Genomic DNA, 64,666 nt, shown 5'->3' on the forward strand with positions numbered 1-64,666 from the left:
CTGAGGCAGTGGAAACACTTGAACCCAGGAGGCAGAGGTTGCAGCAAGCTGGGATTGAACCACTGTATGCCAGCCTGGCTACAGAGCAAGAGTCCATTCTCAAAAAAAAAAAAAATATTTTCTCCCACACAAAAATAATACAGATTCACAGATAGGTGTTGAAATTAGAAAAAGTTTTATGACTACTCACTTAGGGTTAAATAGTCATCCACAATAAACCCACACAACAAATATACTAGTCATAAAAAAAATAGAGGGATAGTATTTATCCAGGCAAAAAAACAGAGATAATTATATTGGCAATAGACATATGGCTGATATATATTTGATTTTGCTCCATACTGTCTTAAATTATAAAGAGTTAAATATTGTCATACACAATTATAAACTAATCAAACCACAATTAATTGGTGTGAGGTGGCATACCCTAAAATATATAACACAAAAATATAACTGTCAAATAAAATTATAAATGGAATGTAAAACTGATTGAACACCATCAAGTAGATCAATATATTCACAAAAGGAATCTTAGAAGACTACAGGGAAAAAGTAATACAAAGGTTACTTGGAGATAAAAATGTCAAACAACTTCCCAAATTTTGATGCAATAAAAAAAAATTCTTAGCACTAATTCTTGATTCTAAATTATTTTACTTCAAAAAGAAGATACAAGTAAATACTTTCCAAAATAAAAGGTAAGAGTGTTCATCATTACTGCTATAGTCCTACAAAACATGCTACATGGTGGACAGGCACAGTGACTCATGCCTGTAATCCTACAGCTTTAGGTGACCATGGCAGTGAGATCACTTGAGACCAGAAGTTTGAGATCAGCCTTAGCAACACAATGAAACTGCATATAAAAAAAGAAATGCTAAAATGAGTCAATTTGTTGAAAAATAAAATGATACTGAACAGTTTCATAAAACCACCTAAAAATTTAAAGCTCTCTACTAAGTGTAATTATAAAGACATACATATAGAATTCTTTACTATCATAATGGTGGTGCATAAAACTCTTAAGGTTGTATAGAATATGATAAACAAAATATAAATCTGTTACTAGGTACACAATATAAAATAATTTTAATATCAATAATGCACTGGAAAATACAGAAGTATAGTTTTTGTATTCAGTTGAAGTTGTTATGAGATTAAAATACATTATTTTAACTTTAAGATGTGTTATGTAATCTCCATATTTTAAGATTACACAATATTCATAAAAAACATGTAAAACAAAATTAAAAAATCAAAACCACTGCAAAATTAAAATAAAAATTAAGGCAGCAAAACAGGAAATGAGAAAACATATCTACAAAAAATACATAAATCAGTGATAATAAAACTGGTAAAAGTGACTCCATTTTTTAAGCAATTATTTAAAATACAAATTAACTAAATCCCTTAATAAAAAGAAATGTAATCTCAGGACTTTGGGAGTATGACATGGACTGAACATTTGATCCCAGGAGTCTAAGACTAGCCTGAGCAACAAGAAAAAACCCTGTCTCTACAAAAAAATACAAAACAAAACAAAAAAACTGGTTGCATGGGATGGCATATATTTGTAACCCAGCTGCCTGAGAGACTGAAATGAGAGGATAAAACTTTCAAAGATTGAGGCTGCAGTGAGCCATGATCACACCACTGCAAACCAGCCTGGTTGACAGAGTGACACCTTATCTCAAAAATAAGTGAAAAAATAAATTAATTAATTAAATTATAAAACGAAATAGGAATAAAATGCCTGAGTGTTTAAAAAAAATGCATACAATACGGTGCCTAACAGAGACTTATTTTAGCATTAAGTCAAACAGGCTGAAAGTCACAGTGGAAAAAATTTATATTTCATGCTAATAGTAAGTACAATTTGTTTAGCTGGTCATAATTATATTAGACATTATATGCTTTAAGTCAAGTACTAGCATGAGACAAAGACATAATGGCAAAATGGGTCAAGTTACTAGGAATCTGTAACTATTATATTTATCTATCTATATATAACATCAGGGCTTTAAAATATATTAAGCAAATGTTAAGTGAAGAAACAACTACATAGGAGCACAATTGTAGACATCAAGATTGCATTTTCAATAATAAATAGAACATTCAGATGAAAATTCAGTAAGAAAACAGAAAACTTAGACAACATCATAGACTGTATTAATCACTTTGCATATAGAGGAATATCTGAAAGTGGATCATTTATAAAGAAAAAAGCTTCATTTGGCTGCCAAGTAAGCAGACTGTACAAGAAGTGTGGCCAGCATTGGCTTCTGGTGAGGGTCTCAGGAAGCTTACAATCATGCTGGCAGGCCACGAATAACTAGACATATCACATGATAACAGACAGAGCAAGTGTGAGTGAAGAAGCCACGTTCTTTTAGGGAAACAACTCTCACTTGAATCAATGAAGTGTAAACTTATTGATTACCAAAAGGATGGTGTCAAGCCATTCATGAGGAATTTACCCCTATGACCATGACCCAAACACCTCCCACCAGGTTCCACATCCAACATTGAGGATTATAATGCAGCACAAAGTCTGGAGAACATGAACATCCATACCATATCATAGACCAACTAGGCTTAACAGACATGTACAAAACTTTCCAGTCAAAAGCAAGAGCATACACAATATTCTTATTTGCACCTGGTATATTCTGTTAGAGTCTTATTAAATTTAAGACATACTGGTTAACATACGTCTTAGACATGACGAGTCTTATTAAATTTAAGAATACTGGTTAAGTGCAGTGGCTCATGCCTATAATCCAACACTTTGGGAGACCAATGTGAAAAGATCACTTGGGGCCAGAAGTTTGAGACCAGCCTGGGTAAACTAGTGAGACCCTGTCACTACATATAATCAAAAAATTAGCCAGGCATGGTAGTGCATGTCTGTAGTCCCAGCTACTTGGGAGACTGAGGTGGGATCACTTGAGCCCAGGAGGTTGAGGCTGCAGCGAGCCAAAATCATGCCACTGCACTCTGACCTGGGCAACAGAGTAAGATGGTCTCAAAACAACAACAACAACAATGAATAAACTTAAGAAGGCTGTATTAGTCTGTTTTTACACTGCTGATAAAGACCTACCAGGAACAGGGAAGAGAAAAAGGTTTAATTGGACTTACAGTTCCACATGGCTGGAAAGGCCTCAGAGTCATGGCAGGAGATGAAAGGTACTTCTTACATGGTGGCAGCAAGAGAAAATGAGGAAGATGCAAAAGCAGAAACTCCTGATAAAACCATCAGATATTGTGAGACTTAATCACTACCACGAGAACAGTACAAGGGAAACTGCCCCCATGATTAAAATTATCTCCCACCAGGTACTACCCACAATGTGGAAATTATGGGAGTATAATTCAAGGTAAGATTTCAGTGGGGACAGACAGCCAAACCATATCAAAGACGAAAATAATACACGTAAGTTTTCTGACTAAAACTGAATGAAGCTAGGAATTAATAGCAAAAGTAAAACTGGCAAATCAAAAAACATGAAATTAAAACACACTCTTCAACATATTCTTGCTCAAGAGTCAAAAACTTAATTTTTTAAAGATGTTAATGCAACCTACGGTGATAAACAAATTCAGCATCATCCCTATAAATATCCCAATAGCAGCTTTTTACAAGAATATTGGTTGAAATTTTAAAATTTGATTATGAACTACAGGCGAACACCCATGAAAAAGAACAAAAACACATTATACTTCCTGATTTCAAAATATTAAAAGCTACAATAACAAAAACAATGTTGTATTCACACAAAGACAGATAAACAGATGAAAGAACAGAATAGAGAGCACAGAAATAAACCCTTCTATTCATGATCAAATAATCTTCCACCATGTTACCATGACCACGCAATAAAGATAAATAATAATATTTTATCAAATTTGACTAATTTGATTTTATAGTCAAAATATAATGTTGAAAACTAGAAATCTACACTGATAAAGTTGGATCATTTTCTTGAGCCATATATAACCAATAGTTTAAATAAAATACTTAGACACGATAAAATAACAAATCTCTTAGAAACAAAATAACGGAAAGACATGACATTGCTCTTGGCACCATTTTCTTAGATATGACGCTAAATGCTTGAGCAACAAAGAAAAGAACAGAAACATTTAACTACACTATACTTCAATATTTCTGTACATCAAAGAAAACATTCAATAGAGTGACGATGCCTTTTATGAAATGAGTGAAAATATTAACAAATCACATGTGATAGGAAATAATAATGAGAATATATAAATAACTCTTAACATTTAAAAATAGAGTTGAATAATTAGATTTAGAAATGGACACATAACTGAATTAAACTTTAGAAAGAAGCATTTGAAAGCACATACAAAATTACTAATTTGTAGAGAAATGCATAAAAATTATAATGAAAACCAAAATCACCTCACACCAATTAGAATGGCCATTACAAATCTTTTAAAAGAAGCAAATCCATTGATAATGCAATGTAAATGAAACCCATGTTGATTGTTGGTGGAAAACAAAAATGCAGCCATCATTGTAAAATGTTATATTTCTCAAATAATTAAATATGGAAGTATCATTAAATACAGCAATGTCAATTATGAATCTATATCCAAATTAGGCAACTCAGAATCTGGAAAATATATATTTGACCATCTATGTTTATTTTTACATTTTTTATTTTTTTATTATACTTTAAGTATTAGGGTACATGTGCACAATGTGCAGGTTAGTTATATATGTATACATGTGCCATGTTGGTGTGCTGCAACCATTAACTCGTCATTTAACATTAGGTACGTCTCCTAATGCTATCCCTCCCCTCTCCCCCCACACCACAGCAGGCCCCGGTGTGTGATGATCCCCTTCCTGTGTTCATGTGTTCTCATTGTTCAATTCCCACCTATGAGTGAGAACATGTGGTGTTTGGTTTTTTCTCCTTGCAATAGTTTGCTGAGAATGATGGTTTTCAGCTTCATCTATGTCTCCACAAAGGACATGAATTCATCCTTTTTTATGGCTGCATAGTATTCCATGGTGTATATGTGCCACATTTTCCTAATCCAGTCTATCACTGTTGGACATTTGGGTTGGTTCCAACTCTTTGCTATTGTGAATAGTGCCACAATAAACATACGTGTGCATGTGTCTTTATAGCAGCATGATTTATAATCCTTTGAGTATATACCCATTAATGGGATGGCTAGGTCAAATGGTATTTCTAGTGCTAGATCCCTGAGGAATCACCACACTGACTTCCATAATGGTTGAACTAGTTTACAGTCCCACCAACAGTGTAAAAGTGTTCCTGTTTCTCCACATCCTCTCCAGCACTCATTGTTTCCTGACTTTTTAAGGATTGCCATTCTAACTGGTGTGAGATGGTATCTCATTGTGGTTTTGATTTGCATTTCTCTGATGGCCAGTGATGACGAGCATTTTTTCATGTGTCTTTTGGCTGCATAAATGTCTTCTTCTGAGAAGTGTCTGTTCATATCCTTTGCCCACTTGTTGATGGGGTTTTTTTTTCTTGTAAATTTGTTTAAGTTCTTTGTAGATTCTGGATATTAGCCCTTTGTCAGATGAGTAGATAGCAAAAATTTTCTCCCGTTCTGTAGGTTGCCTGTTCACTCTGATGGTGGTTTCTTTTGCAGTGCAGAAGCTCCTTAGTTTAATTAGATCCCATTTGTCAATTTTGGCTTTTGTTACCATTGCTTTTGGTGTTTTAGACATGAAGTCCTTGCCGATGCCTATGTCCTGAATGGTATTGCCTAGGTTTTCTTCCAGGGTTTTTACGGTTTTAGGTCTAACATGTAAGTCTTTAATCCATCTTGAATTAATTTTTGTATAAGGCGTACGGAAGGGATCCAGTTTCAGCTTTCTACATATGGCTAGCCAGTTTTCCCAGCACTATTTATTAAATAGGGAATCATTTCCCCATTTCTTGTTTTTGTCAGGTTTTTCAAAGATCAGATGGTTGTAGATATGCGGCATTATTTCTGAGGGCTCTGTTCTGTTCCATTGGTCTATATCTCTGTTTTGGTACCAGTACCATGCTGTTTTGGTTACTGTAGCCTTGTAGTATAGTTTGAAGTCAGGTAGCATGATGCCTCCAGCTTTGTTCTTTTGGCTTAGGATTGACTTGGCAATGCAGGCTCTTTTTTGGTTCCATATGAACTTTAAAGTAGTTTTTTCCAATTCTGTAAAGAAAGTCATTGGTAGCTTGCTGGGGATGTCATTGAATCTATAAATTACCTTGGGTAGTATGACCATTTTCAAGATATTGATTCTTCCTACCCATGATCATGGAATGTTCTTCCATTTGTTTGTATCCTCTTTTATTTCATTGAGCAGTGGTTTGTAGCTCTCCTTGAAGAGGTCCTTCACGTCCTTTGTAAGTTCGACTCCTAGGTATTTTATTCTCTTTGAATCAATTGTGAATGGGAGTTGACTCATGATTTTGCTCTCCATTTCTCTGTTCTTGGTGTATAAGAATGCTTGTGATTTTTCCACATTGATTTTCTATCCTGAGACTTTGCTGAAGTTGCCTATCAGATTAAGGAGATTTTGGGCTGAGACGGTGGGGTTTTCTTGATATATAATCATGTCATATGCAAACAGGGACAATTTGACTTCCTCGTTCCCTAATTGAATAACATTTATTTCCTTCTCCTGCCTGATTGCCCTGGCCAGAACTTTCAACATTGTATTGAATATGAGTGGTGAGAGAGGGCATCCCTGTCTTGTGCCAGTTTTCAAAGGGAATGCTTCCAGTTTTTGCCCATTCAGTATGATACTGGCTGTGGTTTTGTCATAGATAGCTCTTATTATTTCGAGATACATCCCATCAATATCTAATTTATTGAGAGTTTTTAGCATGAAGCGTTGTTGAATTTTGTCAAAAGCCTTTTTGCATCTATTGAGATAATCATATGGTTTTTGTCGTTGGTTCTGTTTATATGCTGGATTACGTTTATTGATTTTCATATGTTGAACCAGCCTTGCATCCCAGGGATGAAGCCCACTTGATCATGGTGGATAAGCTTTTTGATGTGCTGCTGGATTCGGTTTACCAGTATTTTATTGAGGATTTTTGCATTGATGTTCATCAAGGATATTGGTCTAAAATTCTCTTTTTTTGTTGTGTCTCTGCCAGGCTTTCGTATCAGGATGATGCTGGCCTCATAAAATGAATTAGGAAGAATTCCCTCTTTTTCTATTGATTGGAATAGTTTCAGAAGGAATGGTACCAACTCCTCCTACCTCTGGTAGAATTTGGCTGTGAATCCATCTGGTCCTAGACTTTTTTTGGTTGGTAAGCTATTAATTATTGCCTCAATTTCAGAGCCTGTTATTGTTCTATTCAGAGATTCAACTTCTTCCTGGTTTAGTCTTGGGAGGGTGTGTGTTGAGGAATTTATCCATTTCTTCTAGATTTTCTAGTTTATTTGCATAGAGGTGTTTATAGTATTCTCTGGTGGTAGTTTGCATTTCTGTGGGATTGGTGGTGATATCTCCTTTATCATTTTTTATTGCATCTATTTGATTCTTCTCTCTTTTCTTCTTTATTAGTCTTGCTAGCAGTCTATCAATTTTGTTGATCTTTTCAAACAACCAGCTCCTGGATTCATTGATTTTTTGAAGAGTTTTTTGTGTCTCTATTTCCTTCAGTTCTGCTCTGATCTTTGTTATTTCTTGCCTTCTGCTATCTTTTGAATGTGTTTTCTCTTGCTTCTCTAGTTCTTTTAATTGTGATGTTAGGGTGTGAATTTTAGATCTTTCCTGCTTTCTCTTGGGGGCATTTAGTGCTACAAATTTCCCGCTACACATTGCTTTGAATGTGTCCCAGAGATTCTGGTATGTTGTGTCTTTGTTCTCATTGGTTTCCAAGAACATCTTTATTTCTGCCTTCATTTCATTATGTACCCAGTAGTCATTCAGGAGCAGGTTGTTCAGTTTCCATGTAGTTGAGCAGTTTTGAGTGAGTTTCTTAATCCTGAGTTCTAGTTTGACTGCACTGTGGTCTGAGAGACAGTTTGTTATAATTTCTGCTCCTTTACATTTGCTGAGGAGTGCTTTACTTCCAACTATGTGGTCAATTTTGGAATAAGTGCAGTGTGGTGCTGAGAAGAATGTATATTCTGTTGATTTGGGGTGGAGAGTTCTGTAGATGTCTATTAGGTCCACTTGGTGCAGAGCTGAGTTCAATTCCTGGATATCCTTGTTAACTTTCTGTCTTGTTGTTTCTGTCTAATGTTGACAGTGTGGTGTTAAAGTCTCCCGTTATTATTGTGTGGGAGTCTACGTCTCTTTCTAGGTCTCTAAGGACTTGCTTTATGAATCCAGGTGCTCCTGTATTGGGTGCATATATATTTAGGATAGTTGGCTCTTCTTGTTGAATTGATCCCTTTATCATTATGTAATGGCCTTCTTTGTCTCTTTTGATCTTTGTTGGTTTAAAGTCTGTTTTATTAAAGACTAGGATTGCAACCCCTGCCTTTTTTGTTTTCCATTTGCTTGGTAGATCTTCCTCCATCCCTTTATTTTGAGCCTATGTATGTCTCTGCATGTGAGATGGTTTCCTGAATACAGCACACTGATGGGTCTTGACTCCTTATCCAATTTGTCAGTCTGTGTCTTTTAATTGGCTCATTTAGCCCATTTACATTTAAGTTTAATATTAAGGAGAATTTGATCCTGTCATTATGATGTTAGCTGGTTATTTTGCTCATTAGTTGATGCAGTTTCTTCCTAGCCTTGATGGTCTTTACAATTTGGCATGTTTTTGCTGTGGCTGGGACCGGTTGTTCCTTTCCATGTTTAGTGCTTCCTTCAGGAGCTCTTTCAGGGTAGGCCTGGTGGTGACAAAATCTCTCAGCATTTCCTTGTCTGTAAAGGATTTTATTTCTCCTTCACTTACGAAGCTTAGTTTGGCTGGATATGAAATTCTGGGTTGAAAATTCTTTTCTTTAAGAATGTTGAATATTGGCCCCCACGCTCTTCTTGCTTTTAGAGTTTCTGCCGAGAGATCAGCTGTTAGTCTGATGGGCTTCCCTTTGTGGGTAACCCAACCTTTCTCTCTGGCTGCCCTTAACATTTTTCCTTCATTTCAACTTTGGTGAATCTGACAATTATGTGTCTTGGAGTTGCTCTTCTTGAGAAGTATCTTTGTGGCATTCTCTGTATTTCCTGAATTTGAATGTTGGCCTGCCTTGCTAGATTGGGGAAGTTCTCCTGGATAATATCCTGCAGAGTGTTTTCCAACTTGGTTCCATTCTCCCCATCACTTTCAGGTACACCAATCAGATGTAGATTTGGTCTTTTCACATAGTCCCATATTTGTTGGAGGCTTTCTTCATTTCTTTTTTATTCTTTTTTCTCTAAACTTCTCTTCTCGCTTCATTTCATTCATTTGATCTTCCATCACTGATACCCTTTCTTCCAGTTGATCGAATCGCCTACTGAGGTTTGTGCCTTCATCACGTAGTTTTGTGCCTTGGTTTTCAGCTCCATCAGGTCCTTTAAGGACTTCTCTGCATTGGTTATTCTAGTTTTAGCCATTCGTCTAATTTTTTCTCAAGGTTTTTAACTTCTTTGCCATGGGTCTGAACTTCCTCTTTTAGCTCAGAGTGGTTTGATTGTCTGAAGCCTTCTTCTCTCAACTCGTCAAAGTCATTCTCCGTCCAGCTTTGTTCCATTGCTGGTGGGGAGCTGCATTCCTTTGGAGGAGGAGAGGCACTCTGATTTTTAGAGATTTCAGTTTTTCTGCTCTGTTTTTTCCCCATCTTTGTGGTTTTATCTACCTTTGGTCTTTGATGATGGGGTGACGTAAAGGTGGATGTCCTTTCTGTTTGTTAGTTTTCCTTCTAACAGTCAAGACCCTCAGCTGCAGGTCTATTGGAGTTTGCTGGAGGTCCACCCCAGACCCTGTTTGCCTGGGTATTAGCAGCAGAGGCTGCAGAACAGCAGATATCGGTGAGCAGCAAATGTTGCTGCCTGATTGTTCCTCTGGAAATCTTGTCTCAGAGGAGTACCCGGCTGTGTGAGGTGTCAGTCTGCCCCTACTAGGGGGTGCCTCCCAGTTAGGCTACTCGGGGGTCAGGGACCCACGTGAGGAGGCAGTCTGTCCATTCTCAGATCTCCAGCTGTGTGCTGGGAGAACCACTACTCTCTTCAAAGCTGTCAGACAGGGTCATTTAAGTCTGCAGAGTATTCTGCTGCCTTTGTTTGGCTATGCCCTGCCCCCAGAGGTGGCATCTACAGAGACAGGCAGGCCTCCTTGAGCTGCGGTGGGCTCCACCCAGTTTGAGCTTCCTGGCCGCTTTGTTTACCTACTCAAGCCTCGGCAATGGTGGGTGCCCCTCTCCCAGCCTTGCTGTCACCTTGCAGTTTGATCTCAGACTGCTGTGCTAGCAATGAGCGAGATTCCATGGGCATAGGACCCTCCGAGCCAGGTGTGGGATATAATCTCCTGGAGTGCCATTTGCTAAGACCGTTGGAAAAGCACAGTATTACGGTGGGAGTGACCTGATTTTCCAGGTGCCATCTGTCACCTCTTTCTTTGACTAGGAAAGGGAATTCCCTGACCCCTTGCACTTCCCGGGTGAGGTGATGCCTTGCCCTGCTTTGGCTGATGCTCGGTACACTGCATCCACTGTCCTGCACCCACTTTTGTCTCGAGGCACTGACCTACCCTTTAACACAAGTTTGTAAAGGGTTATAAAAGGTTTTTAAGAATCGCACCTCATGGTCAAACTGGTTAAGATTGGATAAAATTATCTATAAGGTTTAATTTTAAAAGTTGAGGTTGACAATAATAGCCTAATGCAAGCATGAAATCTGGCTTTCTCTCTCTTGAAAAAGATTTTTCTTTGACTTTTGAAGAAACTCTCTAAAAAAGAAGGGAAGGACAAGAAACAGACTGTTTAAAAAACTAGATCTTCCCTCTTGACGAGTGAAGGTTTTTGCTTTACAAAAAACAAACAAACAAACAAATAAAACACAACACTTTGAGTCATTTAAACAGATGACTTATGGTAACCTGAAGTGTTTTGAGCCCTCATGGCTTCAAAATTGTCTTTTCTAATCCCTAGCTTTTTGATAGTACAGAGGGCCCCTGGGACATCCAGGGGAGAGGTAAACAGGATTATTTGACATGTTTACTTACATAGGATTAATCAGGTGGTGTTTGATTTTCAGGTTATATTTTAATGAAAAATGTTAATGTGTGTTCCAAAAGTTGTATGGGATTCCTAGAGTTCTGATGTCTGAGTTTGTGTTATCAATCATAATTAAAGTTATGTGTTAGGTTATTATAAATCACAAAAGTGACTAAATTTCTTTTGTCAATCATGTTTTTCACTGTGACTATCCTAGGACATTCTAACATTCATAGATAATTGTTATTTTGATCCTCCTCAAGGAATGGATTATAACCCTTGAGTGCAGGTTTCTGATAACTTTGGAGATTGCGAACCAGAGTTGACTGGGTGAATTGGATAGAAGACTGATCCTTTTTGATTTTTTGCTTGGAACATTGCTGATCCTTATGTTTTGTTTTTCAAAATCAAGGAAGCTTTTGAGTTATTTATACTTTTTGACAATTGTGGAAGTGAACCAACCAATGATCTCTGACTATAGCTCAGAAAAAATAAGGGATGGGCTGTTAAACTTCAAATGGTATACAAAGATAGCCTCAGTAGATAGATCTCTTTTACTGGAAACCCTTGGATAGGCCTCTGAGAGAACTACTGTTTTCCCAAAACAACACCACATGTCAGCATGAAGCAGTTAAGAATAGCCATTGTCCCTAACGCCCCTATTCTAATGGCAGTTAGATGTACCTCTTCAGAGGGGGGATTGATGGAAGTAACTACTGCCATTATGCTGGCTGCAGCAGAGAGGCACAGCTGGGGTTGCACACTTCATGGAGCTGGTGAGATGCCACCCCTTCTGAGTTAGGGCAGGAACTCCCTGGGTGCTGCTGAAGACTCAGGCTTTCTGCTCTACAAAGCAAACAGGAGCCCTGCCCTCCTGGGTGGGGCTGCAGCCACCCAAACTATGGCTGCGGATCTGATCCTCCTTGTGCTCATGGTGGTGGTGGTGGGGGGAGCAGGGTCAGGCAGGAAAAGACAAGATCTGCCCTCCTAGGTGCAGCTGCAGCCACCTGACCCATGGCTGCAGACCTGGGCCTCCTGCTCCAAAAGTACAAGCAAGAGCTCTGCCCTTTTCAAGTTGGTGGGGTCAGAGCTCCCTGGGTGCAGCTGCAGCCGCCCTCCCAGGCAGAAGACAGGACATCTCTGCTGCCTACATCCTTGGGGTCCTAGGAAGACCCTCCCCCATTTCTGCTGGCTTGGAGGTGTCTGCTCCTGCTGCATGGCCTCTCTTCTCTCCCAGCACCCATGCACTTGGAGCTCAGAGAAGGGTTGGAGCCAAACCCTGGGGCCATATAAATGGCGGCGGGAGGAAGACAGATTCCTTGGCAGAAGAGAGCAAGTCCCTTGTAGGGCCCAACCTTCAGGGGCCGCAGACCAGAGTGGCGACTTCTGGTGCCTCCTCCAGGCCTGACCAGGGCCTCCCAATGGACAAACTGGAATGTACTTTCTCCTCTCTGAGGTCCAGAAAAGCCCCAGGCTCAGCCAGAGAGGGCAGAGGACACAGAAACAATGAGATGACCAGTCACAGAGAGGAGCTACCTTCTCTGCTGGCAGCTTCAGAGACCTGCAGAGACCTCAAAATGACCTGCCTGCACAGAGAAGCCACCCTGTCCAGGGCCTCCTCTCTGCTGAAAGCTGAACACTCGATGGGATGACCTGCCTACAGAAAGGGGCTACCCACTGTGGGTTGCCTCTGAGCTGTTCTAACACTAAATAAAGATCCTCTTTGTTTTCTTCCCCCTTCACTTGTCTGCATACCTTATTCTTCCTGGATGCAGGACAAGAACTCGGGCAAAGGTGCCACTGGCTACAGAGGTTTCCAGGAAGAAAATTGACACCTCAAAGATTCCATAACACTAATTATTTCATTTACTTCAGGCATAACATGTAAATTCTAACATATTGTCCTAAATGTCCAAATCTAATGTTGCAGACACATTTGAAATAGGAAACAGAAAGTAGAAATGTATAGAGATAGTGACATCAGTAAGATGGAAAAATAAAAGGTGCTCTATTTTCTTATTCTCCCACAGCAAGAAAATTTGTCAGCCATCCCTGACAAAAATGTCTATATAAAAGAGCCAGACATCATGGCTCACACCTGTAATGACAGCTACATGGTACACTGAGGTTGGAGAATTGTTGCAGGAAAGGATTTGAAGACCAGGCTGGGTTATGTGGCAAGACCCCATCTCAAAAATAAGTGCCTTTAATAGAGCTTTGAGATCCAGGAAGGAAGGTGTGAAACTCTGCTAAAGCCTAAGATTGAGGACTGTTCTTTTCAGAAGGCAGGCCCTCATTAAGGTGGCAAACTACATGACCTCTGTTCCTGGCTAATGACCACCCAACTTGGTCTCACTGAGAATTGTGAACTTACTCTGTAACCATCCCAAACTCCTCCCAGCCACAGTCTGGGAGAGGTACTGCCCTTAGAGAGGCCTGGAGGAAGATACAAATTAATAGCCACACAGGCAGGCCTGCAGACCTTGGCCTTTACTATGATCACTGAAGCAGCTCAATGACTCAGTTTCAGCTTCCTGGACCACAGTTCATGGCCAGTTAAGCCTACATAGAAACCCACACAGTGACCTAGGAAAATCCTTTTTGGTATTCTGTGAAAGCCATACTCATTCACATCCTGATATAAGGCCCACCATATGCAGACCCAACTTCAGAAACCCCACTTAGTGTCTGTTCTAAAGATCAAAGTCATGAAGGATATTCAGTCTGTCTAAATGTAAAATGGAAATTATAACTACCCAAGCTCTTTGTGACAAGCCAACTAAAGGTGGACACTAATGTAGACTCATAAGTCTTGTGACAAACCAAACTATAATCCTTCTCCACTACAAACCCGGAGAGAATCCCATCACCCTGGGGGCTCAACAAAAAAAAACGATCTTTACCTTCTGAAACCAGTTTATAAAAATTTGGAGAGGTGTTTGCTCCTTCAAATTCACAGACACCAATGCAAAACTATATTGTGCCCATTGTCAATGCTTCTATTTTAACACAGCACTGAAAGTATGTGGCAGAATAAGTAGTCAAAAAGTTTTCAAAAGCCATTGAGATTGAAGACAAGTAAGTAAAAAGTTGCTGTTTCTAGATATGATCTTATATATAAAAAACTATAAACAGTACATTAAAACCTGTCTAAACTAATAAATATACTCAGTAGATTTCAATTAAATTAAATTACAAGTTATGGCTCCATACACTTAAACTCTTTGATATAATGGAAAAGCAATCTATTTGGAAGAGCATTAAAATAATAAATTTCTGATAACAAATTCAACCAGATGTAAAAAATCTTCACAATGAAAGATATAAGATATCAATGAAAGAAATTAAAGCCACAAATAAATTTGAAATTTTTTATTTCTATGGATTCAAAGAATAATTTTTTTTTTTTTTTTTTGAGACAGAGTCTCGCTCTGTCGCCCAGGCTGGAGTGCAGTGGCATGATCTCCACTCACTGCAAGCTCCCTTTTTGTATTTTTAGTAGAGACAGGGTTTCACCATGTTAGCCAGAATGGTCTCAATCTCCTGACCTCGTGATCCACCCGCCTCAGCCTCCCAAAGTACTGGGACTACAGGCGTGAGCCACTGTGCCCAGCCAGGGATAAATATTTGTAAAGTGTCATATTATCCAAAGTAATCTATAAATTCAATAAACTTATTAAAATTTCATTGGTATTTGTCTCACAGTAATGAAAAATACAATTCTAAAATTCACATGAAACTACAATAAACTTTGAATAACCAAAGCAATCTTAAGGAAAAAGAACACAGCAGAAGGACACCATACTTAATAATTTCAAACTGTATTTCAAGAGTATAGTAATAAAAACTGGATGGACTGTGTAGAAAAATGAACAAAAAATGGAACATAAACCACTACTCACCTGTTTTAGATATGATGCTAAAAGAGAATACAAAAAAATATTTTAAGAGAGGTTTCTCAAAATTATGCAGATATTTGTGTGTCCCCCAAAACAATGGAAAAGCAGTCACATTTTGCAGTCTCTTATACTTCATGAAGAGGACTCTGGCTCTCATTGTAAACTTGAAGAAAGATCACCACAGAGAAAGTCGAATCTTTAGAAAATTTAAAAACATAAGACAGAAGGTGTCCCTATGTGACAGTAAAATAAAAAAATCCTCAGGCATCCCAGAAATTCTTTCCTTTGGAACACAGCTTCCCAAATCACATTTTAAGGACTGACTTTCTCTTGGACTTTTGGACCTCTGTTCTGTTGCATTCATTCTCACATACCTAGGGGTTTGGCTACAGTCTCATGTCTCTTCATATTCCAAGGCTCCTTTCCTTGCTCCAGATAGGTGATCAGGTCTGGCTTAGAAAAAGCAATACCTGTTTTATTAAAAATAAATAACATGAATATTGCTCATATTCTTCAATCCTCAAGCAAGTAATTTGCTCAGTAAAGATGATGTAATAGAATATTCTAGTAAATTAATCCCAAAATAGTAATTTATAACAGAAATTTCTAAATCTTTAGAAAATATTTTAAATTTATATGTTCTTAACTTCACTATCCAGTACTACTGAATCAAAAACTGGTGGTGGAAGGCCAGGCTCACACCTGTAATCCCAGCACTATGGGAGGCCGAGGCAGGCAGATCACCTGAGGTCAGGAGTTAGAGACCAGCCTGGGCAAAATGGTGAAATCCCAACTCTACTAAAAATACAAAACAAAATAGCTGGGTGTTGTGGTGTGTGCCTGTAATCCCAGCTACTTGGGAGGCTAAAGCAGGAGAATTGCTTGAACCCAGGAGGTGGAGGCTGGAGTTAGCCAAGCTTGCACCACTGCACTCCAGCATGGGGACAGCACAAGATTTCGTCTCAAAAAAAATAAAAAATAAAAAACTTCTGGCATTACCAATAATCTAGAGTGAAAGACACAGATCAGCTCAGGAATGTGGAAAATTCAGATCAAGATGAAACGTCTTGAAGCTATTCCTCTCTACACAGACAAATCCCCCAAATCCCCAAAATTTATTTCAAAACAGGAATATGAAACTCATTTATACAAAGCAAAAACTACCAAAAAAATTCTACCGAAAATAAATAAATAAAATAAAACCTTTAGAATATATAACAAAATGTGCATTGAAGTTATTCTCACCGAGAAAGACCAGGTTTCTGTAGTTCTCTAACATCACATCTCTATATAAATTCTGTTGTGCAGTGTCCAGGCATTGCCACTCTTTCAGAGAAAATTCTATGGCCACATCTATAAATGTCAATGGTCCCTGAAAACACACACACACACACACACACACACACATTTACCAAGTGGCCATGGGCAGAATTTTTAATTTGACTCAAGATGAAATGACAGAGTAAAGAGAAATGCTTCTAACTTATAAGAGTGAATGAAATTCATAAAATAATTCTCAACAGATATATTTTCTAATATATTCTCTAACTCTGTGTAAAGAGAGTGGCATAATCCACAACATCAGTGTATATATAATAGTTTTCTGGATTATAACATATAAAATTCAGGGCATAAACACAAACATACATTTTTGAGTGCTGTATTTATATGACACAAAATGAGCTGTGTATATTTTCCAGATGGAAACGACATGTTGAGTTAGAAGGCACCTCTCAAATTTCAATGTATATAATGAACTGGAGATCTTGTCTTGCAGATTATTTTTTTCAGAAGACTTGGAGTAAAGTCTGAGTTTCTGAATTTCTAACAAGTTCACCAGTAATGTAACTGTTTTTGGCCTAATAAGAATATTTTGTCAAACATCCAGTAAATGAAAGAACCTGTGTTTTTCCCAGGTTTTCTGGCCCATAAACACAAGTAAAGAGATTTCTGCAAATTGGCCATGTAATCCTAATTAGAAGCCTAGGCTGATAACCACTTAGCTAAGAATTACCTCGCATGTTTGAATGACCTTATAAATCTCTTGAAAATTTTGGCCCCACTCTAGGTAATGTGATTCCGAAGGTTTGCAAACGGTCCATAAATGTGTATTTTAAACAAGTCCACTGTTGATGCTGATGGTACTCCCCCTGGGCTCCTCATTAGATTAGTTAGAGAAAGCAGGCACAGCACAGAATCCCTTACACTCAGCACTCTTGTCACAACACAAATAATTTTGGTACAAATAAAGACAACCAATCTCCATCCTACAATATCATATTCTTTGCTGGCTCTTTAAAGTTTACAGAGAAAATAGGAGGCAGCAATGTCTGAATGAGTCTGCATTTGGAAAACAACATGTACACACGTACTAATGCAATGTTTATTAAGCAAGTACTATGTGATCAAGAGTATGTTACAGAGAACTGTGTTGGGAATAATATATTAAGTGATTTAATCCTCATAACACCCCGGGGTTGGTACTAAGTGTCTAGTAATTCCCATTATTAAGATAAAGGGCCCACCATTTTTATTTACTTTTCTGTTTCTCAGTCATTGGTTTTTAAAAACTGTATAGAGTAAAAGCTAAATATAGACAGATGAGAGGGATACAGAAAGGAAGAGGTTAATGTAGTTCAGCGAAATTTTTATTGTATTTATATTTACTTTCTTGTGACTTGTGGAGCAACTACTGCGTCTGAAGGAATAGAAAACAAGTTGCTAAATGCAATGTCTCTGCAAGCACTGGTTTTAATAGAAGCTTTAAAAATTAAGAACTTAAAGTACATACTTGATTTTTTCCATTTATCTCCTTCTGGGTTTCAGGAAATTTCGCGTAACAGCTCTAGAAAGGTAGCAGGATTCACCACCCAAAACTCTGATTTTTCGTAATCAGTTCTGTGAGACAAGACTCCACGGTGGGGCCAGACATAAATAAAGCCCCCAAATAAGGTGAATCTGAACAGAACTGGGTCAGGGAGAGGACCCTATGTAGAATTCTGCTCTCTATGCCTCCAGGGGTACTTCCAGTTCTGTTTTTCCTAAGTTTACCTAAGAGAAACTTAAATGCCAGGGTTTGTGTAATTTTAATCTTTTTTGGCCACTGCCCTGTCAATTTTATAACATAAACTAATAAGTAATTTGAACAAATCTCTTTAGGTTTCCTAGGGTAATTTTAGTAGAAGATAAATATGTATTCTTAGCAAGGTAATAGAAATACAAATAATAATAACAACTTTTCTGTCCCTAAATATCTCTTAAGATGGTATCAGAAGTCACAAAAATATAAAGTGGCCCAAGTAAAGCCTAAGGTTTTTTGCACACATCTATTCACTGTACCAACCATATGATGCTTAATTCAACAATGTATCCAGTTGCTACTCTAGACTAAAGATTCCTGGATGGTAAGAACCATGACTGCTTCAACTAGTTTTTGAATGGCCATAAAAAATTTAAAAAATTACTTTATCTGTTTGAGTCTCTAGATCTCGTTTTTCACCCAACTGCCAGGAAGCTGGAGAAACTCTCATCTGGCTACCAACCAAAGACATACTTTTTATGAAGGGAGGAACAAACACAGGCTGACTCATTTCTCTTACACTGAGACTTAGCAGAATTAACCGCTCTTGTCTGACTGACACAATTCTGCTCTGGACATCCTCAAATTTCTCAGCGACACCCAGCTGATTGTGAGAGAGTTTTCGGTGAGCTTGGGCTGATGGCCCAATGGTAAGCCAGGCACGAGATACTCAGGCTGATTCTAAATAGAAAATGGAACTGCCCTGGTGGAGCTCCAGAACCTGGATCACCTGTCCTGACTAGCTAGCTCTTAGGTAAGAGGAAGGAGAATACTGTACTCCAGAATCACATTTTACAGATAGGTGTAGTTGTGATCATGCTGTGGATACTTTGTGGTCTTGATCTCTCACTCCTAAGATGCTTGTTTACACTTGGAGATTTTCCCTTCAGATTGTTTACACCTGGAGCCTCTCACATAACTATAGCAGGTCACTGGATAAGATCTGAAAAGCTCAAAGAGCCATACTCTCAAAAAGAAACTTTAAGATGTCAATGTTGACATCTCACAATGCAGAAAATGCCTCTTGTTGGTTTTCTGTACATTTTCAATCCAAAGTCTAACCGTGTCTTGTAAGCCCAGGCAGAGGCCAGAACTTAGGTGCAGATTCTAGGTGGGATCAACCTGGCTCTACATTCTTGGGTGTTACAGCAAGTGGAGTATAATCAAAGGAAAAAGCCCCTCATATGGGCTGCCCTAGCATTCTAAGTGATATGTCTACCTAAAAGGAAAAAGCTGAAGAAACAAGAATATGAGTAGACAAGTTTATTTGGGCCAAACATGAGGACTGTAACCTGGCAGCAAAGATTCAAGTTGCCTGGTATCTACACTTTAATTAGCAGTAGTTACCAGTGGATTTGTAAAGGTGAAAAAAAAAGGACAGAAAGTGGGCTGATACAAAAATTCTTATTTATTTACAGAAATAACATTAATTATTGGTTGGATATACATTGTGAAGGCTTAGGGTATGGGTTATAGTGTCCAGTGTGACATTAATAGTTTAATTTATAGCAACTAATGGCAACAGCGAACAGTTTTAAGAGATGAATATGCTTTAAAGGGGAAAAAAGACACAACTGTGCTCTAATTTTACTGTCCGAGTTTGACAACTGAAAGAATTTGTATTCCTTAAATAAAAGGTTTTTTCCCCCAAATCTCAAGACCTAGATTGAGAATATGGAGCTGCAGGTTTAGGTCCTGGATTGTTGGAACAGCAACAGATGTTACCTGCACCTTTGTGGGCATAAAGAGGAAATTCATGGGCATTTTAGCAAGAGGAGGAAGGGGAAAGTGGAGAGTGTCATGTCTACCTGTCATTACTCTGATTGGGTTTTTGGGCCCCATGATCTGTGAATTAGTTTCAGGTCTGAAAACACAAGAGTCACTAAAAGAGGTAAAATGATTGACTGCTGCCCTGTTAAGTTTGTAAAAATCTGATCTAGCCTCTCTAGAAGTGACTGTACAAGACTACAAATAGCAAATAGGCAGAGACACAATTCTGCCTGCATATTTAGGGGACAGCATGCACTTTGCAGCACAATTATGAGTTTACTGGAAGCCTGAGGGGGAAAGTCCTGCTAGAGTAAAGCTTAGTTGGCACCTTATATATTTATATCATGTCTAGTAATTCTAGACAGCGTGTGGGAAATATTCTTAAGAGAAAAATTCCCTTCAGCCCCAGAGAAACTACACGATAACAGAAAAGAGAAAAAACTTTTATTACACAATTAAACTAAAACGTGACATACATAAAAGTTAATCTGCTTAAGAGATTGCAAAGACAGAAAAACAGTCACCATGACTAGTCCACAAGTAGAAGAACGTATAGCACCATGTCACACATAGTTCATTCTAAATTCACCTGGTAATTAAGGTGGCCATCCATGTATGCTAATTGGTTATAGTCAATGACAAAATAAACTTTTCATATCTTCGTGACAGAAGGCAATTTTGCAACTTGAAGCCAGGTGCCTGCTGAAGGTAGGCTCTCACTCTCTGACATAAATGGTTGAATAGGGTGCTACCTTTTTGGCTATTTATATTTTAAAGCAATGACTCTCTATTCCCTAGCTATAGCACTCCTGCTTGCCCACTCCTGGTGGCTAGTGTCCTCTCTTGACTCCTACCATCCAACACATGGGCACAGCTCACAGCACAGAGCTTACAGCTGGCAGCTCACATCTTACATGAACCTTAACTGCCAAAGCAGCACTCCAGTGCCACATTAGAGAGTGAAGCCTGAGCTGCAGGAGGAGAGCCTACAGGCCTCCCAGGTAGAACTGTAGCTTCAAAATAATGGGAATAGGAGCAGCGTTTCAGCCTCAGTTTCCATTTATAATGGTGTCATAGAAAAAAATACTGCTGGATTTGTAGCATGAGTCCAGATAGAGACAGATCCAAGAGCTCTCACTGTGACCACCCACCTCATTCACAGACAGCATCAATACTAATATGGCTTCTGAAAGACACACAAAGCATTAAAGAGAAAAACAGCTTTCAGTCTAAGCAAGATTACATTGAGAAAAAAAAGTTAAAAGCATCTTAAGAAAAAACTCAGATTACATATAAGATTAAGTCAGCCAGAAAGTATTTTCCTAAAAGGAATTTCTCTCTAAACACCCAAAGTGTACAGCTACTCTCAGCATGAGAAACATAAGCACTATGAAGAAACGGGCCAAATTCTCAGCAGAATTTTATAAGTTTCTCTTTTATCTCTGGTGCTCTCTCATCTCCTGACATTGAATGGGGGGGGGGGGTCTATATTGGAATACATCTGACAATTTCCACCAGCACTTTTTGATGAAGAATTGGAATTTGACTTTATTCATATAGTGGAATATATCTGAGCTTGGAACATAGCTAACTGAAGAGCTATTATAGTGTTTGAGTGGCCACATCACTTGTGTTTATTTGTCCTGTAATAGCAGCATTCAAATTTAGTGAAATAAAAGACACTAAACTTATGCTTACCTATAGTTATCCCTATTGGATAAATTAATAAACATGTCAGACTAATAATTCCTGTAACAATTTGGTAGTAAATTTACTCTGGATACTAGATATAAATATCTAAGTATAAATAATTTTAATGTAGTAGTCATAATGTATGTAGGATTTTAAAAAATTGTCTGTAACCATAATTCAATTAAGACAATTTATATTTCAAAAGTATTAATAACAATATTAAAATAACTATATAAGAAATGTATTCAGGCCGGGCATGCTGGCTCACACCTGTAATCCCAGCATTTTGGGAGGCTGAGACGGGTGGATCACCTGAGGTCAGGTGTTCGAGACCAGCCTGGCCAACATGGTGAGACCCTGTCTCTACTAAAAATACAAAAAATTAGCTGGGTGTGGTGACAGGCGCCTGTAATCCCAGCTACTCAGAAAGCTGAGGCAGAAGAATCGCTTGAACCCAGGAGGTAAAGGTTGCAGTGAGGTGAGTTCGTGCTATTGCACTCCAGCCTAGACAACAAGAGCGAAACTCGATCTCAAAAAAAAAAAAAGTATTCAAAGTAAATATTGTGACCTTATATTCATACTATTGTAAAAAATACTGTTTATATAAATGCATGGTGTCTACAAACGCTACACCTAACTATGCTAATTGTTATAAAGTAATAAATAGGAGCCAAAGTACACTATTCAGTTTATATACCGAGCTGCTTTTGCTTTTGCAGTGTAAATACTTCAGCCTGCAAATATTCAATAATTACCTTGGATAATCAGTTTCCCATCAAACAAACTTAGTATCTTTTAGTCTTCATCATTCTGCAATGCTAAATTTAATCCTATCTTTGTGCTCAACTTTTGTGTGCTCTTACAAAGAGCTTTAATCTAAACAAATCTGTGTCTACTTTAAAAGACTAAAAACATGAAACATGGGCCGGGCATGGTGGCTCACGCCTGTAATCCCAGCACTTTGGGAGGTCAAGGCCGGAGGATCGCAAGGTCAGGAGTTTGAGACCAGCCTGGCCAACATGGTGAAACCCCATCTCTACTAAAAATACAAAAATTAGCCAGGTGTGGTGGTGCACACCTGTAATCCCAGCTACTCAGGATGCTGAGACAGGAGAATCGCTTGAACCTGGGAGGCAGAGGTTGCAGTGAGCCAAGATTGTGCCACTGCACTCCAGCGTGGGCAACAGAGTGAGACTCTATTTCAAAAAAAAAAAAAAAAGAGAGAGAGAAAAAAAGAAAAAGAAAAGAAACATAAACCTTTGCCAAAGCAAAAATAAAAAGCAATGAATCTGAGGCCCTAAATGAATACAATCTTGAGTCAGTAAGAATGAAAAAAGGCTTATTTAGCTGTTACAATTATTTACACATTTTTTTAAAAAAAGCACAGAAAAAACCTACATATAAACTAAATGCTTTAAGGAAGATGAACACAATATCCTCCCTGATTTTCAGACAGGAGAATAAAGCCACTTATTTCTTATTTATATTTTCTCCTAAAGCAGTCAGGTCTCTGGACATGTTTTTGAACACTTGGACATCTGAATTTTAGTAAACACTGGATTCAGGTATCTAAGGAGTAACTCTCAGCACATGGTGCACTTGGAAGAATGTTTATGGGATAAAAGGCTGAAGAGGAAAAGTGTTAGAAAAAGTCCATGGGTGCATATGAATAAAGCAAGTTATCAGAGTCCTATGAAGAGACTTAGATTCTGACACAATAACAGTGGTCGACTACAACACCCCACAGACACTATTAGAGATTATTGAGACAGAAAATTCACAAAGATATTAGAACCTAAACTCAACACTTGACCAAATAATCCAAATAGACATCTACAAAACTCTCCACCTAAAAACAAGATAATATACACTCTTCTCATTACCATGTGGCACATACTCTAAAATTGACCACACAATCAGAAATAAAACAATCCTCAGCAAATTCAAAAATCCCAAAATCATACTAATCACACACAGAGACTACAGCTTGATAAAAATATAATTCAATTAAAAAAACCCACTTGGGCTGGGCATGGTGGCTCACGCCTATAATCCCAGAACTTTGGGAGGCCGAGGAGGGAGGATCACCTGAGGTCAAGAGTGCAAGACCAGCCTGGTCATCATGGCGAAACCCCGTCTCTACTAAAAATACTAAAATTAGTTGGGTGTGGTGGCATGCACCTGTAATCCCAGGTACTCAGGAGGGTGAGGCAGGAGAATTGTTTGAACTCAGGAGGCAGAGTTTGCAGTGAGCCGAGATGGTGCCACTGCACTCCAGGCTGGGCAACAGAGGGAGACTCCATTTCAAAAAACAAACAAACAAACAAACAAAAAACCCACTTGATACCATACAATTACATGGAAATTAAACAGCCTGCACTTAAATGACTTTGGAGTAAATAATGACATTAAGGCAGGAATTAAGAAGTTCTTTGAAACAAATGAGAACAAATATACAACGTAACAGAATTTCTGCAACACAACTAAGACAGTGTTAGTGGGAAAATTTATACCATTAAATGTTCACATCAAAAAGGTAGAAAGACCTCAGTTTAACAACTTATATCATCAGTAAACAATGAGAGAAGCAAGAGCAAATCAATTCTTCAGCTAGCAGAAGACAAGAATTAACAAAAATCAGATGTGAAATGAAGGAGATTTAGACAGTAAAAACTACACAAAAGATTAAGAAATCTAGGAGTTAAATCCTTGAAAAAAATTTCTAAGTTAAATAAACCACTAGCTAGATTGACGAAGAAAGAAGATCCAAACTTGAAATGACAAAAGAGATATTATTACTGACCCCACAAAAATACAAATAACTATTGAAGTCTACTATGAACACCTCTATGCACACAAACTAGAAAATCTAGAAAAATGGATAAATTTCTGAACAAATACATCCTCCCAAGAGTGAACAAAAAAGATATTGAGTCCCTGAATAGACCAATAACAAGCTCCAAAACTGAATTTGTAATAAATAGCCTACCAAACAAAAAAAGCCCAAGACCAGACAGATTCACAGCTGAATTCTACCAGATGTACAAAGAAAATCTGGTACCATTTCTACTATAACTATTCCAAAAATCTTGAGGAGGGACTTCTCACCAAGTAATTATATAAGAACAGCATCATTCTGATACCAAAGCCTGGCAGAGATAAAACAAAAAATAGAAAACTTGAGGCCAGTACCTTTGATAAACATTGCTGAAAAAATCCTCAACAAAATACCAGCAAACCAAATCCAGCAGCACATCAAAAAGCTAAACCACTATGTTCAAGTAGGTTTTATCCATGGGATGCAGGATTGGTTCAACATACACAAATTAATAAATGTTATTAATCACACAAACAGAACTAAAGCAAAAATCACAAGATTATCTCAATAGATGCAGAAAGAGCTTTCAATAAAATTGAACATCTTTCATGTTAAAAGCCCTCAACAAACTATGCATTGAAGGTACATACTTCAAAATAATGAGTTATCTATGACAAATCCACAGCCAACATACTGAATGGAAACAAGCTGGAAGCATTTCTCCTTGAAAACTGGAGGAAGACAAAAGTGCCTTATCTCACCACTCTTCTTCAACATAGAATTCGAAGTTCTAGCCAGAGCAATCAGGCAAGAGAAAAAATATAAGGCATTCAAACAGAAAGAGAGGAAGTCAAACTATCCCTGTTTGCAGATGACATAATTCTATATCTATAAAATCCTACAGTCTCAGCAGAAAAGCTCTTTAAACTGACAGGCAACTTTAGCAGAGTTTCAAAATACAAAATAAATGTACTAAAGTCAGTAGCATTCCTGTACATCAGCAACAGCCAAACAAAAAGCCAAATCAAAAACAATCCCATTCACAGTATCTAGGAATACAGCTAACCAGGGAGGGTGAAAATCTCTATGACAAGAATTACAAAACATTGACTGAAGAAGTCAGAGATGACTCAAACAAATGGAAAACCATTTTATGCTTATAAATAGAAAAGATCAACATCCATCATTAAAATGTCCATACTGCCCAACAAAATTTACAGATTTAATGCTATTTCTATTAAACCACTGTTAACATTTTTAACAGAAAACAAACAAAAAAACTACTTTAAATCTCATATGGAACCAAAAAAAAAAAAAAAAAAAAGCCCAAATAGCCAAGGCAATCCTAAGCAAAAAGAACAAAATTGAAGGCATTACATTACTGACCTCAAACTATACTACAGGGCTACAGTAACTGAAGCAACCTGGTACTGGTACAAAAAAAAAAAACAGACTTATAGACCAATGCAACACAGTAGAGGCCTAGAAATAATGCAACACACCTACAACCATATGACCTTTCACAAAGCTGACAAAAGGAATTTGGGAAGAAATCCCTATTTAATAAATGGTGCTGAAATACCTAGCTAGCACTATGTAGAAGATTGAAACCGGACTCCATCCTTATACCATATATAAAAAAAGACTTAAGATGAATTAAAGACTTAAATGTAAAGCTTAAAGTTGTTAAAAAATAAAAATAAAAACACTGACAGATAATCTAGGAAATACCATTCTAAACATAGAAACTGGCAAAGATTTCATGATGAAGTTACCAAAGCAATTTCAATAAAAGCAAAATTTGACAAATGGGACCTAATTAAATTAAAGAGCTTCTTCACAGAAAAGGAAACCATCAACAGAGTGAACAGACAAACTACAGAATAAAAAAAAATTGCAAACTATGCTTCTGACAAAGGTCTAACATCCCGAATCTGTAATTAACTTAAACAAGTTTACAAGAAAAAAACCAAACAACCTCATTAAGAAGTAGGCAAAAAACATGCACAGATGCTTTTCAAAAGCAGATATACCTGTGGCTAACACTCATATTTTTAAATATGTTCATCACTACTTATTAGAGAAATGCAAAGAAAAACCACAATGAGATACCATTTCACACCAGTCAGAATGGCTATTATTAAAAAGTCAAAAAATAACAGATGCTGGCAAGGTTGTAAAAAAACAGGGAATGCCTATACACTGCTGGTGGGAATGTAAATTAGTTCAACCATTGTGAAAACCAGCGTAGTAATTCCTCACAGAACTAAAAACAAAATCATCACTTGACCCAGCAATTTCATAATTGCTGGGTATGTACCCAAAGAAATATATTCTGTCAAAAAGACACATGTGCATGCATGTTCATAGCAGCAATATTCAAAATAGCAAAGATATGGAATCAACCTAAATGCCAATCAATGGTAGGCTGAATAAAGAAAATGTGGTATAGACAGGCATGGTGGCTCCTACCTGTAATCCCAGCATTTTGGGAAGCCAAGGCAGGTGGATGGCCGGAGTTCAGGAGTTAAAAACCAGCCTAAACAACAAGGCAAAACCCCATCTCTATAAAAACTGCAAAACCAAAAATTAGCTGTGAATGGTTGTGTGTGCCTGTACTTATAGCTACCTGGGAGGCTGAGGTAGAAAGACTGCTTAAGTCCAGAAGTTGAGGCTGCAGTGAGCCAAGATTATGCCACTGCACTCCAGCCTGGACAAAGAGTGAGACCCTTTCTCCAAAAAAGTAAAATAACATAAAACAAGATTTAATAAAAACAAAATATGTACATAAACATTATGGAATACTATGCGGCCATAAAAAATTGCAAGATCATGTCCTTTGCAGCAACATGGATGGAGGTGGAGACCATTATCCTTAGAAAATTAATGCAGAAACAGAAAGTCAAATGCATGTTATTATTTAAAAGTAAGAGCTAAATAAGAAGAACACAGGGACACACGGAAACAACAGACTCTGAGGTCTAGTTGAGGGTGGAGGGTGGGAGGACAAAGAGGATCAGAAAAAAACACCTGTTTGGTTCTATAGTAACTCAGTAACAAAATAAGCAACATGCCAAATCCCATGACACAATTTTACCTACACAACAAACCTGCATATGTACACCTCATCCAAAAACAGAAGTTAAAAGGAAAAAAATGGGCAGGGGAGAGTGCAATGTAGGTGGAAGAAATGGTTTGTGCTACAGATAGTGGCCCAGGTGGAGCTGTACTCTGGTTTATTTCTGTGTCCATACAGGCAGATGAGATTACAAACAGATGGTCCAGAACCCTAGGCTGGTGGAGAAAACAGCTTGCTGCTGCAGATTCAGTGTCTTGGGGTGGGGATATGCCAGGAGACTTGTAGATACTTTAGTAGGTTTTTGGCAAGAAACACTAGGATAAAATACTCTGGTGAAATTCCTAAGGGTGGTGTCTAGTCCTAGGAGGGGTGTAGACACATCATGTCTAGTGGGTATGTCTGTGAGTGGGTGGAAATTCCGTGGTGGCAGCTGTGGGAAAAGGGGGTCTGCTATCAAAACTCCTTTCCTCTAACTTTTCAATCTTCTCTCACCCTGGGAGGAGACATGGAATCACAGGACAATGGGGAGTGTGACAGCCTGTGTGCAGGATAGCAGAACCTACCATTCCTGGACACCCAGAGTTCCATTCCAAGTCAGGCCAGGCCTCTGTGATATCTTTTTTCTGGCATCAATTCTGTAAAGTTTGCTGAACACCAAGCAATTCTCCAACACCAACTCATTGTCTAATATTTTAATTCTGACACCACCCAGAGTCAGCACAGATTCTGATTCAGGGCTCAGTCCCACAACATTGTCCTTACCGCAGATGCCAGTCACAATCCCCACGAGCCCATCTATGCTTCTGAGGTACTGTTTAAAAATTGGAGACTTTCATAATCTCCCTCAAGTTCAATAATTTGGTAGAGCTACTCACAGAACTCAGCAAAACACTGTAGTTATGTTTACCAGTTTATTAAAAAAGATACAACCCAGGACAAGTCAAATGGGAAAAATGTATAGAACAAATAAAAAGGTGGGGGGAAATGAAGCACATAGATAATCCAGGTGAATAGCTGTGATTAATAAAATTCTCCATCCTTTGTGTTCCTGCTCCAGGAACAGATCGTGGAAAGAAACACCTTCCCATAATGACTTAGATGGTGCTCTCTTTTCTTACCGTTCACATAGCCAGAAACAGGCTCTCCACATTTTCTTCTTTTTCTCTTAAAAAAATCAGCTGAATTTGTCTTCAGTGGTCAAAATAAAATACTTCTTAATCAAACTTTACTTAAGTTTATCTCCTTTTCACAGGCTTCTGAACTTCGAGCTACCCTCAGTCTGAGTCAACATACAAATGTATTTTATGTTCCTCCTAAGAACATGCTGACTTCAGGGTAAAACATTCTCTGACCTAAAATCTGATTATTCACCCTCCATTTGCCATTCCCCTCGCACCTTGTTTCTAATGGGCTTTGCTCCTCCCTATGATAGAAAGCCCTTGTCTGCGTAAATTTTGCAATCTTTATAGCTCTTATAGTTGGTACTTCCTCCTGTTGCAATACTCCTTTGGAATTCAATTTTTATTTTTTACTTAAATCTAACTGCTTTATTTTACAAAATCTAGAAATTGCCTCAGAACAGTAACAACTTCATCTTCAGTAAGACTTTCCCAGTTCCCTTCCATCTGCCTGTGTACCCCCAGCTTTCCAGGGCTCTGAAGCTTCTCTCAGTATAAAGCCTTCCTCCATGGCTGGGGTGAGCAGGCTGAGACACCTGCACAGGAGGCTCCCCAGAAAGAACTAATTGGGCCTTTAATAGCCTCTTTTTGCAGGCTCAATATTAGCCTTAGCTCAGAGTACATGGGCTCAAGCTTTAATTTTCATCTCAGAGTTATTCACCTGGCTTTTGAAACTGTAAAATTCAACAAAAGTACTGAAACACAGTATTCATATAAGGGAAGGAAACTTTAAGGTGTCTACATTTCATACCTCAATAAGAAAACCAAAAGTATCTATTCCTTTCAAACAATAAATGTTATTATTGAATTATTTCAATTAAAAATCATGTAGTAAACAATTAGTCACATGGGAACACTTCTAGGAGGTACCAAGTTTCATATAATAAAATTTAGCATGAAACTCAGAAATCAAGATAAAGAGATATAGAACAGAGATAGTCGCTGTCACAAATGTACGCTGCAAGAAGAGGAACTAATGTTTTCATGAATCTATGGAACTCAGTTATATACCACATTTTCTTGTGGAAATGTATTCATTTTCTACAGCCAAAATGGAAGATTTTGTCCTGTTCTTTTCCTTCACGAAGCCATAAAAAACACACCTGAGAAAATTTCAAAACTCAACGTTGGGAAAGAAAAAGGTAAATGAGAATATTTAACAAATGGAATATATGATTAGATATTAATTTTTTTCTGAAACCCACCTCTTTTATGCCATTTGCAAAGATATAGATGTATATATATATATATAGATGTATATATATATATATAGATAGATATAGATATATATTTACCTTTCAAGCCCTACTAATACAATACAACTTACAATTAAAAACTGAGGCCCAAATAAGTGAACAAATCTTTCACAGGTGATAAGCCTAGAGAGTGGCAGCACTGATTAAAAAACAACTATGCCTTACTCATGTGTCAAGTAAGGCCACTCAATCACTTGAGAGATTCCCCCACCCCATCCTGCTCAATGAAGTGCTCAATAACCACCCTCTCAGGAGACACTGCACTACGTATGCCCCAGTGAGTGCCCCAGATGCGTTTTACTTTCTAAGTTCTTGCACCATCTCACTAGGGTCAGGTTGTTTTTGACTTTTGGGATGCCATAATTTTCTTTCACAAATTGTTCACTATTTTTCTTTAACTATATTTATTTCACTATTTTTCTGTCCCCTTAAAAAAATCCAGGGGGCAGAAATTATTTCTATGTTTTTCCCTCAACACCAGCATCTGATTGGCTGACCAGCAATGTGTCTCCAAGAAATGTAAGCTGGGTTGGGTAAAAACAGTTTTAAGGTCTCAAGGGGTTAGCTTTTCAAAAAACTAAGTACACTAAGAGATTCCTGTCAGCCCTAAGGCATCCACCTGCTTTCTTGAGAGGCTACACTCCATACCTCAGGTTTTCCTATGAGAGAAGATAACCCAGGAGCTGATATTTACTAGACACTCTAGCAGACATAACCATGATGGGTATCTTGATTTATCCCAAAACAATACTGAAACCCAAGACCAGGAAAAACTCAAGGATGGCTGAAAGCAAATAATCCCAAAAGTTTCCAAAGGGAAATCCTGATCCAAAAACATTCTGATAAGACCTCCGTACATGGAGAAGATAAAAGAGAGACAGAGTTTTTGGTTTTTTTTTTTAAACGATAGCATCAGGGGATTATTCTTCTCAATTGTTCTCAGGGGAAATATTTTTGAAACACATCTTTGTAAAAGCCCCATCCAATACTTTGTCAAAAAATGATTAATTCATGGCCGTGTGCAGTAGCTCATGCCTGTAATCACAGCACTTTGGGAGGCCAAGGCGGGCAGATCATTTGAGGTCATGAGTTCAAGACCAGCCTGGCTAACAAGGTGAAATCACGGTTCTACTAAAACTACAAAAATTAGCCTGGTGTGGTGGCACGCGCCTGTGATCCCAGCTACTCAAGAGCTGAGGCACGAGAATTGGCAAAGGCTGCAGTGAGCAGAGATCCCGCCACTGCACTCCAGCCTGGGTGACAGTGAGACTCCATCTTAATTTTTAAAAAATGATTAATTAAAATACGGTACCTAAAATGTACACTAAAGGACAAATAGTTGATAATGTGAATTAGGGAGGGGAAATTGGCATTTGGGAATACCAAAAAGAACTGAAAATTTAGTATTTTACTGCAAGCCAGAGTTAGGAAGAAGGAATGCAGGGTGGTGGGGGGTTAACTTGAGAGGTTGCTTGGGACGCATGTGAAAAAGGCAGGGAAAACCATTCCCTGGTGGAGTGTGAAAATAAGTAAGTGGCAGGCAATGAGACTGATGTGGCTCTAGTTTTTGGATTTTGACTTAAAAAAAAATTCTAACTCAGCATTTTTTTTTTTTGTAAATTACTACATTGGGGGAAACAACATTCAGACCTAACCAACTATAAACTGCCAAGTAACCTCTGATTGCATAACCAGGCAATTTGTACCCTCAGAGTGGAAATTAAGAAACTACCTAAATGTGGCCGGGCGCGGTGGCTGACGCCTGTAATCCCAGCATTTTGGGAGGCCGAGGCGGGCGGATCACGAGGTCAGGAGATCAAGACCATGCTGGCTAACACGGTGAAACTCCCTCTCCACTAAAAATACAAAAAATTAACCGGGCGCGGTGGCGGGCGCCTGTAGTCCCAGCTACTCTGGAGGCTGAGGCAGGAGAATGGCATGAACCCGGGAGTAGAGCTTACAGTGAACCGAGATCGCACCACTGCACCCCAGCCTGGGCGACAGAGCGAGACTCCATCTCAAACAAACAAACTACCTAACTGTACCTAACCGATTAATGTGTGGGGTTTTTTTTCATCATGCACCTTATAAAAGTCTTCTCTTAAACCCTCTCCCATGGACCACAAACTACAAACCATAGCTGGGTGCTCTACAATTTTTGAACCACTGTTTGAATAAATTATTTAATATGTTTGCGGTGACTGCCATAAACTTTTCATAAGAGAAAAGAGGGACCAAAAGCTCTTCCGATTTATGAACCCCGCACCCCGAGTCAGGATTCTCCCCTGACTACCCTACCGTGGTCCCTGCACAATGCGGGAGAGATGCGGCGCGGTGGGTGCAGAGCTGCCCAGAGAGGGCTCCAGGCCGGGCACGGTCACTGCGCAGGGAAGAGACAAGACGCCCGGGGTCCCGCCTGTCCGCCCAGCCGCCACCTTACGCTGAAGGGGACTGAGGGCCGAGCTGCACCAAGGTGAACTCGGCGCCTCAGATTTTGGAGCTGACTGCTGGGAGGCCTGAGTCCCGTTACAGCCACTTCCGACAGCTTTCAACCAGCCCCTTCCCCCTCTCTGGAGATGTCGGACCCGGTACTCTCACCATTTCCAGGTTTCCTAGTGGGTCCTGGCGTCTTAGCTGTGGATCTCCCAATACTTGCAGGTCACAGAGCCACGCAGACTGGGCCTCCAGAAGCAGAGGACACCGAGCAGTGAAGACGAGACCAGAAGCTCTGGCTGCAGGAAGAGACAAAGGACCCCCCAAATCCCGGAAGCCGTCCTGTACTTTCCAGCTGCGCGTCTTACTGGACTGTTCCTAGTTTAGAGTCTCTGACTGGATAACGCTTAAGGCCCGCCCCTTCAGTCCCTGAGTGACAGAAGATTTGACCGGACACTGGGCTGAATGAAGAAAGAGTGACAACCTGGGCTGCAACCTTTTCAGGCAGGGCTTCCTCCCTGAGCTGAGCTAGGACCAACTGGGAGTGTTATTTGCATTTAACCCTGTGTACAAGGGGATGTGCATTTATAAATAACATGTTATATGGCTATTCGCAAATGAAAAGAATATAATAACGATTATTTAACAATTTCAGATTTTATGAACTTCCTGGCTTCTGGTCCTTTGAGCAGGCAGCCTGAGATTTTAAAAAGGAGGCAATTTTCTGGAATAAAATGTGAGCCAAATGTAAATTTTAAAATTTCAAGTAGCCAAACTTTTTTATTTTATTTTACTTTATTTTATTTTATTATTTTGAGACTGAGTCTCACTCTATCACCCAGATTGAGTGCAGCGGCAATCTGAGCTCACTGCAACCTCCGGAACTCCCGGGTTCAAGCGATTCTCCCGCTTTAGCCTCCCAAGTAGCTGGGATTACAGGCACCTGCTACTACACCCGGCTAATTTTTTTGTATTTTTAGTAAAGACAGCGTTTCACCATGTTGGCCAGGCTAGTCTCAAACTCCTGACCTCAGGTGATCTGCTCGCTTTGACATCCCAAAGTGCTGGGGTTACAGGCCTGAGCCACCATGCCCAGCCATCCCTGTCAGTTTTCTAATAGTGAAAAATAATAACCATCAACAAAGGAATTATTTTTTAATTCATATTCTTATTAGTAAAAAAACATGTGCTCAGAATAATGATAATTTTGGAGTATTTTTATGGTAGCATCTTACTAAACAATATAGAACTGTTTTCCTCAATACCTATAAATAATTGTCAGTAAATAAAAGAAAAACAAGTTGGCCTAATCACTAGAATGAATAGAGAACATTTCTTTAAAATACAATTAAAATGTTATAAAAGGGCAGTGATGTGTTTCTTAAATTCACTTACATGCCATTTTACACAAGTGTAGTTTTTTTCTTTTTTAGTATTCTTTTGATATTATAACAATAGGAGCATATCGCAACTCTTCCCTTGACATGTTGGAGGAATGTTTACAGTTATCTCAATCTTGAGCTAGGGCACATTTTAATGCTTAAAGATATTATTTTATCTGCTTGAAAAGAAAAAACCTGAGTTGTAAAAATTAAGAAATAGACCTTAAAATTTTTCACTATCCTTTTTTCTTCCAGCACATTTTCTTCCTGTTTCAAGAAAGATGGCCTTTACATAGTAACTTAGGAATAATACCTAATGATTAACAAAATGACGGATGTGATGAATCACCTTTTTCTTGAGAAATAATACATCAACATATTCCTACTCATACATTTTTACTGAAACATGTAAAATATTAGCATCATATATTTATCAAGGTGTCATATACAAAAACTATTGACAAAATGTTGTCCTCAGAACCTACAGAATACATTTAAATGTTATGTTCCTTTTTTGGAAACAAAGTCATTCAAATGTAATTCACACTTTCTAAAATGTAGTAGTTTTTGAATTCTCATTTGCTCTTTTACTTTCATTTTTTCTTTTTTGAGATGGAGTCTCGCTCTGTTGCCCAGGCTGGAGTGCACTGGTGCCATCTCGGCTCACCACCACCTCTGCCTGCCGGGTTCAAGCGAATCTCCTGCCTCAGCCTCCCAAGTAGCTGGGACTAAAGGCACGTGCCACCATACCTGGCTAATTTTTGTAGTTTTAGTAGAGACGGGGTTTCACTATATTGGCTAGGCTGGTCTTGAATTCCTGACCTCGTGATCCGCTTGGTTTGGCCTCCCAAAGTGCTGGGATTACAGGTGTGAGCCACTGCACCCAACCCTCGTTTACTCTTTTAATTATAAACATAAGACTAATCTCTTTGAGCACTAGCAATACTATACCCCGAGGTTAACAGTAAAATCTCCCAAACTAGAGTATTTTACTCACAAAAATTTTGGCTAAACTTTAAGATTATAAAAAATAAGACCTGGCATGGTGGCTCATGCCTGTAATCCCAGCACTTTGGGAGGCTGAGGCAGGAGCATCACCTGAGGTCAGGAGTTCGAGAGCAGCCTTACCAACATGGAGAAACCCCGTCTCTACTAAAAATACAAAATTAGCCAGGCGTGGTGGCACATGCCTGTAATCCCAGCTGCTCTAGAGGCTGAGGCAGGAGAATAGCTTGAACCTGGGAGGCGGAGGTTGCAGTGAGAGGAATTCTCTCCACTGCACTCCAGCCTGGGCAAGAGAGAAACTCTGTCTCAAAAAATAAAATAAAATAATAAAAATAAATAATAAATAAATAAATTTAAAAAACTGAAATACTTCATAAGACCCATGTTTGTCCTTTTCATATATATATATATATATATTTTTTTTTTTTCCTTTTTTGAGATGGAGTTTTGCTCTTGTTGCCCAGGCTGGAGTGCAGTGGTGAGATCTTGGATCACCACAACCTCTGCCTCACAGGTTCAAGCGATTCTCCTGCCTCAGCCTCCCAAGAAGCTGGGATTACAGGCACCCACCACCACATCCGGCTAATTTTTGGTATTTAGTAGAGGCAGGGTTTCACCATGTTAGGCTGGTCTCAATCTTCTGACCTCAGGTGATCCACCCACCTTGGCCTCCCAAAGTGCTGGGATTACAGGCCTTTGCCACCGTGCATGGCCTTATGCAGCACTTTTAAAATGAAACCTTCCTATGGTTTCGTTTTTAGGCAGACTTGACATTGAATAGTGTTTGGATTTTTTTTGGAAGCCTCTTTGAAGTATGAATTTCTGATTGCATTAAAAGGTTAGTTGGTTGCCTGTTGCACAACCAGTTTGCTTTATTTTCATTTTGGGGGTGTTTTCCCTAGAGCAGCCATAGTGTACTGCGGGAAGTGGAGCTGAGCAGTGTCCTTCCCTGGCTGTATTAATTTGCCCTTGGGCTGTGTGCAGTGCTGAGAAAACCTCGGGTCTTGTTGATTATCTATACAGTGTCTCTGGGTGCATTATTGCCCCATTGCTGCTGACTGCCTATGACTCTTGAGTTTTAACATGGTGTCCATGACATCCACAATAAAAGATGCTTTCTTATTGCTACTAAGCTCTGGGAGCCAACTGATTCAGTTTTGGAACACCACAATGTTTCTGGAGAACGTTTATTGCATATGGGGTAAAATGCTATACCAATTATAGGATTCTGTCCTGTGTCATTTTAATAACTACCTCTATAGCAAAATTCTACACACAGTTAAATTTTTATTGTCTTTAAAAAAGCCTGTGCTAGCTTTGCATATATTGTCAGCAAGAAATTTAACATGATTAATATAAAATCTTATACTTTTAAAATATTGGGCTACTGAAAAGAGTATTTGGTATTAACATTAGACTTGACATGTTGCTATAACATGTATTTTAAAAATTAAATTGTAAAACATTTCCCAAGGATTACGCTGTGGTTAGCTACTATGCTAAGTATTTGTTACAGTGAATGGGGAGGATTTGGGGGGGTTAAAATTTCTGATTGTGTTTGATTAGTATGTTTCTAATTTGCCATTGTCAAAATGTCTTTCAAGATACATTTTAACTTCTCTGTATCAAGTTACATGAAATCAAGTAAAACCTTTCATTAGTTACCTTGAAAGATTTATTTAATTGAAGCATTAATTAGTGAAAAATGGGTTTCTTTGAGTAGGTATCTTTTTGTTTTATATTGGAGGCTTCATATATTTTATTAATATTATTTTAATTTTTATTATTTACCATATATTTCCTAATCCACAATTAGCATTAATAGGGTACAATAATTTGTACCCTAAGTGTTGATGGAAATTATAGCACTTCAAAAGGAGCTCAGAGATCCTAAGAAAGAGGCTTTATTCTGTTGATAGGCTGAATAAAATGTACGTGTTTCTTAAAGACAGTTTAAATATTTTAATGTATTTTAACTACTATTACTGTAGGAAGGCCATATAGCTCTAAAAGGGCAATCAATGCTTGTGTTGGACAGTTATACAGAAAAGATAGGTCACAAGAAAGGTTAATATCATTGTTGCTTTTTAGTAAAGTTGTGTAGAGCGTTTTCATTAGAGCAAAGGTTTCTTTAGTAAACCTTACTTTCAATAAATTCAGACTTTGAGGATGATAATAGAGCTAATTTCTGCTTATTAGTATATGTTCAACTTCATGAAAATGGCTACTATGCCACTGATAGCAATATGTTCAAATGATTAGTAGCTCACCTCTTTAAAATATTTAAAATTTAAAAATGTATATCAGTGAATTTTGCAATTTTAGAGAAGAAAAAGAAAAGGATCTTGCTTTTAAACCATCGTGTTATCAAACTACCAACACTCTTCAAAAGCATTTTGAAATACTCATTCCTTTGTTCTGGTTTATGGATTTAGTTTTCATGTTTTATCAAACTTTAGTAGGTAGATTTTATGTTTGAGGGATACATAGTTTTCTAAATGTATGCTTTTAAAAATATCAAACCATTATAAAATGAGAATTTTTATATTAACTATTTTGCAAGGATGGCTTCAGAGGGTGGGGTGGTATATAGTGCAGCCTTAGGGGGCTGCCTCTGTTTGACAGATCTGTACAGAACTCTAAGCATCAAAGTTACTTCTAATTTGAATCTAGTTGTTTATCAGCTCATTTACTTTCAATTTATGTCCACTTGATGTGAATAGAACTCAATGACAGAAAAAAAAACAAAGGAAAGGCATTCCTCTTCTCATCCTTCCAAATTAGTGTTGTTCTTTTAAATTAAAAAATTTAATCTCCTCTCATCATTTATTATGCCAAACTTAAGATATTTTAAGACACAGGATGACAGTAGATGCCACTAAACCTCTCTAAGTCTCAAGCAGAAGCCTTTGTAAAATCAAGATACATAGGCTTAGGCAGCAGTTCAGTAACGTTTAGGAAAACAAAGGTTACAAGACCCCATTTCTACAATTTTTTTCAAATAAGCTACGTGTAATGGTGCATGCCTTTATTCCTAGCTGATGTGGGAGATAGAGAGGCTGATGTGGGAGGATCACTTGAGCCCAAGAGGTCAAGGCCGTAGTGAATCATGGTAACACCACTGTATTTCAGCCTAGGCAACAGAGCAAGACCCTGTTGGGTGTACGTAGATGAGAAACCAGCAAAAAAGACTTGAAAGGAGCAATGGGGGAGAAAAGCAAGAAGCGGGTGGTGTCCTAGACACAGGTGAAGTTAGTCTGTACCTTTCTCTGGAACTCGCTGGAAAGACTCCATGACCATCAACACATGATTAGCTGGAATAACCAGATTGCACAATAAGAGAAAAAAATGCAAGTTGCTGGAATCATAGTTACAGATATCCTCAAATATGTTACATGTCCAGGTAACAGGCTCTTGTAGGTGCTCCAAATAAATATCCTTCCCCAATTTGTAAACCACAGAGATCTCTGAACCAAATCTTCTCTACTTAGAACTTTACTTCTCGAGTGAAAGAACAGACAATTGAATACTTTGTAATGTTTTTAATACGAAATATTTTAAACAATTTATTTTTGACAAAAACTGGAAGGACAACCACCACCTCACAGCCGTGAGTAGAATAGGAAGGCTTGGAAAAGCACACGAAGAGGGCAAGGACATGCTGTCAAATCTTGTAGCAGCTTCTGAGGAAGATCTCAGTCCAACAGCAAGTTCAAGTCCACAAGGGAAAAGGCCAGGATGCCCTCCTGGAAGGGAAAAGTGGCAGAGCCCTGTGAGGAGGGGAGGCATCCCCGTCACACAGCAACATCTGCATCAGCCCAATGAGATTAGAGATGAGATGGCGAGGAACCAGAGAGCAGAGGGCAACAGACACCCAGAGAAGGGGACAGAGACCCAGGCAGAGGGACACAAGAATGAGGAAGGACAGAGTCCTAGAAGGAGGAGGAAAGACAGAGACCGAGCAGGGTCAGGGCACAGGATGGAGGTTAGACAGAAACCCAGAGAGAGTGAAGAGTGAGGGCACAGAGTCAGAGACGGGGAAGAGGATCCTGGGATATGAATGATTCAGGGCTATGGCTTCATGTACAAATTCTGATTTCAACACTCTATACGATGGAGAATTTCCACCCCCACAAGACAAAGATAATAACAAGAGCCCCATGAGTTTGTAGTGGGGGCTAAATGGGATCATTCCATTGAAATCTCTGGTGGAGGACGTGACCCCCAAGAAAGCTCACCTGTTATCAGTTCTATAGCTGGATGTTGAAGTAAGCCACCAGGGCATGCACATAGTCATTCTGCTTCACCTGCAGGCAGAAGCAGGGGGTGAAGGTCCAGTCTCCCACCTTAACAGTGTAGATGTCCACCTCCTGCAGGACAGGAGAGGGAAAACTCTGGATGTGTCTCCACCCCACTTCATTTCCTCCTCCCGACCCTCACCAGCTCCTGGAGGGCCCGTGACTTTGCTGTCCCCTTCCTGCTGGTCCTCACTCACTGGTGCCCCACCTCGGCTCCTCATTCATTTCTCATCCTGCCTGTCTGGCTCCCAACAAACCGCCCCAGGTTCAAGCCTGTATTCCTTGTTCCCTTCTTTCTCACACCCAAACCTGGGAGCTCCACCCTAACTCTGTCCAGTGCCAACTCCTGCCCCACCCCCCACTTGGCCAAACTTCACTCAAATGCAGGGGCCCTGCTTTGTCCTCTTGCTGACCCCTTCTTGAAAAGTCTGCCAATCTGATGACCTCAAATGTTGACCCAAACGCTGACCTCAAACCCTGAGCCAGCTCCCCATGCTCTCAGGAGGGTGGCTTGGGTGGGGTGCCTGCTCTTCCAGCCTCCTCTCCTCTGCCACTCAACCACTTCCTCTCCCCTTCAACAACTTCCTCTGCCCCCCCATACCAAACCCCACCCCCCAGCTCCAGCTCAAAAAATACTCACTATCAGCATACTTAAAACAAAACAAAACAAAATGAAACAAAACAGAGTCTCTGAAGGAAAAAAAGAGAAAAAACAAACAAACAAACAAACAAACACTGTTGGCCAAGCTGTAGTGTAGTGGTTGGATCACAGCTCACTGTAGCCTTGAACTCCCAGGCTCAAGCGATCCTCCCGCCTCAGCCTCCCAAGTAGCTGGGACCACAGGCACAACTCTGAGTCCAGCCTGTCCCATGCTCTTTTGCAGTGGTCCGTCTGCCTGTGCACTGGCTCATCGCCCCAGAGTCCTGCCTTCCAGTGCACATGCTGCGGGCCTTGAGCTGCTGGCTTAGGTGTTTCCCCCAGAGGATATGCCCCTGGGGCAGGGCCAGCCTGCCTCGCTCACCACCGTTCCTGGAGCCTGGCGCCAAGTACAAAGCATGGCTGTCACAAGGCAGAGCTCACCAAGATATTTAAAGGACAAAGTAGCTTTTCTGTGTCTCTAGCACCACCTCTGGCTGACAGGTCAGGCTTTGAGACCTCAGGCCAACACTCTGGCCTCCAAAGTCCTGCACCAGCTCCAGGGGATGGTCTCTCTTTGGTTTCAACCCTCCCTGCCTGCCTCTCAAGGGCGGGAGAACTTGTATGGCTTTGACATGTCTTGCATCAAAGACGTGGCCATCCAGGAGCTCCTAGTGGATGTGGTGGACCCTAAGCAGCATAAAGGTGAGGGAGCAGGCACGGCCAGTTGCCCCGGCCACTAACTAAACTTTTGCCCAAGCAATCTGCTTTTATAAATTGACCTCACAAATATATTATTAGTTTGTGTATGAAATGATATTATGTGCAGGGAATGAAAATCTCAGAACAGGCTGGGTGCAGTGGCACATGCCTGTAATCCCAGCACTTTGGAAGGCCAAGGTGGGAAGATGGCTGCTTGAGCCCAGAAATTCGAGACCAGCCTGGGCCACATGGCAAAACCTTGCCTCTACAAAAAAAAAAGGCCAGGTATGGTGGCGCATGCCTATAGTCCCAGCTACTCGGGAGGCTGAGGTGGGAGGATGACCTGAGCATGGGAGGCAGAGATTGCAGTGAGCCATCATTGCACCACTCACTGCACTCCAGCCTGGGCAGCAGAACCAGACCCTGTCTCCAAAAAAAAGAGCTGGGGGATATACCTATGATGGTGGTAGCAGAAAAAAGTGCAATGCCTCAACATCCTGGAAAGTCTGAAAGAAGCCAAGGGCAAGAGCCTGGTACGAAATGCTACTGGTGTGAAAATTATGCACGTAAATGTAAACGCATTTACTCATATATGTGCTTGTAGGTACAGACTTCTCTGGAAGGTAGTGTTGGTTAAACTAGAGGAGGGCAGCCGGGAATCAGAGGGGAGACTTATTGTGAGCCCTCAGCTGTCAACCATGGGACTCTGTTACTCATTCAAGAAACTAGAAAGTGGTCCTTGCCCTAACTTTAAGACTGAGGTGCTAAGCTTAGGGCTTGGACACTCAGATTCTCAGGCTGCCGGCAGCCCAAAAGACCGTGGGAGAGGAGCTGCTGAATCTGTGGCCCATCTGTAGACCCCACAACTCTTCTGGGGGCCCTGGGGAAGCAGGGCATTTGCCCACTCCACTCCCACAGACCCATCCTCTTTCTGGGCTCACCGTGGTCTAACTTGTTGGCTTTGACGATCATCACTGCATAATCAGAGATACCGGAACACCCGATCTGAGGGCCCAGGAAGAAGGGAGGGTGAGACCCCCCCAGTCCCATCCTCAGCCCCCATCCCCCTCCATCCAATCCCTGAGCCCCAGTGGGCCCCTTTCTGTTCCCCAGGTTCGGGTCTCCTCTGCCACCCTGGAGACTCACCCTGATGACCCTTTGGCCTCTGGCCTTGGCAGCGAACGTGCAGAGGATGCCTGTGCCTGAGCCCACGTCCAGCGCCACCTTGTCCTTGAAGAAGTGCCAGTTGTGAAACATAGAGTTGCTATGTGAGGGTGCGAACCTCGTCCTTCAGCATCTCGTGCGGGAAGAGCGGCACACAGACGTCATGAGAGGCCCTACATCCTCAGCTGGAGAACAGGGTGTCCTGACAGCTCGGAGGGCCAGGGACAGCTCTAGGCCCTCTCACTTCCTTCTGTGCACCTCAGTTTCCCTATTTGTAAAAGCAGACTAGATGGACTAAACTCTCATCTAAGCCAGATGCTACCACTGCTACCTAAGAACCAGCAAACCCTGGCTTTTAAAAGTCCTCAGGTCAGGGGCGGTGGCTCACGCCTGTAATCCCAGCACTTCAAGAGGCCAGGGCGAGAGGATAGCTTGAGCCCAGGAGCTTAAGACTAGCCTGGGCAACAAAGCAAGACTCTACCTCTACAAAAAAATAAGAAAATTAGCCGAGCCTGGTGGTGCACGCCTGTAATCCCAGCTACTCCGGAGGCTGAGGAGGGAAGATCACCTGAGCCTGGGAGGTCAAGACTGCAGTGACTGGTGACTGCACCACTGCACTCCAGCCTGGGCGACAGAACGAGACCCTGTCTCTAAAAATAAAAAATAGTAATTTATGTATATTTTGCCACAATTTTATGAAAATGGCCTCAGGGGAAAAAAAAAAGTCCTTAGTACGCCAACCCAGCTGCATTCTGGGATCTCAGTGTTTTCAGTCACAAGGGTCCAGAAACTGTCAGGCCAGGAGAGGACGGGGCGCAGTTGCACCACCGGTCTCTAGAGGGCGGCAGATACCAGCGGGCCCTGTCCGACCACCGGCTAAGGCCCCAGGCACGCATGCGCGCTCCCACCCTAGCCTTCGATGAGGGACCCCTGCAGAGCTTGAGACTAACCTCCGTCTCCAAGGCAAAGGCTTGGCGAGGCGACCCTGGGGGGTGCGCAGCAGAGGGGCACAGGGGCGGCCTGCTGCCGGGGGACGCAGTGCGCATGCCTGGGAAATTAGGGGTTCCCCCCCCAACATTTAACCCCCTTGAGGTTCGTCGGCCTGGGGAGCAGTCCACACTCACCTCGTGGATGCCGAAATGGGCATAGGAGTCTAAGTAGTAATCTTTGGATGTCCCGTCCTCAGCATTGGGCTCGCTGCTTTCTGCCTGGCCACAGGAAACCTGGGAAGGGGCCGATGGGAGCATGGGTCAGATCTGGGGGCTCCCCACAGCCTCTTAAAACTCCAGGTCCCTACTTTTGCCTGAAGTGTAGTATAGAGCGCCCCAAAATTGTACCATGACACCCCTACAGCTCCTACCTGCCATCTTGCCCCCCCACAGAAACCCCAAAACCTAACGATTCAATTTTTCACTTCCAGGACCCCCCCAGAGCATCATCCAGGAGAGCACCCCAATACCTCAGCCACGCCTACCATCTCTCTAGTCTCTCTGTCCCCTTCTTCAGCTCAGCCCACAGCTGGGGAGCAGAGGGGAAGGAAAACAGGGGCAGACACAGGGAAGGGCAAAGGGGGGCTGGAGGTAGAGTTAGGAAAGTAGCCGCTATACTGGGGTAGGACAGCGGGGGCCGTGAACCTGAAGGGGTGGGTCCTAAGTGTCTGGGGGCCTGGGGTAAACTGGTTTGAAGCAAGAGAGCTGGCTAGACCTCGAGAAAGGGCCAGATGCGTGACAAGATATGTTGATATGGAGGTCGGGGTCGGGAGGGGTCTCACAAAAGGACATTTACTTTTTCAAGAGGCGGCTGGAGGCTCATCCCATTAGCCAAGGTGGTTACAAAATTCTAGGAGAGAGTAACAGAGAAAAAGGATTAGCTACTGGGAGTGGCTGTGGGAGGGCTGGGCAGCGGGACCTGGGCTCTGGTGGGGGATGGGTTTCTAGCAATTCTTCTTTTCCTTGGTAGGAACTGGTGGCAAAGGGGGCAAGTAATGAGGTGGGGTGATTAAGAAAGGGATGGGGAAAGTAAGGGGAGAAGAAAGGGGGTCTCCTACCCCAGCTGTGGCTGGAGTGATGGTGGCCTGTCCCCACGTTGCCTCTCTCTGGCCAGGCAGCAGACCACGCACCTCCCCATCCAGGAAGGGGGAATTGACACCCACCACTGCCAGCTGTCGCTCCCCCTCATTACCTAATCTCCTCCAGATGAGATGACACTTCCTGGCACACATCCCTATCCTAGGGTGCCATGAATAGTGGGAGGGAGGGGGAGCTCGCAGGGTATGTCCACAGGGCATCTGCCACCTCTGCAAACCAGTCTCTTGTCTGAGAGGACTCCAAAAAAGAGGCGTGGCACACAGGCACTCCCCCAAGGCTAATACCCCAGCCTCCAGCTCCTGCCTTGGGCTCAGGAGCCCCATACAAAACTAGCTGTAACCAACCCCTTCCGTTATGACTGTCACCCTAGGAAGTTAGAGTCCCAGGGAGGATGAAAAGTTCCTGGACCCTCTAAGAATGAGAGGACTCCAGAAAGTGGTTTGGGGAGTCGCCAAGTCGTCCCCATTCGGACACCCATCCCAGACCCTGAAGACCCCCAGGTGCGGCCAATCCTGAGGCCACTTCTGGGGAAGATAATTTCCTCCATCCCTAGAGCCCCTGGTGTGCAGGAGACAGCCAAGGGGGCGGGAAGTCATTGCAGTGACCCCTGGGAGCTAACCCCCAGTGACTGGATCCTGATAGCTGAGAGCTGACCTGCACCTCCAGCCGGTGACACAAGGTAAGGGATGGAAGGATAGAGGCCCCATCAGGTTACTTCTCTTCCAGATGTGACCACTTTCCAAGGCTCCAAGAAGGGCCACATCACAGGCCTTGACCTTCTAGGCTCCAAGTACCCTCCCCTCGATTTTCCCAAGCTAGCAGGGACACCTATGAGAAGGAAAGTGGTGAGGGGGTTTCCCCATTGGGGCCCATTTCTCAATACCACTGATAACCACCAGATGACCCCAGCCCAACAGGGCTTGAAAGTCAAGACTGAAACCTCCCCCACATGGCTGCACAAGAACCAAACATCACTCAAAACCATTTCAGGCACCCAGGCTCATGAGCCCCAGGCTCAAGACCCCTACACAGCACTTCAGAAAGGGGGATGTCATCATTCTGTATTGTTATTTTTAAAAAATCATAAGAATACCATGGAAAAATTTATAATGTTTTCAGCATAAATTTTTGTTAATTGTCTCTTCTAAAGCAACATTATTCACCAGAATGTTGTGTGATGATAAAAATACTGTGTGTATGTACTGTCCAGTGTGATAACCACTAGCTGCAAGTGTCTATTGAGACTGAGGACTTGAGTTTTTTATTTTATTAATTTTAATAAATTTAAATTCAAATACCTACATAAGGCTAGTGGCTAACATACTGGATGGCATATTTCAAATAAATGTTTTGAAAGTTAATTTCTCTCAAGCTTCTCTTGCAATATTCCTAAAAAAATGAATTATTTTATGGCTTAAAAATGATATTTTCCAATTAATTAATTAGTGCATTTTATGGTCTTTTTCCCTTTTGGTATTCAAATAAGAACTAGAAAACTCTATTAGTTTTATAATTTAAAATTCCCTTGTGATTTAAAATTCTTCTTAGGACAACTTCTACTCTGTCTCTAATTAATATGCAGTTTTTCAAAAGGTCTTGTCTAATTTGATGTATGTTGAAACTATTAATCTACTTATGAAATTAAAATAATAACTTTCTTGCCAAAGTAAAAGACTTTTTTAAGGAAGAAATTTTATCAACCAAAAATGCCAGGACTTTTGGTGCCTATTTAAGTGATTTGCAGTACTTGATTATACCATGTAGTTTTATTTGTCTCATAGAGGGAAATTTTTTTTTCTTAATAAGAATTATGCTACCTAAGCTTATCTTTTTTTTAATAGGTACAATTCGTACTTTGGAAAGACCCAGATTATTATTTAAACCTTGAATGCTCTCTTGTGACAGCCAGCCTTCATCACTTACATGGCTTAGTTTGTTTATTCTTTTGTTTTGTTTTGTTTTGTTTTGTTTTGTTTTGTTTTGTGACTGAGGCTCGCTCTATCACCCAGGCTGGAGTGCAGTGGCATGATCTCAGCTCACTGCAACCTCCACCTCCAGGGGTTCAAGCAATTCTCCTGTCTCACACTCCCAAGTAGCTAGGACTACAGGTGCATGCCACCACGCCTGGCTAATTTTTGTAATTTTAGTAGAGATGGGGTTTCACCATATTGGTCAGGTTAGTCTTGAACTCCTGACCTCAGGTGATCCACCTGCCTCAGCCTCCCAAAGTGCTGGGATTAGAGGTGTGAGCCACCGTGCCCAGCCAGTGTGTTCATTCTTAAAACAGCCTTTCAGGCCGGGTGCGGTGGCTCAAGCTTGTAATCCCAGCACTTTGGGAGGCCGAGGCAGGCGGATCACAAGGTCAGGAGAGCGAGACCATCCTGGCTAACATGGTGAAACCCCGTCTCTACTAAAAATACAAAAAAAAATTAGCCGGGCATGGTGGCGGGCGCCTGTAGTCCCAGCTACTTGGGAGACTGAGGCAGGAGAATGGCGTGAACCTGGGAGGCGGAGCTTGCAGTGAGCCGAGATCGTGCCACTGCACTCCAGCCTGGGCGACAGAGCAAGACTCCGTCTCAAAAAAAAAAAAACAGCCTTCGGATTTTAAGCTAAAACATTTACCAAGCTCCGTTTTATAGTAAGTGTCCACTAAATGAGCAAACAAGACCATGTAAAACTAATGTCTTTTTTTTAATGGAAAGTAAACATTTCTTAAAGTGTACACTGACTCATTACTATTTCTCTTTCTATTTTGTATTAATTTCCTTTTTTAAAAAGATTAGACCATCCTAGGTAGAAAACTGTAAACAAAACTACCGTTATGTAAAAGCACAGAGTTTGGAATTAAATCCAGGAAACCAAGGGGCACAGAGCTGAAGACCCAAGGATTCCCCTTTCATTACATGAACTGCATCTCCATTCATGGCAGGTAAACCTCTGTTTGAAACAAAGGTCTGAGGTCCTTAGGTGAGTAGCAGTGGAAGCTGCTGCCAGTGTTGTCTAGAGGGAAAGGAACCTTTCCTCGTTTTACCTGGATCAATGAGAGAATTAGAGGTGCTGAGCTGTAGAGGAAAAGCCCATTTGGAAATCCTTATGCTTTTCCATATTGCTAGTGAGAACCACCACACTCCACCTTTACATTTAATTTTAAACTTTTTTTCCACAACAGTAGGAAGTTACCTTAAAAACAAGTATCCTATAGATGAGATCTTAGGATTTCTAAGGTTTTTCTTCAAAACAATATGAGGGGAAAAAGAAGATGAATCTGGATGAAGCAAAATTATGTTACAGCTGGGTGAAGGATACACAGAAGTTCATTATAGGTACTATTCTGTCTACTGTTGTACCCTTAGAAACTTCCATAATGATTTTAAAGTGCAAATATAAATGCTGGGTTGATGGAAATATTTCTATCACTAACAATACTTAGGAGGTAAGCTTTACTGAAGCCGTAGTTATTCCATCTTACTCTCCTACCCATTGCTCCAGGTTTTTTCTCACCAGGTTCCCCTGCAGTCTCTGCATTCAGGCTACAGTCTTTTTCTTCTTCTTCTTCTTGTTTTTTTAGTTATGCCAATCTCAGTATTTCTCTATCGCCCCAGGACTTTGCATATGCCATTTTTCCATTCGTTTCTATTCCTTACTCACTTATTCCTAAACCCAACAACCACTTACTACTTCACTAGTACACCAATCCATATTGCTAGGTACTAGACTTATTCTCATTCTGTTCAGTTGCCGTTCAGGTTAAGTGGCTCACTCCCTGTTCTCCTGTGATTAAAATCAAAGCACATGCCTTTCTCAGCTTTGGACACATCATATGAAGATTGCAGCACCCTCTCACTTGATACTCTAGCCCTTCTCTTCATTTTTTACATATTGCAGAAACTGGTCAAATAAGATTTGGGTTAATCTTGAGGGAGGTGAGGGACGACGATAAACTGGAGATTGCCTGTTCCCTGTCGGAGAGAAAAATAACTCCAAAATTGTAGACATTATGTGGACCAAACAAAACAGGCTTATGGACAACACTGAGCCTGTGGGCAGTCCATAAGTATGGATAGAAGCAGGAGTGATTATAGAGTCAAAAAGAAAAAGGAATCTGTTTTTGTTGAACTCTTAGTAACTGATACCTTTATTTTAAATGTTGCTGATTAGCAACATGGACTCTCAGTAACCAATATGTTTATTTGAAATGTGGCTTATTAGCAACAGCCCAAGATATTATTTAAAATGTGAATACTAATACCGTGCTTTAAGGTGTGATCCCAGGGATCTCCAAGAAGAACAAACTATTAATGGAGACAGATGATCTGTATCTTTCAGTTCAGTTTCTCATTATGAGAAACTGTAATTTAATAAAATGTTCAGGCTGTTCATGTCTTTCAAAACATATTCTTATTATTGTTACAAATATATTTTGCCTGATTTTTAACATTTTTTATTTCTTCTTCTAATTAATCATATTAACCAATTAAAAGAGAAAACATGAGTCCCACTTAGTGTAAAGTAACTTCAAGCTCATGCTGTTTAATTATATAAGGCACTCACAATGAAGAAGAATAATTCAGCTAAGCAAATAACAACCTTCCTTTTCATTACCTATCTTAAGAAATCTGGTCTTGTATAATCACTCCTTCAGCCTAAGAATCTATTCCAAGCTAGACCTGTCAGTAGCAAAATGCATTAATGTGAATGCTTCAGAGCTGGAAAGTTAAGAGTGCTTGCCTCCTTTGTGTAATCAGCAACAGAACACAGCAACTCGGCATTTTGTGAATTTAAATCTGTCTAGGGAAAGAAACTATGGAATATTTTTATGAGGATGAAATAATTTATGTGGAATGTTTCTTAACAAACTAAGTTTATGTCAAAAATGATAGAACTAAGGCTGGGCGCGGTGGCTCATGCCTGTAATCCCAGCACTTTGGGAGGCTGAGGTGCGCGGATCCCCTAAGGTAGGAGTTTGAGACCAGCCTAGCCAACATGGTGAAATGTCATCTCTACTAAAATACAAAAATTAGCCATCCTGGTGGCATGCACCTGTAATTCTAGCTACTGGGGAGGCTGAGTTAGGAGAATCACTTGAACCAGGGAGGCGGAGGTTGCAGTGATCCCAGATAGCACCACTGCACTCCAGCCTGGGCAACAGAGCAAGACTCCATCTCAAAAAAAAAAAAAAAAGATAGAGCCAGTATGAAGGCAAATGTGGGATTTTGTGGGGCCTTTGCACATAGTGATTATTCTCAAAGCAGTGAACTTTCTTATGCTAATTTTACAACTAATATTAAAGTTTGGATTTTGGCCAGAAGTAGAAAATAACATATTTCTAACATTGAGCATCCTCATAGTTAACTCTGAAAAGGTCTTAGTCTTAATTAGGCATATGAAACAGAAGCTAAGATTAGGGCCACATGGAACATATGATGGTAATGGAGAACTATTCCAGGTAAAAGGTAGTAATTATTTTGAAAAACAGTGTAACGTGAACATAGTCAAATGAAGGTATAGTGAACTGTGACTTCTCTAAGCCAATCCAATCAATTCCCCAATATTTCACTGAACTAGAAGGTCAGGGATAGGATAGTCAAAAGAACCTACAGCATGCATTTGGGAAGATTCTCATTAAAAGACATGTCCCAAGTCTGGATAGTTGTTTACCCTCATTTGGGGCTTGAATGCGAGAAGTATTAATAGGTAAACCATCTAATGTTTTCATAGCTACAATCCTGGTATCCTTCCTGATTATTCAAACTGCAAGCTAACTCACTACTGCAATGACCTGCAATTTCACTACTGCAATTTCAGAAAACCTAACGTTTTCTGAAATTATATACCTCCCAAACTCAAAGCTATATGGTAGTAACATTGCAGGTAGTTGATTTGTACATTATATCTATTTTTACATATGTGACAATTAGGCTGAATGAAATAATTTGAGAGAAGAAAGGAGGTACTTAGTAGATAAATAAGTTGACCTCTTAAGAAGAAAAGTTTAAAAGCCAGTCAAGTTATTTTGGAAATACTCAAATTGTTTAAATATACATCCGTGAGCTTAAAAAATTCTCATAGTAAGAATTTGAAATAGAGAAAATCATTTTTTCTCAAGTTTCTACTTAATACTTAGGTCTTATCAACAAACAATTTGGCATATGGATGCAAGATTGACATAGTAATCACTTTTTTTCTTTTATTTTGTTTTGGAATGATGCCATGTGTTATAATGACATGGGGCTGTTTGGAAAAATTGTAAGGTTGCTGGCCACTCTTGAAGCCACATCATCCAGTACTGTGAGTTTAAATTTTTATTATCATAAAAAATGTGAGGCCATGTTTAGGGTAAAGGCTCTTAAAATATTGAATCTGTATCAAAAGAAAGGCAGAGATGTATCTAATCTCCCCCTGTCTCCCAGGATAGGCCTCATCAGCTTTTAACTCTGTAAATGTTTCATTTTAAGTGGATCCCCACCACAAGCCAGAGCAGGTATTGGGGCAGTGGGGACACGGGGACATAATGAGGAATACATAGAGTTTTATTACCTGTCATACCTCAAGTCTTCCGGCATTAACTCACCACATGGCCTTTTGGTCTTTTCTGGTTACTGTTTATCCCTCTGCACTGGTTCGTGGTCCCCGAAAGAGGCAGGATCTGAGATCCACGTGTGGCTCTGTCCAAACGCACAGGTATCTCACCAAAGAGGGTGAGACTGCAGATGGAGGCTGGGTGGGATTCAGGGGAAAGTAGCTGGAAGGGCCTGGGGAGGCCTTGCAGACTGACTAGCTCCCTCTCTGTTTCTCATTCCCAGATGATGACGGCTGAGGTCTTCAGTCATCCCTTCTATAAGCTCTACCAGCTGGAGAAGCCTCTGAGCAGCATCTTGGACTGTGATTATATTATCCTGTGAGTGAGGGGATGGTGGGGAGATGGAGTTCCTCTGGCACTTGGTCCACTTCCTTTTGTATGGGTCTGCCTTAACCATCTTCTCTCTTCCCTTCTCTGCCTTGTTCACTGGGCACCTGCCCTGCACAGAGCTTCAGCCACGTGCCTTTGAAGGGGAGGGGGCTTGAAGTTGCCAGTGGGATGGGGCTACAGACCCTTGTACAGGGTGTCTTTGCATGTTTTCTTCCTCATCACAGGAGGGAGGCTGCTGTTTCTTACTTCTCATTCAGCATTTATGAGGCCTGTCCTATGTACCAGATTCTGAGCTGAGCTCCTTCCTTTATTGTGGGCCTCAAAAATAAAAACGGATTTTTGAAATATGGAACATTTAAGACACTTTCTAAACATAGAATTCATTCTATGTTTAGAATTCATAAGCATTCAGGAAAATGTTTAAATCTTTGGATAACTAAAAACTAAAATAGAAAGTGCTCTGTGAATAGAAAAGTTCTTTGTAAACCAAGCAGTGGTTTCCAAAAAGAAAGTGTTTTTAAATCCCTTTGTCACTAAAAATGAACCTCCTTAGCGCTCTTAACACCAAAGGATTTTATGAAATAGCACATAAACAGAGTGCTGTGCAAATTATCTAACAGGTTGTAAAGCATAAGACATTTAGTAACTCTTCAGCTCCCTTAAAAAATAACTTCAGGCTGCGGGGATGAGTGGGTGGAGCAACAGGGCAGTCAGGGAGTCTCGGGGAAGGTGGGGGTTGCTGATCAAGTGTTCCTGCTGTCCACCCGCCACAGCTATGATGTGTCAGGTCGGATTGAGGCCATCGAGGGCTCAACAGAGGCCATCGTGGTTCCTGTCTACCTGTGGGAGCGCATCCCTGCCTGTGACTACAACAACTCCTACTATGGCCTGACGCTGTTCGGGCACCCGCTCCTAGTGTCGGTGCCCTGGGACCAGTTCTCTTCGGCGGGCCTGTATAACATTCTGATGTATCGGCTCTCGTAAGTGTCCTCTTCCCGGGGGCGGGGCCCTGTGGGGTCTGAACTCAGACTTGGGTGTTTAGCTGCTTATTTGACACCTCCCCTGCAACATGAAAAAGACAGTTCAAACTTAACGTGGCCACGGAATGACTTGCAGGGATTTTTCTTTCTATAGACCTCTGGCTTTTCTACTGTCTCTCTTGAGTGCTGGTGATACAGAGGTGAACAAGACACTCAAAACACAGACAACTTCATCCTGTCTTTCGTTGCCTCCTGGGAGAGGCTTGGTTATTTGCCTTATTGCTGACAATTTTTCATTGTGCTTAAAATCTAGAGTGCTTTTGCACGTCCACCGCTGAACTCCTCCAGGGGGAACAGAGCCAAGAGATCCAGGCCCAGCCTGGCCTTGGGACCTGAGCACCTGCTGAGAGCTCCAGGGCCTGAGGTTCCTAACTTCAAAGTCTATGCTTTGACCCACTCGACGTGTTGTGTGTCCCCCCTTCCGACTCTGCATTTCTCCACGATTCCTCACAGCCAGCCTCTACGTCGGTCTTCACAGCTGGCCTCTGCTCACCCAACCCTAGGGCCATGTAAAGCATGACTGTGTTGGGTACATGATGAAGGAGGCTCCTCTGCGGCTAGAGGAGTGCATTGAGCTCTTCACCCCTGTGGAGACCCTGGAGAAAGAAAACCCCTGAGAAGGAGCCAGAGCGGGGCCTGTGGGGGTTTTGTCAGGTTGTACCACTATATTTAGCTCTCTAGATATACTTCCCTCCACTCTCCTCCACATTGAAACCCTTCCTGCCACGCTGGCCAGCAATACCCTGAGCAGACTCCTACCTCAGTGCCTCGGCCTGGGTTGTTTCTTCTCCAGGAATGTTCTTTCCCCAGTGATCTGCAGGACTTCACTCCTTATTATGCTCAGGTCTTCTACCACACATGACCTCATCAGAGAGCCCTCCTCTGACTACCCTGTAAAAAATCACCCTTCCCGGCCAGGCACATTGGCCCATGCCTGTAATCCCAGCACTTTGGGAGGCTGAGGTGGGTGGATCACCTGAGGTCAGGAGTTCAAGACCAGCCTGGCCAACATGGTAAAACCCCGTCGTTTCTACTAAAAATACAAAAATTTACCTGGGTGTGATGGCAGGCACCTGTAATCTCAGCTACTCGGGAGGCCGAGGCAGGAGAATCATTTGAACCCGGGAGGCAGAGGTTGCAGTGTGCTGAGATCATGCCACTGCTCTCCAGCCTGGGGAACAGAGCGAGACTCTGTCTAAAAAAACAAACAAACAAACAAAAAAACCCCACCCTTCCCCACTTCCCCTCTCCACACCCTCTCTGTGCTCTTTTCTTCCTAGTCAAGCATTACTTTCTTTCTAGCTCAGCAATGCCACATGATGTGAAGTCTTCTATCCCCTTTTGTGTTATTTGTCATCTTTATTAGAGTCAACTCCTTGAGGGTGAAGACTTCAGTTCACTGTGTGTTGCTTCTCCCTGTTTATAATAGTGTTGGGTATTTAGTAGATGCTGAAAAGACACTTGCAGAATAAACAAAAAGAGAGAACCAAGACCATATGGCCAGTCTGAGAAATAAGAGCAGCACCTCTGTGGAGCAGAGATGGAACAGAAATACAAAACAGTACCAGAGGGTTAAATGCCTGGTGAATGAATGACTAAAATATGAAGGGATAGAGGTGGGCTCTAAAATAAGACTAGCATCTCATGGATCAGAAATCAAATAAAAATACAAAACATGGTATGAAAGCATATACAAAAGATAATCAGTAAGCAATTGACGAGTGGGTGAAAGGATTTTAACAGGAACAGAGCAAACTAGAATACCAGATGGGCTAATAGTAAAGGCAGTGTCTCTGTGGGCCAGACATGGTACATGAGAGTCAGGCAGTACAAAGAGCACACAGTAGGTGCTGAGAAAAAGTCTGTCTGCTGATTCGGGCTCTGTCTGTAGGCACCGCCCCTCCTGCAAGCAGCACCAGCTGGCCACCTAGAAGCTGGACCTGTGGATGTTGCCTGTGTTCTCGTCGTCCACCTGAAATGCTTTTCTTATACCAAGTTCTCCCGAGAGAAGCTAGACACCCTCGTGGAGGTTTCTATCCAGTCAGGGGCCAGGGGGAGGATGGCTGGGCGAAGGCAGGGAAAGGAGGGGGTGCACCAGAATTAACCCTCTCCCCACCCACAGGGACCTGGACTTCTCTGAGTTTGTCATCAAACCACGGAATGACTGGAATCCGGAGCTGTACACGTATGACCTCATCACAGCTTCCAACCATCATGGGGGCATGCATGATGGACACTGGGTGAGCCAGGCTGTGGGCAGGGGCTTGCTCTGGGGGATCTGAGCTGGGGGGCAGTCAGTACCTTCTCAGTGGGTGACTGGGGATTTGAGCCAGTGGTGAAGTTATCATGGTGGGAAGAGTGACAAAGTGAGTCTGGACACTTCCTAGGGGGAGGAAGGGAGGGTGAGGATAACTGTCCCTCCCTTTCAGACACAACATTTGCGTGCAACAAGGACAGTGGCCAGTGGCACTACTTTTATGACAACAGCATCTCACTTGTGCATGAGAATCAGACTGAGGTGTGACTTCCATCCTCCCTCCTCCCCTTCTTCCCTTTTGACACCACCTCCCCACCTCACACCCACCCACACAATCCACACTGACTCCTCTCCTCTCCCTACAGTCCAAGGCAGCCTTTGTTCCCTTCTATCAACACCAGGACGTGACACGAAGCCTACTGTCCCAGCCCAGCTCATCTGGCACCCCAGTCTCCCCTGCCTGCGGCTTTCTTCCCAGCTCGGAGTTCATGGATGTTAATTGACAGCCCTGGGTCCTGCCACAGAAAAGGAAGCCCTCTCTGCAGTCATTTGTTCTTGTGTCCACCCCTCTTCTCTTATTTATGTTAGGTGCCCCCGCCAGGCATTGCAGGCTTAGTTGTGGCTACTGTTCTCCTCCGTGCTGCATTTCTCTCTCCCAGGGAAGAACAGGTCCTGTCTCCCACCCGCAGTGTGCTCCCCACCGTATTTGCCCTTCCAGCAGTAACCCTCTTTCCTAGTCTTTATTTACGTTTGTGCCCTTCCCTCTCCTCTACCCAGAGTGTTCTGCATGGGTGGTGATGGGGGTTCACCTGAACAGAGTGTATTTTCTTATTGAGACCCTGTACCTTCTGCTGGGTGTGTGTATATATAAAGCACCAGTCTGCCTGTCACTCAGCAGAGTGGTTTTTTCCTCCATGTACTTCAGTAAGCACCAGTTTTGTGCCTGTGCTCTGTGTGCTTATTGAAGGCCAGCTGTGTGATGGGTGCAGCTCTGAGTGCTTGGTGAACACCTGCGGTGGGCCAGGTGCTACTGTTCTAAGTACTTTTAAAACACCGTTTGTGTGCCAGGCACTATTCCAAGCACCAACGGTGTACCTGGTTTTTTTTCGAAGCATTTTACAAATATTGATACCTAATCCTCATAACAATCTCATGCATGCATTGTTGCCTCCAGTTTTGGATGGGGACACTGAGCGAAAGAAGTCATGGAATGACTCAGGTTCTGTCAGGAGGTCAGTATATGTCATGCGCTACACTGAAGTCAGTTCCTGGAGGTAGTGTTTGTCTTGTCTGGACCCAGGACTGCTAATCACTCTTCGGACATGAGCTGCACCACAGCTAATGTGGAAATGGAGCACATGGAAGGGATGCATCCATGTAGGCAAATGTGTGATTTGGGGACATAAAAGGACTGCTCTCAGGCCAGGTGCCACCTGTTACCTCAACAAATTTGGAGGCCAATGCAGGAGGATCACTTGGGCCCAGGAGGTTGAGGTTTCAGTGAGACATGATCATGCCACTGCACTCCAGCCTAGGACACAGAGAGAGACCCCAGCTCAAAAAAAAAAAAAAAAGGTTGCTATTCCCCAGACCACCTCACAGGTCCCCAGTAGTGTCGTTTGAGAAGATTTTATCCCCCTGAGACCTCCTGTGGAGATGATACATGCACTTGGCAGACAGGACAAATGTGCTCTGTCTGTGTGGCCCCTGTAGTCAACCCCCTCTCCTGTCATGACCCCAGCTCCCTGGCCAGGCAGCGTCCCTCCAGCCTCATCCCAGACAAGATGGAACACCTACTGCAGGAATCTGGACATGAAGGAGCCATCCAAACCTTCACACTGACGGTGGGGGGAATCCTGATTGGTGGCAGCTGAGGGACCATGGCCAGGGCCTCAACACTCCCCCCAGCCTGCTTTCTATGCACTGGGTCTGGCCAGACTCACTGTGAGGGTCACTCAACCCCAGCATTGCCACCCACAAACCTCCCAGTCCCTCTGCTGGCTTAGGCAGGAATCAAGGCAGTTGCTGTGAGGAGCCCAGCTCAAACTGACGAGTAAACGTAAGAATGGAAATATTACTTTCAGGAATGACTGGATCCAGGCACTCAGAAGCTATCATTAAAGGCTCATGAAGAGACATACAACAGAAGCATTATCATTACCCCATTTTGCAGATGAGGAAGCAGGCAGAAAGAGCTAAGAACGGGCTGTAAGTACGGGAATACCTCCTTACTGATAATCAGTCCTGGACCAAGCCCACCTAAAGTAAATTCATTTAAAATAACTTCCCTATCTAACCAAAGATGTCTTGAATCAAGATGTGCATGAGACTCAGGAGTAATAAGAGACCACAGACACAGTTACACAGACTCCTCATTTTAGAAAGATCAGACACCAGTGTGAGACAAGCTTACTATGGTTATGGAGGTAAAAACGATTAAAAGTGAACAGGAAATTTAAAGCTTTTAAAAATGAGGCTGGACTCAGTGGCTCACACCTATAATTCCAGCACTTTTGGAGATGGAGACAGGCATATCGCTTGAGGTCAGGAGTTCGAGACCAACCTGGCCAACATGGTGAAACCCATCTCTACTAAACATACAGAAATTAGCCAGTGTGGTGGCAGATGCCTGTAATCCCAGCTACTTGGGAGGCTGAGGCAGGAGAATCAAATGAACCTGGGAGGTGGAGGTTGCAGTGAGCTGAGATTGTGTCACTGCACTCCAACCTAGGCAGCAGAGTGAGATGCTGTCTCAAAAAAAAAAAAAAAAAAGAAGAAGAAAAGAAAAAAAAAGCAAATGAGTTGAAAAAGAACCAAGTGTATAGGGGTGTGTAGGGACCAGCCCTACAGGGCTTGTGGGTTTTTCTCCTGTGTGTGGAGATGAGATCATAGAAATAAAGACGCAAGGCAAAGAGAAGAAAAGACAGCTGGACCTGGGGGACCAGCAAGACACAGAGACTGGTAATGCCTGGCTGCGCTGTTATTTATTTATTGGATACAAGGCAAGGAGGGGGTGGAAGGAGTGTGAGCCATCTCCAGTGATAGGTAAAGTCATGTGAGTCATGTGTCCACTGGACAGGGGGCCCTTACCTATTCGGTAGCCAAGGCTGAGAGAGAGAGGGGACAGCTGATGTCATTGTTTCTTCTATGCATTTCAAAGACTTTAGTACTTTCACTAATTCTGCTATTGCTATAGGTTCTAGAGAAGGTGCAGCCAGGTGTACAGGGCGGAACATGAAAGTGGACCAGGAACGTGACTTCTGAAGCACAGTATCACAGGGAGATGGTTAGGCCTCCAGATAGCTGTGGGCGGGCTTGACTGATGCCAGGCCTTCCACAAGAGGTGGTGGAGCAGAGCCTTCTCTAACTCCCCCGGGGAAGGAGGACTCCCTTTCCCAGTCTGCTAAGTAATAGGTGCCTTCCCAGGCACTGGCATTACTGCTAGAGCAAGGAGCCCTCTAGTGGCCCTGTCCGGGCGTGACAGAGGGCTCACAATCTTGCCTTCTGGTCACTTCTCACCGTGTCTGTTCAGCTCCTACCTCTGTATGGCCTGGTTTTTCCTAGGCTATAATTGTAGAGCAGAGATTATTATAATATTGGAATAAAGAGTAATGCTACAAACTAATGATTAATAGTGTTCATATATAATCATATCTATATTCTATTTCTAGTATAACTATTCTTATTCTACATATTTTCTTTATTATACTAGAACAGCTTGTGCCCTCAGTCTCTTGCCTCGACACCTGGGTGGCTTGCCACCCACACAAGTGGAAGTGATGATAGACCTGAAATAGACAACAACACTTAAGAAGTCAGTGGTTGAGTTTAACAACACGTTAGACATAGCTGAAGAGGGAACCTGTGAATTGAAATACAGGTTGAAGTGTATTAAGGTGTGTGATATGGTTTGGATATTTGTTCTCTCCAAATCTCATGTTGACATCTTGGGAGGCTGAGGAGGGAGAATTTCTTGAGCCCAGGAGATTTGAGACCAACTTAGCATCATGGCAAAACCCCATCTTTATGGAAAAAAGAATACAAAAATTAGCTGGGTGTGGTGGCACCTGCCTGTGGTCCCAGCTACTCTGGAGACTGAGGTGGGAGGATCACCTGAGCCCAGAAGGTCAAGGCTGCAGTGAGCCATTATCATGCCTGAGCAACAAAGCGAGACCATGCCTGAAAACAAAACAAATCTCATGTTGAAATGTGACCTCTAATGTTAGAGGTGAGGCCTGGTGGGAGGTGTTTGGGTCTTGGGTGTGGATCTTTCATGAATGGATTGGTGCTCTCCCCCAAGTAATGAGTGGTAATGAGTTTACAGGAGAGCTAGTTGTTTAAAAGAGCCTGGCATCTCCTCCTTTCTCTCTTGTTCCCTCTCTCCCCATGTGACATGCTGGCTCCCCTTTGCCTCTGGCCATGATTGGAAGACACTGTGCTTCCTGTATCGCCTGCAGAACTCTGAGCCAAAATAAACCTCTGTTCCTTATAAATTACCTAGACTTAGATATTCCTTTATAGCAATGCAAAACAGACGAACACACCATGCACCTGTTATTTTTTTGAGGCAGAGTCTGGTTCTGTCACCCAGGCTGGAGTGCAGTGGTAGTATCATGGCTTACTGCAGCCTTGACCTCCCAAGGCTCAAGCAATCCTCCCACCTCAGCCTCCTGAGTGGCTGAGACTACAGGTACATGCCACCACACTCAGCTAATGTTTTGTACTTTTGTAGAGATAGGGTTTCACCATGTTGCCCAGGCTGGTCTTGAACTCCTGGACTCAAGTGATGCTCCCACTTTGGCCTCCCAGAGTGCTAGGATTACAGGTGTGAGCCACAGCACCTAGTCACACTATGCATCCTCTAAAATATTTTACATTAGACTAATATTTTGGTTTTTTCATTTCTCTTTTCTTCTTTTTTCCCGTCCCTCCCCTCCCCTGCCCTCCCCTCCCCTCCCCTCCCCTCCCTTCCCTTCCCTTCCTTCTTTCTTTGAAACAGACTCTCACTCTGTCCCCAAGCCTGGAGTGTAGTGGCATGCTCTCGGCTCACTGTGACCTCTGCCTCCCGGGTGCAAGCGATTCTCCTGCCTCAGCCTCCTAAGTAGTTGGGATTACAGGTGCCCACCACTATGCCCAGCTAATTTTTTTGTATTTTTAGTAGAGATGGGGTTTCACCATGTTGGCCAGGCTGGTCTCAAACTGCTGACCTCATTATTCGCCTGCCTTGGCCTCCCAAAGTGCTGGGATTACAGGTGTGAGCCACTGCACCCAGCTCTTTTTTAATTTGAAACAGTCTTGCTCTACTGCTCAGGCTGGAGTGCAGTAGCATGATCTCGACTCACTGCAACCTCTGCCTCCTGGATTCAAGTGATTCTCCCACCTCGGCCTTCCAAGTAGCTGGGATTACAGGTGTGTGCCACCACATCTGGCTAATTTTTATATTTTTAGTAGCGATGGGGTTTCACCATGTTGGCCAGACTGGTGTCAAACTCCTGGCCTCAAGTGACCCACCCGCCTCAGCCTCTCAAAGTGCTGGGATTATAGGTGTGAGCCACGGCACCTGGCCCAGACCAATATTTTGATAAATTAATAGTTTGTTATTGAACTAAAGAACAGAAAACGTATAAGTTTCAAACAAATGAGGAGAGGAGAATGAAGAACACTAATCCAGAAGAAGGTGAGAATAAAGGACCATAGAACAGGTAGACAAATAGAAAACATGTACACAGGCCAGGTGCGGTGGCTCATGCCTGTAATCCCAGCACTATGGGAGGCTGAGGCGGGTGGATCACTAGAGGTCAAGAGTTCGAGACCAGGCTGGCCAACATGGAGAAACCTCGTCTCAACTAAAAATACAAAAAATTACCCGGACGTGGTGGCGGGCACCTGTAATCCCAGCTACTCAGGAGGCTGAGGCAGGAGAATCGCTTGAACCCGAGAGGCAGAGGTTGCAGTGAGCCAAGGTCATGCCATTGCACTCCAGCCTGGGCAACAGGAGTGAAACTCCGTCTTAAAAAACACAACAAAACAAAAGAAAAGAAAGCAAGCATGTACACAGCAATTTGTGAATAAAATCTCTGCTCCCTGCAGTTCAAGGGAGGGGACTGGAAACTAGGTGGCTGCTTTGTGGCTGACCAAGACTGCCACTCTGCCAGGCAGACAGTGGGGCAAGGGCAAGCAAAAATGCCACAATACTCCCAGTTTGAAGATGACTTTTTCTTGATTGGGCACTCAGTTCTTGTAAACTTTTAACCAGTGTATTAGTCTGTTCTCACACTGCTGTAGAGAAATACCTGAGACCGGGTAATTTATAAAGGAAAGAGATTTAATTAGCTCATGGTTCTGCAGGCTATACAGAAAGCATGGCTGGGGAGGCCTTAGGAAACCTACAATCATGGAGGAAGGTGAAGGCGAAGCAGGCACATCTTACATGGCACGTCTTACATGTTCACACACTTCTAAACAACCAGATCCCATGAGAACTCACTATCATGAGAACAGCAAGGAAGAAATCTACCCCCATCATCCAACCACCTTCTACCAGGCCCCTCCTCCAACATCGGGGATTGCAATTTGACATGAGAGTTGAGCGAGGACACAAGTTCAAACCATATCAACCGTTTGCCAGAGCTCTGACACAGTTTTTTAAATTTTTAGAGATGGGGTCCTGCTCTGTTTCCCAGGCCGGAGTCCAGTGGTGCAATCATGGCTCACTGCAGCCTTGACCTCCTGGGCTAAGTGATCCTTCCACCTCAGCCTCCCAAGTAGCTGGAACTACAGGCATGCACTATCATGCCCAGCTAATTTTTTTGAATTTTTTATAGAGACGATGTCTCGCCATGCTGCCAGGGCTGGTCTCAGACTTCTGGGCTCAAGTGATTCTCCCACCTCAGCTTCCCAATGTGCTGGGATTGCAGGCATGAGCCACTACATCTAGTCAACTGTTGGTTTTATTTTACTGATTGCTCTAGTGTTTATAGTATTTACCTTTTAAGTTATCATAGTCTACCTTCAAGTGATATATACCACTTTGTATATAAGACCTTTAGTGTGCTTCCATTGATCCTTGCTCAGCCTTTATGCTATTGTATCATGCATTTTACTTTTTCATGTGCTACAAACCTGAAAATACATGCTATTTTTATTTAAATAGTCAGGTTTTTTTTTTTTTTTTTTTTTTTTTTTTTTTTTTTTTTTTTTTCTGAGAGAGGGTCTCTGTCACCCAGGCTGGAGTGCTGTGGTGTGATTGTGGCTCACTGAGCCTTGACCTCTCTATGCTCAGGTGATCCCCCCACTTCAGCCTACTGAGTAGCTGGGACTACAGATGCATGGCACCATGTCTGGCTAATTTTTGTGTTTTGGGGGGAGTTGGGGTTTTGCCATGTTGCCCAGGCTGGTCTCAACCTCCTGGGCTCAAGTGATCTGACTGCCTCAGCCTCCCAAAGTGCTGGGATTATAGGCATGAACCACTTCACCTGGCCTAAACAGTCAATTAGGTTTTAAAGAGACTTAAATAACAAGAAAAATAATCATATGTATTTACTCATGCAGTTACCATTTCCAGCGCTCTTCATTCCTGATTCTATCTGGCATCATTTTCTTTCTGTCTGAAAGATGTCCTTGAACATATCTTGTAGTACAGATCTACTGGTGATTAATTCTTTCAGTTTTTGTAGTCTTAAAATGTCTTTCTTTTATCTTTTTTGTTTGTTTGTTTTTAAGAGATAGAGACTCTCTCTGTCATCCAGGCTGGAGTGCAATGGCACAATCATAGCTCACTGCAGCCTTGAACTCCTGGGCTCAAACAATCCTTCCACCTCGGCCTCCCAAAGCACTAGGATTATAGGTGTGAGTCACCATGTCCAGACTCACCTTATTTTTTGAAAGATATTGTCATGGGTATAGAATTGTAGGTTGACAGTTTTTAATTTCTTTTTAGTACTTTGAAGATGTTGCTTCCCAGTCTTCTTGTTTGCATTGTTTCAGGTGAGAAATCTGATGTCATCCTTCTCTTTTTTCCTGTGTACATAGCATGTTCCATTTTTCCCACTGGCCACTTTTAAAATTTTATCTTTAGCACTGGTTTTGAGCAATTCAATTATGGTATGCCTTGGTGTAATTTTCTTCCTGTGCTTGGGGTCCTTCGAGCCTCCTGGCTCTGTAGGTTTCTGGTGTTCATCAAATACGGAAAAAATTTGGCTGGTATTTCTTCAAATGTGTTTTATTTTCTGACTCTCTCCTCTGTGTTCCTTCATGGATACAAATTATTCACAAATTAGGCTGCTTGAAGTCCCACGGCTCATTGATGCTGTTTTCATTTTTGTGGAGTTTTTTTTTCTCCTTGTGCTTTGTTTTCAATTGTTTCTATTGCTATGTCTTCAAATTGACTAATATTTTCTTCTGCAATGTCTAATATGCTATTAATTCCATTCAATGTATTTTTTATATCCTCAAAGTCTCTATTTAACTTTTTTAACATATGGCATACTCTGAACTGTTTCTCCTCAGAACACTTCTGACATCAAATGTGTGGGTTTTTTCCACATCAACAACCAGTTTTCCAACTCTCCAGACACCAACTGGGTGTCCAACAGTTCAATTCAATTCTGATACTAACTACCTGGCATTGGTGTCAGACCCCACAAGTTAAGGGCTTGGTCCCACAAAACTGCCTTCACTTGAGACACCAGTTGAAAACCCCAGACCTCCCATAATTCTGACTGATAGGCTATAAGTCAGGGATTCCCACAACCCCATCCTCAGGTTTGATAATTTACTAGAATGGCTCACAGAACTCAGGAAGATGCTTTATTTAGCATTACTGGATTATTATAAAGGATACAACTCAGGGACAGCTAAATGTAAGAGGTGTATAGGACTAGATATGGAAGGGGCACCCTCCTAGCACGCTGATGTGTTTACCAGCCCAGAAGCCCTCCAAAACCTTCATTCAGGGGTTTTTATGGACTTTTCATTATGTAGGCATGGTTGATGAAGTCATTGGCTGGAAATTGATGATTACCTCAATCTCCAAACCCTCTCCTCTTTCCAGAGGCCCAGGGTGGGGCTAGCAAACAGCCCTCATCTGAAGCTATCTAGGGGCCCACTGAGAGTCATCTCATTAGCATAAACTCAGGGATGGTTGAAAGAGGCATACTATGAACAACAAGATGATACTCTCACCTCATCATTCAGGAAATTACAAGAGTTTTGTGCCAAGGACCAGGAACAAAGACCAAATATATACTTCTTCTATCACAGTATCACACATAAAGTTATAGTAACAGTGTTAATGTCCTTCATTGCTAATTCTAACATCCTTGTCAGTTCTGAGTCAGTTTTGATTGATTGATTATTCTCCTTATTATGGGTCCTTTTTCCCTGCAAAGGCATTTCTAGTAATCTTTGGTTGGATCTCAGACATTGTGCATTTTACTGTATTGGTTGCTGGATATTTTTGTATTCCTATAGGAAACCTGGAGATTTTGTTCTGGGATGCATTTGTTTCTCTCTTTCTTGGCTATTGTGAATAGTGCTATAGTAAACATGGGAGCGCAGATATCTCTTCAACATATTGATTTTATATCATTTAGATATATACCCAGTAGTGGGATTGCTGGATCATATGGTGGTTTTATTTTTTTAGGAACCTCCATATGTGCTCTTCCATATGTAGCCTCCATAATGGCTACACTAGTTTACATTCCCACCAACAGCCTGCAAGGGTTCCCTTTTCAACACATTTTCACCAACACTTGTTACCTTTTGCCTTTCCAATAATAGCCATTCCATCAGGTGTGAGGTGATATCTCATTGCGGTTTTGATTTGTATTTCGCTGATGATTACTAATGTTGAGCATTTTTCTCATAGACATATTGGCCATTCATATGTCTTCTTTTGAGCAATGTCTATTCAGTTCTTTGCCCCCCACCTTTTGAAATAAGGTTTCATTCTGCCACCCAGGCTGGAATGCCAGTGGCATGATTACATCATGGCTCATTGGAGTCTTGACCTCCTGGGCTCAAGTGGCCCTTCCACGGCAGCCTCCTAAGTAGCTGGGACTACAGGCATGAACCACTATGCCTGGCTAATTTTTTTTTTATTGTTATGTAGTGACAGAATTTCATCATGTTGCTCAGACTGGTCTAGAACTCCTGGGCTCAAGCAATTCTCCTGCCTCTACCTTCCAAAGTGCTGGGATTACAGGAAAGAACCACTGTGGCCCCATTTTTTAATTGGATTTGCTATTGAGTTGAGTTTTCTATATATCTGGAATATTAACTCCTCAGAGATGCGTGGATTGCAAATATTTTCTCCCATTCTGTAGGTTGTCTCTTCACTCTGTGGATTATTTCTATTGCTGTGCAGACGCTTTTTAGTTTCATGTCATCTCATTTTATTTTTGCTTTCGTTGCTTCTGCCTTTAAGATCCTATGCAAAAATTCAGTGTCCAGACCACTGTCATGAAGCTTATTCCCTATGTTTTCTTCTAGTAGTTCATAGTTTCAGGACATTCATGTAAGTCTTTAATCTATTTTGAGTTGACTTTTGTGTATGATATGAGATAAAGGTATGATTTCATTCTTCTTCATGTGAATATCCAGTTTCCCCAACACCATTTTTTGAAGAAACCGTCTTTTCCCTGTTGTGTGTTTTTGGCACCTTTTGTAGAAAATCAGTTGGCTGTAAATATATGGATGTATTTGTTGGCTGTCTATTCTGTTGCATTGGCCTATGTGTCTGCTTTTATGCCAGTACCATGCTGTTTGGGTTACTATAGATTTGTGATAAATTTTGAAGTGGTTTAGTG

General features: G+C 41.6%; 1 protein-coding gene and 1 pseudogene across 1 annotated transcript; both read right to left on the bottom strand.

The window, feature by feature from the left end:
- Window positions 1-15,462: 15,462 nt before the first annotated feature.
- LOC115837065 (zinc finger protein 98-like) lies at window positions 15,463-38,054 on the bottom strand. Its single transcript, XM_030821853.1, has 4 exons — window positions 38,024-38,054; window positions 32,539-32,672; window positions 16,314-16,440; window positions 15,463-15,521 (listed from the first exon to the last, which is right to left on the bottom strand). The coding sequence occupies exons 1-4, from the start codon at window positions 38,052-38,054 to the stop codon at window positions 15,463-15,465; spliced, it is 351 nt and encodes a 116-aa protein (XP_030677713.1).
- A 956-nt stretch (window positions 38,055-39,010) lies between these two features.
- On the bottom strand, window positions 39,011-43,782 carry LOC115837067 (annotated as a pseudogene).
- Between the last annotated feature and the right edge of the window lie 20,884 nt (window positions 43,783-64,666).

This window comes from Nomascus leucogenys, chromosome 2 (genome assembly GCF_006542625.1).
Source record: "Nomascus leucogenys isolate Asia chromosome 2, Asia_NLE_v1, whole genome shotgun sequence".
In the NCBI taxonomy this organism is placed as follows: Eukaryota; Metazoa; Chordata; class Mammalia; order Primates; family Hylobatidae; genus Nomascus; species Nomascus leucogenys.

Bases quoted from the DNA above. Each gene is read 5' to 3' on its own strand.
- LOC115837065 (XM_030821853.1), bottom strand. From the start codon at position 38,054: ATGGAGTCTTTCCAGCGAGTTCCAGAGAAAG. The intron at 32,673-38,023 runs GTACAGACTAAC...CTCTTCCTGCAG, and splicing joins CCAGCGAGTTCCAGAGAAAG to CCAGAGCTTCTGGTCTCGTC. The intron at 15,522-16,313 runs GTGAGAATAACT...GCTTTTTCTAAG, and splicing joins CAGAAACCTGGTCTTTCTCG to CCAGACCTGATCACCTATCT.